This window comes from Lathyrus oleraceus, chromosome 6 (genome assembly GCF_024323335.1).
Source record: "Lathyrus oleraceus cultivar Zhongwan6 chromosome 6, CAAS_Psat_ZW6_1.0, whole genome shotgun sequence".
NCBI lineage: Eukaryota > Viridiplantae > Streptophyta > Magnoliopsida > Fabales > Fabaceae > Lathyrus > Lathyrus oleraceus.
In genome coordinates, this window is record NC_066584.1 from 118,792,188 (window position 1) to 118,864,276 (window position 72,089).

The following is a 72,089-nucleotide window of genomic DNA, read 5'->3' on the forward strand; positions in this document are numbered from 1 at the left end:
TATCAGTATTAAATAATCGAAACTGCAACGTACCGTAATATTCTTTTTCTGTTGCATTCCACCTATTTTTCAGCTTAAACTCAATGGTACTCAGGAATTCAAGTGTAATGCGCGCGAAAGTTGGCGCTTCCAGCTGCATGAATTCTAGCATCCCTAAGGTGTGGAACATACGGTGAACCTCCGCTTGCAATCCCAATTCCTGCAGAGTGCCATTACACATGTACCTCGTGGGGGTTAATTTTCTTTTCAGATGAACCGCATACCTCTTCTAGTGCTCTAGGTTCTCGAACACAATATCGCGCTCATTCGGGGTTCTTCTCGCCCTTTGTCGTGGACGGGATGATTCCGCCACATTTTTGCTTTTCTCTACACGGCGAGACATATTCGTACCTGCACACAACAAAAAGAAACAAGAAATTGAAAAGAGAAATTAGGCGGAAATATTACCGTAGGAAAGTCGAGGATGGAGAATGGTAGAACTTTTGTGAAGACGGATGGAGAAATGATGGAGATATGAGGTGAAAGTAGAGAGCTTTAAGTGAGAAAGATGGAGGTTTTTAGGTAGTTTTGAGAGAAAGAGAGATGGAGGTTAGAGAATATGAAGGATATGGGGTAAATGAAGAGAGAATGGGGGATAAAGTGAGTTTATATGGTGAAATTCGGAGGCGGGACCATGCTCCAACGATCATATTTTTTAAAAAAATTCACCACTGCGCTAGCTTACATGGTCGTGTCAGCTGACACGGGCGACCGTGTCAGTGCAACACTATCCAAGGACACGGGCCGTGTCCGTCCAAAAAGCGCTTTTTTCAGCTTATTCCACGCAGGGGCTGCCATGGGCCGTGTCACCTGACACGGGCACCCGTGTCAGGCCCCATGAAATCCAATTTTTGACCCTTCCTTGGCATATCCTGACACGGGCCGTGTCAGCTGACACGGGCGCTCATGTCAGCTCCCTGATTTCTCATTTTCCTTGGTTTCCTTTCTCGAGTTGTGCCCGGCTTCTGCTTCCGAGTTTTCAGAGACTTTTTGCGACCGTTATCTTTAACTCCTTTAGCAAACACTATTCACACCTGCAAGTAAATAACACACAACCAAACAAAGAGAATAATTAGATTCAAAAGGGTGGGTTGCCTCCCACGTAACGCTTCGTTTAACGTCGCTTGGCTCGACGGTTGAGGGTCTTATCAGACAAGATGAATAACATCAATTTGGCCCACTTCTTGCCCCATATTTTAAGGCTTCAATCTCTGGCCATTCACTTTAAAAATGTCCCCATTGGATGGATTTTTTATTTCAACTGCTCCGTGGGGATATACCTTGTGCACCACAAATGGACCCGACCATTTCGACCTCAGTTTTCCAAAGAACAACTTCATCCTTGAATTAAACAATAGTACCATCTGTCCTTCCTAGAATTCCTTCCTTTGTATTCTTCTATCATGCCATTTCTTAGTTTGATCTTTGCAGATTTTTGAATTTTCATATGCCCGGTTCCTAAATTCTTCTAACTCATGGAGTTGAAGGATTCGGGATTCTCCCGCTTTCAAAAGATCCAAGCTAGGGAATTTTGAAGCCCACAAAGCTTTGTGTTCAAGTTCCAAGGGTAGGTGACATGCCTTACCATATACCAATTGATATGGGGACATACCGATCGGTGTATTGAAAGCAGTTCGATATGCCCAAAGCGCATCATCAAGTTTACTCGCCCAATCCTTGCGAGAAGCATTAACCGTCTTCTCTAGGATTTATTTCAGCTTCCTATTTGACACTTCAACTTGACCACTTGTTTGCGGGTGGTACGGAGTGGCTATCCGATGTTTTACATTATACTTCAAGAGTAGCTTCTCCATTAGGTGATTTAAGAAGTGAGTTCCTTCATCACTTATTAGAGCTCTTGGCACTCCAAACTTGACAAATATGTTTTCTTTCAGAAACTTTACCACAACTTTTGCATCATTTGTTGGTAGAGCAACTGCTTCTACCCACTTGGATACATAATCCACCGCCACCAAAATGTAATTCTTTCCAAATGAAGGAGGAAACGGTCCCATAAAGTTAATACCCCAAACATCGAAGAGTTCAACTTCCAGCATGGGGTTTTGCGGCATCTGATTTCTTTTCGAAATGTTTCCCATCCTTTGACACTTATCGCACTCTTTGATTACTTGCTGAGCATCTTTGAAAAGTGTCGGCCAGTATAAGCCTGACTGGAGGACTTTGGCAGCGGTTCTATCACCACTGAAGTGTCCACCATAGTCAGAATCATGACAAGCTTTTAGAACATCCCTCTATTCTTCTTTGGGAACACATCTTCTGACCAACCCGTCTACTCCCTTCTTGTACAAGAACGGGTCATCCCACAAATAGAACCTGCAATCATGAACAAACTTTTTCTTACGGTTAGAGTCAAATTCACTCGGGATCACCCCGCCTACTAGATAGTTCACGTAGTCTGCGAACCAAGGTAATCCAATAACAACAAGGATGTGTTCGTCAGCAAACTCATCCTTTATTGGACGTTTTTCCTTATTCTCATCTATGGGGGACATCCGGGAGAGGTGATCTGCCACAGTATTTCCACACCCTCTTTTGTCGCGAATTTCCACATCAAACTCTTGGAGTAGCAGGATCCATCGCAACAGTCTTGGCTTAGAGTCCTGCTTAGCAAATAAATACTTCAAAGCAGCATGGTCAGTATAAACAATGACTCTAGAACCCAACAGATATTGCCTGAATTTATCAAAGGCATAGACCACAGATAGCAACTCCTTTTCGGTAGTCGCGTAATTCATCTGTGCAGGGTTCAACACATGACTCGCATAATATATGACATGCAACAGTTTATCTCTATGTTGCCCAAGAACTGCTCCTACAGCAATGTCACTCGCATCAAACATGATCTCAAAAGGTAGAGACCAATCAGGAGCAATGACAATAGGTGCCGTCACCAATTTATTTTTTATAGTTTCAAAAGCAACGACACAATCTTTATCAAAAATGAAAGCCTTGTCCTTAACCAACAGGGTAGTTAAGGGTTTAGCTATCTTGGAAAAATCTCGTATGAACCTGCGGTAGAACCCCGCATGTCCTAAGAAACTTCTTATACCTTCTTCGTTCATAGGTGGTGGTAGCTTTTCTATTACCTCAATCTTGGCTTGGTCCACTTCTATCCCTTTGTGAGAGATTTTGTGACCCAAGACTATTCCTTCTCGCACCATGAAGTGACACTTCTCCCAGTTGAGAATCAGATTGGTCTGTTGGCATCTTTCTAACACAAGGGAAAGGTTAGTTAAACAATTATCAAAAGAAAAACCAAATACCGAGAAGTCATCCATGAAGACCTCCATATGCTTTTTGAGCATGTCCGTAAAAATGGAGGTCATGCATCTTTGAAATGTGGCTGGTGCATTACATAACCCGAATGTCATTCTTCTGTAAGCAAAAATACCATAGGGGCATGTAAAAGCTGTCTTCTCTTGATCTTCTGGTGCAACCGCTATCTGATTGTATCCAGAGTATCCATCAAGGAAACAATAGTACTCATGACCTGCCAACCTTTCCAACATCTGATCAATGAATGGTAACGGAAAATGATCCTTTTTGGTCGCCAAATTCAACCTCCTGTAGTCGATGCACACACGCCACCCAGTGACCGTCCTTGTAGGAAGTAACTCATTTTTCTCATTCCTTATAACTGTAGTCCCTCCTTTCTTCGGGACCACATGAACAGGACTCACCCAAGAGCTATCGGATATGGGATAAATTAACCCAGTATCTAATAGTTTAACAACCTCTTTCCTAACCACTTCCTTCATTACGGGATTTAGTCTTCTTTGTGGTTGCACCACTGGTTTGTGACCATCCTCTATGAGAATTTTATGCATACACACCGTAGGGCTAATTCCCTTCAAGTCTTCTATCTCCCATCCCATTGCACTTTTGTGCTTCTTCAAAACCTTGACAAGCTTGTCTTCTTGAGAAACCTCTAGATTAGAGCTTATAATAGTCGGGCATTTCCTTTCGGGATCTAGAAAAACATACTTGAGATTTTCAGGCAATTGTTTCAGCTCAGCCACTTTCTTGGTCTCATCTTTCTTTTCCTCAACTTGGGGTTCCCTTAAGTTTTCCCATCGGAGTGATCAGGATCCCTTAAAGGGCGGTTGTGTTGCCATCATAGTTAACACTTCCCTTACCTTTTCATCAACTTCTTGAGTGTCTTCCGAGATTGATAGACTTAGAACTCTCTCCAAGGGCAATTTTTGTTCACCTAGAGGATTTTCTTTCAGAACCATTTGATCAATCACCTTTATGTGTTGACTGGTGGCCACATCATCTTTTTATTTCATGGTGTTACGCACATCAATTTTTAACTCTTCATCATAAACTTTTAGAGTCATAGTGCCTGTAGCACCTCAAATTTGCACCTACCATTATACATACATTTTCATATTAGGTCATAGCATATCATGATCCATTGCATAACATTTGCATTGCTTCAGTTGCTTCAAGTGCAAGACAGTCAAGGAATTAGGTCAAAGGAATTTCTCATTGAATCAAGGCCTTGGGGTTTGTCCAACAAGTTCACATGGCTTAGAGGTCTATTTGAAGTATTTTGGTCAAGGGTTAAGGGCTCAGAGGTCAGCAGTTCATGCCCAGACAGTCAAAAACCCTAAGAAAGTCAACTGTCAGTCAAAGCAGTGGATGGTGGTCATTCTTGTGGAATTTGGGCACCATGGTCAATAATCAAGAGTTCATACAACTTGGGACATCATTTGAAGTCAAATTCTCAAGGAATTAGGGTTTGGAATTCATCAGTCAATGCATAATCAGTCAGAAACCCTAAAAGTCAACTGTTGGTCAACTGTCCATTTAATCAATGATTTGATGATTGGAATTGGTTTGTGAGAGTTCATTCATGTCCAAAAAGTCATCATACATCATGCCAAACACCATCATGGAAGAATTTGAAGCCAGATCATGAATTTCCCAAAACGGAAACTGGGCCTGTAACTGAAACTTACCATAAATGGAAAGTTTTGATCCTCAAACTTACATCATGATATAAGCCTCAAATGAATTTTTGCCCAACATGAAAGTTGAAGATCGTGTTCTCCCATTTCCAAAAAGTCCTAGAACTCTCAATTCCCATGTGTGGTTGGCAAGTTATGATCGAATCGATTTCAGAAAATCTTGAACTTCAAAGGGCCATATCTCCCAAACCGTTTGGCCAAATTTGGTGGGGTTTTTTCCTACAAACCACATTTTTCATCCTCTTTCCAAAATATAAATTTCATGACCTAAAACCTTACCAATCAAAATGGCATTTTTGGACCTTTTTCATTTAAATTCAAAGTTTGACCAAGAGTTGACTTTTTGACTCAAGCATTTTTTCAACATTTGGCCAATTGGAACAGCTCATAAATATCATTTTAAGTGTGTTTGCAAAGCCAAATTATGCAGAACATGTGAATCTTGCTTGGTTGCTTGAATTGTAAGAAAAGTACCATTTAACCATACTTGCACCATACTTGTCCATGGCTTGCCTTGTACCTCAAGAGGACAGCAATTATGCAGCATTTTTTGATCATTCTTCTGTCACTTTTGAGGCCTTGTAGTGCAGCCATACTCCAATAGTACATATGGCCATGTTTGTTTACTTGAATTTTGGAAAATGAGTACAAAGCAACCATTGATCCATGTTTCCACACCTTAATTGGTACTATCCAACAGCAGGGCATGGCATGATTTTCTGTCACTAATAGCAGCATTGGAAGCAGGGAGCAAGCCAACCAATCTTTCATTCACCTTGCCCTCACCCTGCTATGTGCATCTCACCCTTTCTGCCCAAAAAAAATGACATAGAGCAGGCCCTCACTTTGTTTCTTCTGTCAAGAACAAAAAGCACCAAAACCAAAACCCTTGGCCATTTTTTCTGTCACAACACTGCAGCAGGCAAAAAGAAACTTTAGCAATTGCTCAAAACTAAAAAAAACCTGCTGCAGCAGCCTAAAACCACAAGACTCAACAGCATTTTAGGGGTGTATTTTCCTGTCATAAAACAACCATTGGCAGTAACAGCAAGGGAAGTAATCTAGCAGCAGGCAAAAGGACCTCATTTTGTCCTGTCATCAAAACCAGTAGGACAGCCATACCTCCAGGCCATGCTTGTACTGTCTTTTTCTGCTGTCAAAGGAATAGCATTAGCAGTAGCAAAAGACAACTGACTCCAAAAAAGCACCATCTCATAGGCCCTGCTAATCTGCAACACACAAGCACACAATACTGCAGCAGGAGATAGAAAACCTTGGCATTTTCTCAAAACAAGACTTCCATACTAGACTGGTACGATATCAACAAGCAGGTTTTAGGAATGGGAGTTTTTTCTATCATTTTGGAAGACCAAACTGCTGCATAACAAAAACTTCATATTGTAGAAATGCATCCTGAGCCATTCGACCAGAGGGCTGTCAAAATTGCCAAAACAAAAACCCTGCCATGAAACCAGCAGCAAGGCATGGCATAACATCTGCAACCAACTCACACATACACTAATACTCACTCTCCAAAAAGCTCTCCTTGCACTTTTCAAGACAATTTCCAAGTCACATTTGAATGTTGCTTTGGCCAAACTCAAAAGACCTTGTCCACAAAAACACAATGACCTAAGCTAGCTTAACACCATTTCCATCATTTTTCTCCCTGTCATCACAAAACCAACAACACTTAGAAAAATGGTTCTCATATTCTAGAGACATCCCTGCAGTGCATCTCAAAAAACCTTTAAAGCTCAAAGGAACAAAACACATTGCAGAACTAGCAACCAAAACAGCAGAAAACATATAGCAGCAGCACAGCAGAGAAAAACCAATGGAGCTTCATTCATTCAAATTCACTTTCTTGCATTTTCAAATTTGCTGTCAAAGCTTAAAACCAAAAGCATCCATCCAACAGTAGAAGCATGTTTCCTTCATCCTAAAACAAATCCCTCTCACTTGCATCTACAAAATCATTCCAAACTTCCAAAAAAAAGAACTTAAACCTGCCATTGCTTCTCACCACTTCTGAACACACAAAGAACAAAAGCCTGGCTTGGGTTGTCACAGTCAAGACAGCAGCAACATCCCACAGCAGACTTGAGCAACAAAACCAACAAGACCAAGAGCTTCACACATCCATTTGACTTGGCTTGGCACTTCTATTTCTCAATCCAAACTGCACTTTCCTGTCATGATGAACCCTGCTAGCCACAACAAAACCAACATAACTTGACAATTCCCTCAAGCTCATCTTGACATTTTACACAAAAGCTGTCAAAACTCAAGGTCAAGTGTTGGAAGTTTTCAAGAGGTGCTGAGCTAACATACTTCATTCTCCATCATTGCAAGGCCAAAAGAAGCAATTGTTTGAGCTCGAACCAATCAAAGCAACACTGTTTCATATTTTCTTCAAAAATAAGTAAGTGAATCGACCTCCTCCTTTTACCATGCCATGATATGTTTTAGATAGTTTGTTGTATGCTGATTCCAATGAACATTAGTTTGCTTGAAATGATCAACTATGCTGAAAGAAATAAGGATTTCATTTTTCATGCTTAAATGTATTTTTCTTCGATTTGCTGTGATGCTGGGGTTTCCATGAAAATTATGACTTGATTAGGTATGTATGATGCATGAGGATCACATTGATATGCTTATCTCTTGTTTCTGGTTATTTCGAATTTTTGAGTTCATGTTGATGATGAAGGCAAGCTGCTGTTATGAACCCTATTTGTTTTTCCAGCACATTTACATGGATTGTGTTTAGGGTATTTGTTTGACTGTTGTTGCATGATCATTATTGTCTCATTCCCATGATTGTTTGATTTCGATTGGTTGATGAACCATGAAGTTGGAACATAAACCATGCTGCTAAACCCTGCTATGACGAACTCTGTCATTATTTCCAGCAGGAAATCCAGCTTCATAGATGCATGTGTATTGGCTGCTACTTTTGTTCTGGTTGTATGACAACTTCATGTCTAATGCCCTGCTTTTGAATGATGCCTTGTTTCAAATTTTGTTTATTAGAGATGATGATGCTTGCTGTTGTTTTCACAACTTTAACTTCCATCCAGAATTTTCTCAAGATTTTGTTTGGTCTGTTGTTAGTTAATGTTGCATAATGATGTTGTGTAGCTGCCATATGGTTTGCCATGATAGAATATCAATGGATGATTACATGATGATGATTGTTGAATGCTGTTGTTTCTAAAACCATAGAACAGAATTCTCCCCAGATTTTTCCATGAGTATGCTTGTTCTAATGTTGGTTATTGTATGCCCAATGATGTTGTTCCGTGCCATGATTAATCTTTGATGCTGTGATTGTTGTTCATAAACATGAGTTTGAAGTTGCCAAGCCATGCTTAAACCCTAGGGTTTAGAAAACTCAGAAAATTTGAATGTTATTGGCCGGGTTACTGTTTGATTGGCTGAGAGCCAATCAAAACATTTCGTTTTGTAGGGCCAAAACGCAGCACTTCAATAAGTGACTGCAGAATTACAACAATGCCACCGGTTGACTCCTTGTTGACCAATTTGCCATGCTTTCATGTTCATATTTCATCCATTATTCACTCAACTTAAACAATTCCTTTTTCAATTCAATTTTTATCCAAAAAACTTGAAATTTTTTCCTCATATTCATGAATGTGTCCTTCATTTAATTGTGATTTTTAATTATTTTTCCATTGGCTGGATTTTTAATGATAATTATTTTCTTGACATGTATGCCAAAATGATACATTGTGCCATTCCTTTTGTGAAATTGTCATATTGCATCCAATGAGCTTGAAATTTTTTGTGGTGAAACTAGACACATTGACCTTCATTTCCATATAAAGTTTGTGCATTTATCATTTGTGGATTGAGAGTTATGATTTTTTGAAGTCATGTGTTACATTTGTTGCTACATGGATAACATACACTTTCACAATTTTTGTTCACATACTTCCTTACATCCAAATGACCCCAAATTTTGCATGAGCCTACTCTTGTATGTCTAGTTTACTTGTGATTTTCCTTGGATTTAATTGAACTATTTTCCATTTGTTTGAGATTTTCCCTCTCTGCCTAGTCAAATGTTGCCCTTGTGTGACACATGCTCCCATTTCATTTGTGAAATTCTCATACTTCATTAGATGGACATGAAATTTTACATGAGATAACTAGACATCCTCATCTTCACCATGGTTTTGATCCCATTCATTTATCATACACCATTCTTGACTTATGATTTTTCTAAGTTGATGCATGTTTGTTTGACTTCCTTGAGCATGTACAAATGTGCCTTGACTTTCTGATTTTCATTGACTGCCTTCCACTTGTCCAAATGGGATGAAATTTGACATGCTTACCGTGCTATGTGTTAGGTTTGATCATGATTTATTTGGTGATTTTTGGAAATGTTTAGATTGCTTTTGAGATAAGTCTTGCTGTTGACTTCTATGAGCTTCTGGTTGCCATGTTTTGACCTAAATGGTTCATGAAATGATGATAGTGATTGATATGAATGTGAATCCAATTGGTTTTGTTTCCTAATTGTTTGAACATGATTTTGGATACCTAACCCTTGCTGTTTTGACTTTCTCATTCACTTTTGACCCTAGGCTTGCCCTAGTGGTCCTGTTACTCACCTTTGAGCTTGTGATTTCAGGTTGACCATCAAATGGCCATTAAGACCAATTCTTTTGATTGAGCTTACCCAAGTATCATTGCCTAACCTCTTTGTTTTGTAGGTGGCTTGGCTCACATGCCCTAAAGCCTTGTGCCCTGCACATCCATGTGCCTTTAATGGACTGTTGTTGTCTGTTTCTGTTTGTTTTGTTTGAAGTTGTATGCTAACATCTGCTTGACTGTTTCAGGTGCTTTAGTTGCTTAGTTCCTTGTGAACTTTTTGCTTTGCTTTGCTTGTATAAGCAATTTGCATTGAGGTATGTCTCTTTTACTTCATGTAGTCTGGAAGACCTGGCCTGTTACTTGGCCAGGCAACTGTCTGAAGTCCTCCTTAAGAGGCAATGTTTGTGGATGTTTACTTTTGTCCCTGCATAGAGTCAAAGTCCTCCTAAGTGAAGAGGCAGTTGGTGGAAGGTAGGGATATGCAATCTATCCCCCACTATTCAGTGTGTCATCTGCCTTGCTCACACCACTGTGTTGATGCATTGCGGATACAAACCCAAGATCTTGTACAACTGTACAGTTGAGTCAGTTTTAAATGTGTAGAAGGGTTCCCACTTTCTGAACCCACACATTCTTGTCTTGAGCTCTCCCAGGCCAGGGATAAGAGCTGTGAGGTCTCATCCTCACTTCATCCTTTCATCTGCTTCACCTTAGCCCCTCAATGGCAAGGTTAAGAGCAACATTCACCCAGTTCCAGAGGTTTGTTTGTCGAGGTTGATATGACCCCTTGACTAAAACCTAACCCTTGTTTGAGCCACTTGTTTGTGTATAGCGTGTGCTATCTGTGCTTGTAGGATTGTTTGACTTGCTTCCTGTGCAAGATAGGATTGTTTGACTTGCTTCCTGTGCAAGTTAGGATTAGTTTAGACTTGCTTCCTGTGCAAGTTAGGTTTTGCTTGGCTTGCTTCCTGTGCAAGTTAAGTATGTGTGTGGCTTGCTTCCTGTGTGAGCCATACTTAGGATAGGTTGGCCCTTGTGCCATTTAGCTAGAAACCATAACTTAGGGATGATTTGCATGATAACATCTAGGCTCGAGTCGTAGTCTCCCTAGTTGTGTCTCCCTCTGTTATCTGGTTAGGCTAGATCTTTTGTCCCTGCGTAGGGGAACTACGTCGCCCTGATCCTCATACCAGATGAGGTACGTAGGCAGGAGATGAGCTGATCTCTCCGGGCGCCTGTGTCTTTGTTTTGTGTTGTTGTGTGCTTGGAAGCTGATGTAAGACCATCGAGTGGCATTCGGGTTCCAGTGTGGGTGTGTTTTGGTTCGGATGCTGATGTAAGTCCAGTGATTGGCATTCAGGCTCCACGTTTGCCTTTGTTTTGTTTTGTTTGTGTGCGTGTCAGCCGAGCTACGAATGCTCTGATTCTTCTCTCGTCCGAGAAGATACGTATGCATAGGATGCGATATCCTAGCGAGCATGTTTTGTCTCCCCAGTCCGAACTACTTGGACTCTGATGTCTATGCCCGATAGACTAAGTAGGCCCAGGATGCGACATCCTGCCGAGTTCAGTTTCAGTCAGTTTCTTTCCTTTCTTTCAGCCAGTGTGTGTGTGAATATTTGAGCAGTGTTTAGCAACCAATTTCCTTTCTAGTGTGCGTGGATCCCGTAGAGTACTACGGATGTGTAGGGGTGCTAATACCTTCCCTTCGCATAACTGACTCCCGAACCCATACTCTTTGGTCGCGAGACCATGTTCTTTCCCAGGTTTACTCTGAGCGTTTCCTTTCCCTCTTTTGGGATAAATAACGCACGGTGGCGGCTCTGTTGTTTCTTCTTTTCCCGCCGGTTTTTCGCGCGATGCGACAGTGCCCTCTTCTATATCTATTAAACATCTCCCAGTCTCCAAAAATGGTCTACCAAGAATGAGTGGTATCTCTTTATCTTCCGGCATTTCTAAGATCACAAAGTCTACCGGAAACACAAACTTATCAATCTTCACAAGAACATCTTTCACCACTCCATAAGGTCTCTTCATAGAGTGGTCAGCAAATTGAAGTGTCATTCTGGTATCCTGCACTTTTCCAATCCCTAACCTCTTGTAGATGGATAACAGCATGAGACTCACACTTGCCCCCAAGTCTATAAAGGCCTTTTTGAAAGATCTATCCCCGATAGTGCAAGGGATAGTTACCGATCCTCGATCTTTTTTCTTTACCGGAATCTTCATACCCTGCAAAATAGCACTACAAGTTTCGGTTAGTACAATAGAGTCAGTGTCAGTGCTCCTCCTTTTTGAAATAATATCCTTCATGAATTTAGCATAAGAGGGCATTTGCTCAAGTGCCTCCAAGAACGGAATGTTAATCTCAAGCTTTTTGAACATCTCCAAGAATTTCACGAAGTTCTTCTCATGTTGCTTTTTCTTCTTATTTCTTATGGGGAAAAGGAGTTTGACAACCGACTTTGATTCACTAACTTTTTCTTTAACCACTAGTTTAGGTACCGTCACCTCTTCACTAACAACCTCATTTTCTTTTATCTCCAAATCAACTTCAAGCAATTGGTCTTCTTGATCATCATCTTTTTCAGGGACTTATTTTGCCTTACCACTCCTTGTGGTTACCGCACTCACATTATTATGCTCTCGTGGATTTGTAACTGTAGCACTCGGTAATGCACCTGTGTTTGCGAACCTGCGAGTTGTTGAGCAATCTGACTCATTTGCACTTCCAGATTTTTTATTGAAGCACCAGTGTTTCTCAGATTACTTCTAGTCTCCTCTTGAAATTGTGAACTTTGAGCTGCCATTTTTTCAATGGCAATTTCCCAATCTGTTTTTCTTGGTACCTGTTGTTGAAATTGTTGTTGGGATTGGTGAAACTGCTGTTGCTGGTAAGGTTGTTGTTGTTGTGGTCGATACTGTTGTTGTGGTTGGCTTAGATACTGGGTGGGTGCTTGCTTCTGAGCATTTCCTTGCTGGTCCTTCCAGGAAAAATTTGGATGATTTTATCATCCAGGATTATACGTATTGGAGTAAGGATTGTTCTGCTTCAGAAAATTAATCTCTTCTACCTGTTGTGCAGTTGCCACACAATGCATGGTGAAGTGAGGTCCTTCGCAAATTTCACAACTAACAACTTGAATAGGTTGGACTGGTTGCACTCGTGCCTCCGTTTGAGTGTCAAGAGTCATTTTCTTGAGTCTTCTCTCTACTTCAGCTGTTATTTGATCTTCCATCTTCACCACTGGATTTGCTAGCTTGAGATCAATGATACCTTCAGGTTGACTTACACTGCGGTCATAGAGTTCCAGATGCTCATTTGTTGCAATGGCTTCAATGATTTTCTTTATTCCAGTGGCTGTTGTAAAATTTGTTGAGCCACCGGCAGCTGTGTCTATGAGTTGCTTAGTCTTCATTCTAAGCCCATTCACAAAATTTTGCATCTGTTCAGTTGCATCCATGTTATGAGTAGGGCATGCAACTAACAATCGCTTGAACCTCTTGTAAGCGTCTCCGAGTGACTCTCCTTCCTTCTGTTTGAAATTAACAATATCATATCTCTTGTGGATATACACAGAAGTAGGGAAGTACTCATTCAAAAATGTTGTCTCTATTTGTTGCCAAGCTGTTATGCTTCCCGCAGGTAAAGAGTAAAACCAATCTTCGACATCTTCCGATAGTGTAAACGGAAACATCACCAACTTTTTAGCTTCCTCTGAGTGTCCCTCAATTTTTAACGATGTCGTCATGGTCATAAATCTTTGTAAATGCTTGTTGGCATCTTCATTGATTTTTCCGGAGAACGGTCTCCTTTCGAGTTGACGAATCGTTGAAGGGTGTAGCTGAAAGTGATCAACATTTACCGATTGGTTCACAATTGTTAACCTTCCAGTAGGAGAATTTGCACCTCCATAATTACCCAGAAGTCTTTCCGCAGGAGGTGGTGGAGCTTCAGCCATTGGTTCAGAAACGGCTTCGGAGTCTTCCGAATGAACTGAAACAACTTCTTCTTTTTCAGACTCAGAAACAATAAGGGTTGCTTCTGAAAGTTCCAGCCTAGCTTTTCATCGTCTTGCACGCAATAATCTTTCTGGTTCTGCGTCAAAAAGAAATTCAGCTGAGGCCTTACCTCGCATACACAGATTAGACAATTATTAGAATAAACAATAATAAAGAAATTTTTTAGCTGCAGAGCAATAAAATTCCAATTGAATTATTTTTAAATTTATACTTTTGGCAGTCCCCGGCAACGACGCCAAAAACTTGATCGGTAAAATAGCAAGTGTACTATTTGCACCAATGTAGTAATTAAAAGGGAGTTATCCCGAGTATTGATCTCGAGGACTGCGTAGTAAGTACCAATATTTATAATAATTCAATTGAACAAAACAACATACGGGGTTTGATGAGTGTTTTCAAAAATAATAAGAACGGAAATAAAAATATTAAGCGTATAAAAATTGTTTAACCGATATGAGAAAGCATGCTAGGGCCAGATGTATGAATTGCTTTGTAATAAACTTCTTCCATATTATAGCACATCTATGTTGTAATAATTCAAAACCGTTTCTCAAGAATTATTTTCTCTAATTCCTTAGCCGAAAACCATTAACAGTCAATTTCAATCCTAATTCCTTAGTTATTCAAATTGTTGTTATGAAATATGTAATTGATCAAGAATTTACGGTGACCACAATTTGATCTTCATTCCTAAGTGATTAAACATGGGTTTTATTCTACAACAAGCGATAAGGCGGTTTGTCCGACCTAAACCTTAACCAGGGATCAGAATTTCATTTGTCCGATAAAATAAAGCATTAAGAGCGTTGTATAATAATTTGAATTAAGAAAACATCGATGATTATAAGAACATAGATAAAGTATTCATACAATAGCAATTCAGGGACACCCCCTAGCATTGGGGAGTTTAGCTTCTCAAAATATTCAAAGACAGTAAATTACAAATTAGAGACATTACAAATTTGTTGTTGATGAAGGTTGATCTTCAATCTCTTCCGATCTCTTATCCTTGAAACACTTTGCAAGCTCGATTCTTCTTTCTGTCTCTTTTCTTCTACGATCAAAAAGTCCTTTTCTCTAAGCCAAAATTCAGACTAAATAGCTTCCAAACAACTAAAAACATTGCGAAATGCCCAAACTGCCCTCCGGACGTACAAATGGGTTAAAACATGAAAAATCAGCAAATGGGGCGAAATGGCCAACACGGGCCGTGTCAGGTGACACGGCTGCCCGTGTTGGCCTCACTGTAAGTCCACACTTCATCCCTTGCTGACACGGGCCGTGTCAGCTGACACAGGCACCCGTGTCAGCCCCCTATTTTCTGGGTTTCCACTGGTTCTTTTCTCTACATGCTGACACGGGCACCGGTGTCAGCCCCCTGTTTTTGTCATTTTTCGCTTCGCATGATGTCTTTGACCTCCATTCTTCTGGTACGCACTTTCGGACTTGTTGTTTGACCTGGAAACCAAACAGTACTACACAGGAACGCATAAAATGTGACAAAAAGAGAAGAACTACTAATGCAACATAAAACAAGCAGAAATTTATAAAATGCAATAAAATTAAGAAATCACTAAAATAAAGAGCAAAATGTTACCGATTCTTGAAGATTCAATGCTGGATAGATGATGAAAACTAAGTGTAAATAGTGACCGATCAGGGTATAAATATAATTGGGATGATCAATCCGAAAGCCACAAATAGACATTATTTCATTCCAGTTGCCATCAATTACTTCACCAAATGGGTAGAAGTTGCCTCCTACACCAATTTGATAAGACAAGTGATCTCGTAATTCATCAAGAAAGAGATAATTTGTCACTACGGGGTTCCTAACAAAATCATCACGGATAACAGGTTGAATCTAAACAACAAAGTGATGGATGAGTTATGCGAGAGTTTCAAAATTGAACACCATAACTCTTCACCCAATCGACCAAAGATGAACGGCGTTATAGAAGAAACCAACAAGAATATCAAGAAGATTATCCAAAAGATGGTGAAAACCTACAAATATTGGCACGAGATGCTCTTTTTCGCACTACATGGTTGTAAAACCTCAGTCCACACGTCAACAAGTGCAACTCCTTTCTCTTTGGTATATGGCACAGAGGCAGTACTCCCAATTGAAGTTGAGATCCCTTCATTAAGAGTCTTGATGGAGACCAAGCTGAACGAGGCGGAATGGGCACAAATAAGATTCACTCAATTAAACCTTATAAAAGAGAAGTGCATGGATGCAGTATGTCACGTGCAATTATATCAGCGGATGCTCAAGAAAGCGTTCGACAAGAAAGTTTGTCCTCGTCTATTGGAAGAAGTATACTTAGTGCTAAGAAAGATATTACCCATCCATAAAGATCCCCGCGACAAATGGAACCCAAACTACGAAGGGTCATACATCGTGAAAGGACCTTCTATGGCAGAGCCCTAATTCTCACAACCATGGATGGAACTGAGTTACCACGACCAGTGAACTCCGACGCAGTCAAAAAATACTATGCTTAGAAAAAGAGGATAAAAAGTCAGCTAATTCAAAAATCCGAATGGGCGACTTAGGCAAAAATTAAGGTGTCTCGATGGATTGAAAAATCGAAAGAGTAATGCAAGAAAAAAATAGGGACTTATATAAAAAACATAAAACCCGATAAGTTAAAAAACTTAAAGGGCGGCTTAGTCAAAAAAGAGTATATCATCCCGATGGACTAAACCTCAAAAAGAGAGGTCCATGCAAAAATTAGGGATATCCAAAAGGTATATGACTGCAACACTTAAGTCACACTATAACAGAAACTCACACGAGAGCAATCAATCTAGCCATCACCTTCAGAAGCGAAGTATCGTGACCTCGAAGACTTAGGGATAGTAGCTTGTGTTGAATTCAATAGGGACATGGATAAATTTGTTTTCTATTTCCATTTTACATCTTTCTAGCTTTTCATTAATCTTCCCTTACAGGAATTACTTCTTTATGCACTATCGCCCATTTAAGGGCCAAATCTCTCAATAAATAAAATTTATTTTTCAAATCTAGCGTGGTTTACCGTTGATTAAATTGATAGTGATTTATTAAGTAAGCATTAGGTTTTGTTGGAATTAGATACCTTATTGATTTGAATTGATTATTAAAATTCTGATAAACAATTGACATTAGAACTCTTCACATTGAATAATTGTGTAAACATACATTGTGGATTACACAATTGAATCAATTGAATACCTAGTATTTCATCATTCATTTTTGATGTTTTTGAAGCGATATAGTGTTAACGTGATTAAATTTTCAAATAGTATAATTTTTATATTTTGTCATCAAACCTTCTGCTCACAATTGTTTTTTAACACACTTTGATAATTTTTGTAAACGAAGGTTGAACATTATTTGGGTCTATTCAATCCTCTATAAACCGTTTTTCTACTCTCATATTAACTCCCAACATAAAGAACTAAAAACATTGAGGCCATTCATGTTAGAATCATGTTGGAACACAATGAAGTAAGGGAATTTTTTGTTTAGGATATGACTAATAATTTTGCTTTTAATGAATGAGGCATGTAGGACATCATATGACCAATAGAATTTAGGTAAATTGTTTTGAAAAAGGAGATCTTTTCCAATGTTCATAATTTGTCGATGTTTTATCTCCACACATCCATTTTGTTGGGGAGATTCTGTACAACTTGTTTGATGGATAATTTCATGTGATACATAAAAGGAATGGATTTTGAACTTTGGTCCCTTATCAGTTCTAACATTTTTTATTTTGTTATTGTGTATGGTTAAAACACGGTTTATGAAATTTATTACATGTTGCTTGGCCTCACGTCTATGTTTCATAAGTTTTAGCCCAATGAATCTACTACAGTCATCTATAGTAGTTAGAAAGTATGCATGCCCATGTCTAGATGGAATAACAATTGACCCTAAAATATCAAGATGCATAAGATCAAAAGGATGTAAAACTTTACTTGAACTATTATAAAAAGGTATTTTCTTTTGGTTTTCAAAATGGAAAATATCACAAACAAATTTGCTATCAACATTGATGAATGTAAATTGGGAATGTAAATTGTTCATTCTATTTACATATATGTATCCTAGTCTAAAATGCTAAATGGAATTACCAGGTAGAGTGGTAGATTTTGAGCTAGAGCTAGACACTATCTTATTTGACATGACTAGCTAATACAAGTCTTGAAATTTGTTACTAGAACCAATCATCTTTTTGGTGTACTTGTCCTAAACCAAGCAAGTGAAACCATTAAAAACAAATGTGCAACCAAGTGTTTGATACAACTTTGACACATAAATTAAATTTTAAAAAATAAGATACATAAAGCACATTGGTTTAAAATAAAATCAGGAGAAAATTTAATGGTTCCAACATGTCTAACTATTGAATATTGGTATGTAGGCCTCTTAACATAAATTGGCGTGATCTCAATGTATGAATGAAACCCCTAAATCGAACCACACATGTTATCACTTGCTCTTGAATCTATGATCCAAGAACCTAGAGTGAGTTTTTGGCAAGAAATTGATTGAAAAACTTGTACCTTTCTTACGAATTGATGAATGACAAACGGGTGTGTAAGAATGGACATGATTAGAAAAAGAAAATGATTGTAGGTTGATGGTAGACTGCTGAAGTAGATGCTTGAATTGATCATATTACTCGGGAGTGATTGAGGGTGAACTTGGTTTCAAATCATTAACTTGTGAGGATACTTTCATATATCGATCATTAACACTTTTGGAAGTATGATTGGCAAATTTATTCTGTATATGAGGGGAAACTCTATGTTTAGCATAATAATTGTCAACTCCATAAGGTTTACCTATAAATTTTTTAGAATCCGTCGCATTTACAAGAGCTTTAGAATCTTAAGAATGAGTAAAGTTCCCTTGTCTCTCATGTCGCAAAACCATAGAGAAGATTTTGTTCATAGGAGGAAGAGGATCCATGGATTTTTTTTTAGAATTAACAACTATGAAATTTCCATTCAATCCAGTAACGAGTCGAATTTCTATAAAGTTATGTGATGTTGTCTCACATGCACACTTGATGTGACAAGTACATATAGGAATGGAAATGTAGATCTCAATTTCTTCCCATAAAATGTTTAAATCCAAATAAAATTCAATCACTGACCTATAATCTTGTTGCATTCCATAGATTTAGATATGCGCACCAAATCACCTTGAGAGAAACGCTTCTTGAGATCGGTCCAAACATTAACTGTGTTTTCCATGAACACGGTGGATTGAACGATTGATTCAGATATTGAGAATCCATAAATGTACAAGCATTTTCCATCACTTCAATGCATAATATAAATGATCAAAACTATAAATATTGGAGAGGTGATGTCATCATCAATTTGCAAGTAATTGACGCATTTAACGAGCCCATAAGTGATAATTTGCATCTTTAAGCTTTAGAAAAACACTAACCAAGGATGGTTCATCACTTACGTGAACGAAAAAGGAACTGGAATGGTCCATATGAAGATCTATAGTTTGAGAAGAAGAAACAATGGTTGGATTACAGCGAGTCATAAAGCGTGGAGACAAAGCACTCTCAGATCGAAAGGCTCAATGCACCATGTTGAGTGAACAAAAACTCCATGGAAACTCCATGGGTGAAGCTCATAGTTTTGAGAAAAAGAAGATGCAATATATTACTATGCAACTTAATCATTACAAACTGATTACAAAATAATGGGCATGTTTGATTTAGTTTAAAAAAAATAGATTTTTTATTTGTATTTTCAAAATTGATTTTTATAAAAATGTTATTTAAGATATTAAAAGTTTTTAATAAATTAAAAGATTAATTTTGACATCCTATAACATAATCATACATTATTGAAGATTAAAACATACTCGAAATCACAATTTTTTTTTAAAATTGTATCTCAAAAATGATTTTTATAAAAAACTATTTGAAATAGTTACAAAATTAAATGATTTTTTAAAAATTGATATCAAAAAATAATTTCAATAAAATGATGAAATACCTAAATAACATTTTAAGAATAACTATTCAAAATAAATTTTCAATTGAAGTTTTTATGAAAAAATTCTTTATAATTTTTTTTAAAAAGCAAATTATATAACATTATAAAAATAATTTCTCAAAAAATCTGAAACAAACTGACCTTATATATGTTTATTCTGAAGCTAAACCATATTGAACATACATAAACATGAAGTGGAATAATCATAACAATATTTTAAAATTTTGTTATCACAGTTATAACTAAGTCATTGCTATCTTCAAGACTTGCACTAAGTAACTTCATGATCATCATCCATATCACGTGTCATGCCTACTCTTAGCTTTTGAAATACTTCAATCACTTCTTATTTTTGTCATTTAACATTTACCAAATAAAGTTTTGCAATTTAGGAATTTTTACAACTATATGTTAGTATAGTATCCTAAAATCAAAATCACTATTTTGTGTGTTATTTAACTTCCTTCGTGTGACTCGCGTGGATGAAAAAATATATATAATAGTATCAGTGGGTGACCAATTAAAAACATGTGTCTCAATAATCGAGAAATAAATAAATAAAATTGTATTGATATAGTAAGTTGACAAATTATCACGCACTCTCAAAATCCTTACACACTTACCAAACTTGGATCTTACTTACTATACCATTTTTATAAACTCATATAGAGGGAACGAAAGAGTTTATAAAAGAAAACCCAAAACCAAACATAAAAAATAAAGAAAGTGTGAGGAAATGGATTTGAATGGGTTGATAAAAGTGGTGGACGAGGTTGATGAGTTAGAAAGTGATGTTTCATTTGTTCGTATATTATGGGTTACTCATTCAGGACAACACAGATGTCGTGTAAGTTTTCTGTACTATGTTTCTGTAATTTTATTATATTCATTCATTCATTATGTTACGAGGTTGTATGAATTTATGTTTAGGCAATTCCTAGAAAAAGGTTCTACGACGTTGTTGCGAAGAATGGTGTTGGTTTAGCATTTGTGAGTATGGTGATGACTTCTTTTTTAGATAGACCTCCATCTGGGTGTAGTGTAGGTCTTGTTGGTGAAGCAAGAGTAACACCTGATTTATCTACTATAAGGACAATTCCTTGGTACACAATTTCCTTCTAATATTTACTCTTCTGTCACATAATATTTGATTAAATTGTAAATATTATTTTGACTTTTTTGATCTTTAATTGATGATTTGACTCATAAAAGGCTAGAAAGCCATAACCCAACCTCATGTAGGTACGGTGGTCTCGATCCCAATACCAAATATCCAACTAAAACACGTTATCCTACTTCCTAATTTTTAAATGATAAAATCCAATCACTTAGATTATTTAAAAAATATATTATTAACATTAAAAATATCATTTTAACGTTAGGAGAAGAAAAAAGCCACCGCTCTTTATAGACATGTGACTTGATCCCGGGCTTCTTTACCTATAATCCTACTAAACAATATTATCTATTATGATTTACATAAGACTTTTTTTACACCTCCACTCATTACAATGGAGGTGCTCCTAATTATCAATAATAATAATAATAATTTAATTTCCTTTAATTATTATGATTTATAAATCTGATATTAATCAATTATTCACTCACCTAATTAGTGAAGAGTTTGTAGGAAAATTGTTAGCCTGATTCATTCCATTTAGGTTTATTTAGGTTGTATATATACATGACACTAACTAATGAGTAAATAATGAATTCTTTATACAATTCTTTTCTTTCAGTTTCTCTTATGGTATCAGAGCTGAAACGGTCCAGCCCCCTCCCTTCTAAATCAGGACGTCGTTCCTAACCCCAACTGCCACCCTCACCGTCATGGCCAGCGATAATTATACCTCAATCACCATCCCCTATAAACCATCCAAACCACTCGCCTGCATCACCCTTGCCAATGTAACCAAACTTCTTCCCACCAATTACCTTAATTGACAACCCCAGGTTGAAGCTTTCCTTGATGGCTATGATCCCCTCCAATACCCAGATGGATCGTTACCGGTGCCGCCCAAAATGACCACCACCACTGCTACAACTCCAGTGACAACAACCAATCCCGCCTATCAAACATGGAGACGACATGATCGCCTCATCTATGGCGCCCTCCTCCCTACTCTCTCAAATGAGGTTGCCTCCCTGGTGTCCCAGACAAAGTCCTCGCACGATCTTTGGACCCTCCTCAAAAACATATATGCCAAGGCTTCCCGCAACCATCTCTAGCAACTAAATGAGCGTCTCTGGACAGCATCCAAAAGCACTCAATCCATCACCACCTATATGCATTCCCTGAAGCAAACAGACGATCTCCATGCCTCGCTTGGATCACCTGTCTCCATTGAAGACATGACTGATTATATCCTGCGCGGCCTCGGCGACGGCTATCGCGCTGTCGTTGACGGAGTGAATGCAAGTGATAACCCAATTACCTTTTATGACCTTCTTGAGAAGCTTCTCATCCAGGAACTCTCAATCGCTACTGTTCAGCAATAGACCCTGCCCCACTCACCGCCTTGAATGCTCCGGCGAGACCCAATTACAACAACAGCAAATCGCGCCCTGCCTAGCTTCCTACACAACCAAATCAACGCCCGGGAAATCGCAAACCCTTTCTCGAAAAATGGCAGTGGTGTAATTTTAAAGGATATGTTCTATCCCAGTGTCGCACCTTCAGACAACAACATCATGGTATCCTGCCACCTCCTCAGGACTCGCCCCAAGTCAACACTGCAACTGCTGCTCTCCCATAAACTGATTATTTGGTTGATAGTTGAGCAACACATCACATAACAAATGACCTTGCTAATATGGCAATTCATCATCCCTACACGGGTCCTGACTCGCTGCTTATGGGCAACGGTTAAGGTTTAAGCATCTCTCACTCTGGAACACTTTTAATTAATGATTTATCCTTGTCTAATGTTCTGTGTGTTCCTTCCATGAAACAATAAATGATTTCTGTCTCCCAACTTACCAAACAAACTGACTCAGCTGTTATCTTTTTTGCAACATTCTTTTTATGTGAAGGACTTAAAGACTGGTCAAACAACCCATAAAGGCTCATGTGTCGATGAACTCTATCACTGGCCCATCCCCGCACCCTCTGTTCACACCGTTCGCAAGGACTCACCCACATCATGGCACCAGAGGCTTGGACACCCCTCATCCTCTATTTTTAAATTTATTTCCCAACATTTTTCTTTAGGCATACATAAATTCCAACAATCTGATTGTAACTCATGCCAAATTAGTAAAAGTTACAAGCCTCCTTTCCATGAATCCACTCTTATATCGTCTTATCCATTAGAAATAATTTTTTCAGATGTATGAACTTCACCCATTTTATCTATTGATGGTCTCCGCTACTATTGCATGTTTGCTGATCACTTCACTCGTTATATTTGGCTCTATCTAATGAAACGGAAATCAGATGTACAAGTCATATTTCCCAAATTTAAATAACTTGTTGAAAATTTCCATAAACCACAAATAAAAATCCTGTACACAGATAATGGTGGTGAATACATTGGTCTTCGTCATTTTCTAAGCAATCATGGTATAAGTCATCACACCACTCCACCCCACACACTTGAACATAATGGAATTTCAGAATGCTGGAATCGCCACATTGCCGAGACTGGTCTCGCCCTTCTCCATCACTCAGGCCTACCCCTCACCTATTGGCCTCATGCCATGACTACTGCACCCTACCTCATAAATCCCCTTCCCACTCCCATTCTTGGGTACCACTCACCCTACTTCAAATTGCACAACATTAGCCCAAACTATCATAAATTAAAATGTTTTGGATGTTTGTGTTTTCCCTTGATTAAACCATATGCTAACCATAAACTTGGACCAAAGTCTACTATGTGTGTTTTTGTAGGTTACTCGGCTGATCAACATGCATACATATGTCTCGATCCCATAACGGGAAAAATTTACACCTCTCTCCATGTAAAGTTTGTCGAACTGGAATTTCCATTTAGCTCCCTTGCCACTCAAACACAGACCCTCGCTCCAGACTCGACGCTCGCTTCGCCAAACCAAAACAAGTTCACTCAAATCATTCAAAAGCCTGTAACTCCAATCACAAATGAACTCACCCATACCACTCACTCTTCTGCACCCTCATCAGCAATCCCTAATGACCTCGCCAACAACACTCAACAACAGTCGCCCTTCTCACAAACTTCTAGTGAGCTCGTCGAACCCACTCAAACGTCTTTTCCCCATTCACCAAACTCCAATGAGCTCGCCTAAAACATTCAAATGTCCTTTCCCCCGTCCCCAATATCCAATGAGATGGCCAACATCACTACATTGCCAACACCTCCACCACCGCCCCCAGCCACTGCTCGCCCACACAAAAATTAGTCGACCAACGATAGTGGGATCATCACCCGTTCTCAAAACAACATTGTTCAGCCCATCAAAAAGCTTAACCTTCATGTTCGCCCCTTATGTTCCATAGAAATCATCAATATCACTCAAGCCCTTCGTGACCCTGATTGGCGCTCAGCTATGCAAGCTGAATTTGATGCCTTACACAATAGTAACACCTGGGATCTTGTTAGCCGATCCTCTGCTCAAAGTTTGGTTGGGTGTAAATGGGTTTTTCGAATCAAACGGAATCCAGATGGCTCCATTGATCGTTACAAGGCATGGCTAGTCGCCAAAGGGTTTCATCAACGCCCTGGTTGTGACTACACAGAAACATTCAGTCCAATCGTTAAACCGGTGACTGTTCGAATTATCCTCACACTTGCAGTTCGCCAAGGATGGTCCATTCATCAGCTTGACGTCAATAATGCGTTCCTCCAAGGGACGCTCAAGGAGGAAGTATTCATGCTACACCCACCTAGATTTATCAACAAAAATTTCCCTGATCATATCTGTCGCCTCAAAAAGGCACTATATGGGCTAAAGCAAGCACCCCATGCCTGGTATACAGAGCCCCGAGTATTCCTACTATCCCTTGGCTTCGTCAACTCCACTGCTGATGTGTCTTTATTCATCCACCACAAAATAGGAGTTACACTATACTTATTAGTATATGTTGATGACATCATTGTCACTGGGAGTTCTCCTACAGAGGTCTCCACACTCATCAACACCCTCGTTGCTCGCTTTTCTTTGAAAGATCTTGGATGTCTTAACTATTTCTTAGGGGTCGAAGTGATTCTCTATACTACGGGTATATTCCTTTCACAAAGGAAATATATCACTAATCTACTACATAAATCAGGCATGGTAGATACGAAACCAGCATCCACTCCAATGTCTGCCACATATAAGTTACTCAAGGATTCAGGAGGAAAAAAAAAGCCACCGCTCTTTATAGAGCATGTGACTTTATCCCGAGCTTCTCTGTCTACAGTCCTACTAAACAATATTATCTATTATGATTTACTTAGCAAGATAGGAAAGAAGACTTTTTCTACACCCCCACTCATTACAGTGGAGGCGCTCCTAATAACCATTCACAATTATAGGACACAATACATTCCTTGACTAAGTAGAAATAATTATTTTAATACATTATTATAAAATAGATCTTTCATAACATCTACTTTACAACGGTCTTTCTATTAATTATGGTAAAAAAAAATTTGGTATTTACTAAAATGCATTTCACAACGGTCATAGATACCAACCATGGTGAAAAGTGTGCATGGTCATTCGTTCGAATCCTATCACATACTATTTTTGTTTTTTATATATTTATAAGACACTTTTCACCATAGTTGGAACCTTCAATTGTGGTGAAAAGTGACGTCTGATCATGAGTTCGAATCATAACACCTACAGTTTTGTGATAGGTTGGAACCTACAGTTGTGATATATTGAGACATACAACAACCGTTTTTAAAATACTCGTTGTGATAGGCTGGAACCTATAGTTTTATTTTGATTTATTCTTAAGCCTCTTTATATAAGCGTGTTTATTGAGTTTTTTCACCGTTCATAAACAAATCTTTGTCGTCCATTTAGTGAATATCAACGCTCAAGACACTACCATTAATGATCCTCGTGAAACCTAAAACTTAGATGAACTTTCAACTTAGACGAACTTCATCTTCTACCTCCAAACATCTTCTTCCATTTACGAAACTCTATTTGTCCACCAAACCAAGCTCCAAAACATCATTTCTTCCATAAGCTAAACTCGAAAACATCATTTCTTTCAATAACAAATTTCAGAACTCCATTTCCTCTTCTCCAACTTGAATGAGACAAGGAAAACATGGATTCAAGTTAGCAATGTTAGTTTTTTCTTTTCTTGTTCTTGTTATGGTTGTTCTTGTTGTTGTTGTTGTTGTGGTGGTGGTGGTGGTGGTGGTTGTTGTTGTTATTGTTGTTGTTGTGGTGGTGGTGGTGGTTGTTGTTGTTGTTACTATTGTTGTTGTTGTTGTGGTGGTGGTTGTTGTTATTGTTATTGTTGTTGTTGTTGTGGTGGTGGTGGTTGTTGTTACTGTTGTTGTTGTGGTGGTGGTGGTTGTTGTTGTTGTTATTGTTGTTGTTAATGTTCTTGTTGTTCTTCTTCTTGTTGTTATTGTTGTTGTTTTTGTTGTTGTTCTTGTTCTTGTTGTAGTTTTTGTTGTTATTTTTGTTTTTGTATTTTTTCTTGTTGTTCTTACTGTTGTTTTGGTTGTTGTTCTCGTTCTTGTTGTAGTTTTTGTTGTTCTTTTTGTTCTTGTTTTTTTTCTTGTTGTTCTACTGCTGTATTTTTTATTTTATTAAAAGACATACAACAACGACTATTTAAAGTAACCATTGTGATAAGTTGAGATATACAACAACGATTGTTTAAAGTAACTCTTGTGATAGGTAACACTCTACTTGACTTATAATCACCATCGGACGATCATGGTGGAAAGCATCATACATACAATCACACCTTACCTCATAACGGTTGGTCCAGTGTGGTGGTATCTCTTTTTCAACCGTTATGATAAATGTTTTTCGTAGTATTGATAGCTATAAATAAGAGGCTCGACACGAGTATAAGATAATCTGATTTTAACTCCAAACAACAAGAGTTTTGGTAATGGCACAAGGTCAACAAAACTCTCTCACCCCTTTTTCATCTGCCATAACCCCTAGCCATAACACCTAATTAGAAAGGTTCATCACTCCAAGTTCAACAAAAATATATAGCGCATATTGTGGGGTTGAGTAAAAAGAGTTGCTCAAGCACACAACTTTTTCTCCCATCAATTAAATGGAAAGATCAAACAAAGTTGAAGAGGACAAAGCTCTGGCGAGAACTCATCCCAGTGTGATTGAAAGGAGATTGAAAGATTGATTAAAAAGGAATACGTGAAGAAATACATAAAATAATAGAGGTTAGGGTCCCTATGGCACCAATCATCACTTTCTTAAAAAAAAAGAAGTACTCATCCTCTATGAGGATGATCTGATGGTAATTAATGTGCAAATTTTGGCACCAATCATCACTTTCTAAATAAAGGACTCAAAAGTACTCATCCTCTATGAGGATGATCCGATGGTAATTGATGTGCAAGTTTTCCGGTGGATGCAAATAGAGCCATTATCGATCCTAGTTTTACACATATCCAATATTGGAAAGCATTATAAAAAGATGGCAACTCACAAAATAATGTGCAATCAAGTGATCCACTCATCCTGTAATTATTTCATTTAAAGTGGGACATGAAAATGTGTAACACTCTAAATCCCGTAATTCTAAATCCAAATCCCGTAACTCTAAATCCCATAATAGAAAAATCATCATTGAATACTTCTGATACAATAAAAGTAGACACATTTATATTTAACAATTAGGTTGCGTAAGATCACCCAACTTTTGTAAATGGATAGATAAAAATTTAATAATAAACAGTACTTGATTTAGTTAATTTCTATGAATCAAACTTAATTATCTTGGATTGATAATTAGTTTTAATTTGACTATCACAATATTTTGATGGATTATAATTGTTTTTCTTTACAGATATATCTTCTTAAAATACAAGCTTTCTTAAAGATGACATAGTGAATTATTTAAACTAATTCAACTATATTCTCATATAGGAGCAAACAAGATGAAATGGTTTTGGGTGATCTAAATGTTAAACCTGGTCAAGCATGGGAACATTGCCCAAGAGACGCCTTAAGAAGAGTTTCCAAAATTCTCAAAGATGAATTTGACTTGGTATGTTGCAAAGTTTCTACTATAACTTCATAATTGATTAGTGCAATTCAAATAAATTACCAGGCATGTTGAATAGTAGTTAGATATATCAGGTGCTGAAACTCAATAACCACTAACATTTTGTAATTTTATTAACCTTAAATTAAAAATTTTAGATGACCAACTACGAGTAGATTTGTACACTTGAAAGCTATAGTTAATGAATTTCAACACCTGATATATCTATTCATGCTCTACTGAACATGATTAATCAACTATTTAAACTACATTAACAACGTAGATGTGGCAAAAGTTGTCCAATTTATTTTGTTCACAAACAATCATTAATTTATTGTCTTCTTTTAGGTAGTGAATGCAGGTTTTGAGAATGAGTTTTTTCTTTTGAAGAGCATAACAAGGTATGGCATTCTATATTATCTTGTGATTTGATTATTGTAGTTTACCATATCAAAAAATTATACCAAGAAAACCATTCAGGGAAGAAGAAGAAGAATGGATACCATTTGATTCGAGTCCTTACGGTTGCTCCTCAGCATTTGATGTTGCCTCCCCAATACTTCGTGAAATTGCGTCTGCGTTGCATTCCATAGGCATTCCAGTAGAACAGGTAAATATAATTTAAATACATGACAAACTATACGAATTCTAACGCATGCAGAAAATTGCAGTTACATACAGAAACTGGAAAAGGCCAATTCGAAGTGGTTTTGGGACACACTGTTTGCACTAAAGCTACAGATAACTTAGTTTACACACGTGAAACTGTTAGGGCGATTGCAAGAAAACATGGCTTGCTCGCAACTTTTCTTCCAAAGTAAGTGCCAATGTAACATGTGAGCGTTAGGGTTTTTATATATCACAAACCTATATTTGATAGTTAATGACAGTGTTTTGTTGCAATTTTGAAGGTACATTTTAGATGAAGTGGGTTCCGGATGCCATGTTCATCTAAGTTTATGGCAGAATGGCCAAAATGTATTTATGGCATCTGACGAATCATCAAAATATGGAATATCAACTTTGGGAGAAGAATTCATGGCCGGAGTTCTTCATCATCTTTCTTCTATCTTGTCATTTGTTGCACCACTTCCGATCAGGTTTTTGTTTATGTTATTTAATATTTATAACCACTCATTCTCTCAAAAACTATGCTTCTATGTTTTCTTACACGAATATTCAATTTGATTGCAGTTATGAAAGGTTACAACCGACTACATGGGGGTCGTACTTATTATGGGGAAATGAAAATAGGAGTGCACCATTGCGAGCTTCATCTCCGCCCGGAACTCCCAATGGTTTAGTGAGTAATTTTGAGTTTAAACCATTTGATGGTGTTGCAAATCCATACTTAGGCTTATCTGCTATAATTGCTGCTGGCATTGATGGTCTTCGACGGCATCTTTCTCTTCCTGAACCTGTTGGTAAGATAATGTAATAAGAATTTCACATAGTAGTAAGAAAATTAGTTAAAACTTATAGTTAGAAACCGATGACGGAAATAAATTTATTTGATGAATGAAACAGATACATGTCCAAATCTAAAAAACCTTCAAAGATTGCCAAAATCACTCTCGGAATCTTTGGAAGCTCTTGATAAGGCGGACTTCCTTGTGGAGTTTTTTGGTGATAAGTTATTGACTGCCATTAAAGAAATTCAAAAGGTAAATATTATTGATGCCCTTCAATTTATAAGATTTTAACATATGAAAAACTTGTAACACTTGAAAAGCTTTTTGGACACTATTACACTGTCACTAGATTATATCATATGACTCATGTTCTAAATTGTATTTTTAAGAAAAAGAAAAGTTTGTGATGTTAGATTATGAGACATCCAAACTACTTATCTAATGCTTAATTAATTGATTTAACTTGTGATGACAGGCTGAAATTGATCAATACTCAGAGAACAAGGATGCATATAAACAACTTATACACCGTTATTGATTTTGAAGAATTAACTTGTGATTTTGAAGTTGTTTTAATAGCATTTTTATGCAAATGTGTTGTGAAAAAACAGAGGAAAAATGAGAACACATATAGCATTGAACTTTTGTGACAATTTTTAAAAGACATATAATCGGTGACTAAAACATTTATGTTGAGGTTTTTTTTAATTTTCTACCGTCACTACTACGGAAAACACTTATCACAACAGTTGAAAATGGGAAACCACCACGTTGGTTTAACAATTGTGAGATAAAGTGAGATTGTATGTATGATGTTTTCCACCACGGAAATGCGACCGTGACTATATCTACGTACTACAACGGTTACTTTAAACAATCGTTGTGATCTAGATACCAATTGTCTTTCAGTATTCTACTAAAACGGTTACTGTAAATGGTTGCACACACACACTACTACACAAACTTCTCTTACAACTATTACATGACTCAATGGCTAAGCACATTACTAGTTATATGCACAAACAATAATGTCACGTAGGCAAAATACTAAAATACTGAATTACCTTTCAACAATATAGACATCTAGGCCTTAAATCTCAACTATAAAATCTCGTTAAATTATTCAAAAATCTTAAATCTCATTGGAGTGTTTATAGGTACATCATCCACCATTGAGTACATTACGAAGAACATCTTATTGGAGTTTATCACCACTATCAATAACACTTAAACATCAAGTCTTACTAGGAGAAAATCACCTTTTTGTGAAGTGTATCCATTAATTTTTCAACAAGGAGAAAATCACTGGGGTGTTACCATTCATGTGACATCCACGACATCAGTGTGAGGATACCATACTATGAACATGTGACATGTTACTCCCTAAAGAGAAAGCTAGATGAATCTTGTTCCGTTCGGGAACCAGAAACTGATGTTTCAGCTTCACGAAATAACTTAAAATGATGAGAGATGGATAACTGTTGATCTCGAACAGTGGATCCAATCTCCTTTACCGCGACACGTAGTGGAACTGCAGGTTAGCACTCCAACGTCCATGTCAATTCAAGATTCAAGATAAGTAAAATGAAATTGGAGGTCAAGATTGTATACATTCTCATGGCATGTGAATTGATTTAATATGTTGGATCTAGTGGAGTGGGCTTGAGATGGATTGAGTCTTGGTCAATTGGGCATTTGGCCGCTTCAGAACAACTTTCCCCCAAGATTTTGCTTGACACTGAAGGAGCCGAGGAAAGCCTTAAGTATCATTGACCGGCCTCTAGGTCTTTAGTCCAACGTGGAGTGTAACTGAATTGCTTGGGGACAATTTTTAAGTAGTAATAGGAAACAATCACATTTAATGCGGTCTCATCTTTGAGACAATTCGTCACCCATTCTTGACACGTGCAATGACATGATCAACTAGGGTATGGCAAAATTCATAGAATGCTTAAATGCACTTGAGTTTACCATGCTTCCATGAAAGGAATTATAGTCGTTGTTCTTGTGCTCTCTACTCACGGTCTTGATCATTCAGCTATTATTTTTTATAAAGAGGGTGAGTTGAATATTTGGAATTTTCACAACCTTTTTGCTTTCAAGCTTTCAGTTACTTTTCCATATATACGTCTTCGTATCTTCTTCCAAAAGACTACCATTATAAGTTATTTTAAGCTTTTCTTAAAGCTTTCTCCTTTTTCATTCCTCTTGTTTCATAAATCTTTCATAACCAAGTACTCTTCTAGCTCAAGCTTTATTTTTAGCATTTCTTGTTTTTGGTAAGGGTGAACGATAATGTCGTCGATTTAGTGAACGACTCTAAAATTGAAACTTGATCTACTTCTACAACGGGTACATCCCTGTATACATACCTTTTTGACGCCATAAGATTAGTACGGAAAATGGTTCCTTCGACGAAGGACGCCATAAGAGTTGTTCGACATTTCGACAAAATGATGGTTCAACATTTCGACAGGATAGTTACAGATGGAAAAAAACGTCTTTAACAAACACGAATGATGCTATAATATTTCAACAATTCGACAGAGTATGGAGAAAGACGTCATTTCGACGTGAAGTGTAAATTCGAATTCAAAAGAGTTGTGACGTTTGGCAGAAGACGCGTGGAAGCATCTGGCCAAAGGAAGATAGCCAAGTGTCACAGTTTTAGGATTTGTTCGTTAGTAACAGTTATTTTTGTTGTATATAAATAGGATAGTTGTTATCAGAAAAAGTGTGAAAAATTACTTGTACAAAATTCCTGCAAATACTCAAAGTACCCGTGTGAGAGAAAAGAGTCATATCTGGAACATGTATGTGTAAACAAACACCAATTCTTTCAAAGTTTTATTTATAAAGTTTAAAGTTCTTTACCAATTTCTCTTTACATCTACTAGTCAATTATCTTTCTGCATTTCGTCTTTCGACACTTTATGTTTCGTCGGTTATTTTCTGCCATTTATCTTATCTTGTCAAATTTACATCTATTTAAACGTTTTTTAATCGACACCTTTCGACATAAAAACTTGATAAGCAAAATGAAAGGTACAAAAGTTATTCTAGAGATTTACAAAGTTATTTAGATTTGCACATGTCCTAGGATTTGTGTGGTTGATCCTGCAAGTAACCCAATTCGACAAGTTTTGGAAAACCAGAGGTTGTTCGCCGAAATTCACCGCGAACAAATTCGGACGCCCAGTGGGACAGTGCAGAAATCTAAAACTTAGATAATCGTTAATCAAGGTTTTTTCTTCGTTGTATAAGACTAAGAAGCGGTAAATTAGCCGTATCTGACGTAGAAAGACCTAAAATAACAAGAGTAAGGAAAATGGCGAATCAGCCAAATAATCCAAATAATCCTAATCCAAGTGAAGCCATACTAGTATCCAACCCTATCCCTTCGACGAGAGGCAATGTAGGATCAGTCCCTATGTCAGAGGCTATGCCTTCGTCAACAGGGTCAATACCAGCGGTTTCAATTTCGCAAAATGCGCCTAGTCCGTCCGTTAGGGCGCAACAAATGCCTGTTGGGACACCCCCTCCTATGGGAAACACTTCTAGGCCTTTTGTGACGAATTTCACCATGCCTCTGCCTGGTAGGGAACAACCATTTGGAATGCCAACTTCAGTAATGGCAAATCTACACAATTCCCCGATAGTGTATTCTGATTCTATGGCCAATATGTTTTCACCTTTACAAGGGTCAGGATATGGCGGAAACATGAGTAGACTAAATCAACAACCACTTTACGTGTCGCGGATAACAAATAATTCAGCGCAGGTGATTAGACAACAAATGGACGAGAGTAATCATGATATGGTCCAAATGTTGACACAACAAATGGGAGCGGTGTTTAATCCTCTAATTCAAAACACCACCCAAACAAACCAATTGTTGGCAGCGCAGATGACGCGCATTGCTGACTTTTTTGGGGTCCCTCAAACTCGACACAGAGAACAAGTGGTTTAGAACCCAGTGGTAGCGGTCCAGGAAGAGCCTACGATAAACCAAATGCCTTTAGACAATCCTCAGACAAACGTCAGAAACCAAGAGGATGTAGTCGAAAAACCTCGTGTCAAAGTCCCTATTTCACAAGAACTTAGAAGGATAGTAATCCAGAGAGGCCAGGACGCGGATGATGTGTTGCAACAGCGAATCCGGTATAATTACCCTCCTGTCGAAAATAATTTAACGGCCATGGTCGAAACGATAATGGCACAAAATGGGATGAACATGGGATTACAAAGGCCCAGTTACGCTTCCCCACTGTCGGAATATATTCTGCAAGAAGAACTGCCACCAAGGTGGAAAGTTCCTAAGTTCACAAAGTTCTCAGGAGACACTAGTGAGTCCACCATAGAACATGTGGCATGCTATCTGATCAAAATGGGGGAAATAGCCATAATGAAAATTTGAAAATAAAATACTTCCCTAGTTCCTTGACGAAAAACGCGTTCACTTGGTTTACATCTCTGCCTGCAAACTCAGTATATACGTGGACCCAATTAGAAAGGTTGTTCCATGAACAATTTTACATGGGACAAACAAAAATAAGTCAGAAAGAGTTAGCCAGTGTTAAGAGAAAACACTCAGAACCAATAAATGATTATTTAAATAGGTTCAGATTGCTAAAGGCTAGATGTTTCACTCCAGTGCCAGAACATGAGTTATTCGAAATGGCCGCAGGGGGATTAAATTATTCTATAAGGAAGAAACTAGATACCCAGTATCTGAGGGATATGGCACAATTAGCAGATAGAGTGAGACAGGTCGAAAGGTTAAGGGACGAAAAATTCAGAGCAAATAAGAATAAAAAAGAAAGGGTGGCCTACGTAGGGATTCGCCAAGATGATGAGTACGACGAAAATGAACCAAGCAACTTCGACGAACAAGAGATTGACTTAGCAGAACTAAAGCAAGGCCCACCTTATTCGTGTAAAGTGCTAACTCCGTCGAACGGAAACCCAGTCGAAACCAATGATAAGTTCCCCAAAAGAACTTATACATTCGACATCACCAAATGTGACGAAATTTTCGATTTGTTGGTTAAAGATCGTCAACTAATAAAACCACCAGGCGCTAAAGAACCGCCTATGGAACAACAGAAAAAGAGAGGCTTTTGTAAATACCATAATTTTCTGGGCCATAAAACGTCTCGCTGTTTCCTTTTCAGGGATCTCGTTCAAAATGCTATCCGTGACGGAAGGCTGAAGTTTGATGATAAGCCAAAACAACAAATGAGGATCGATTCGAATCCCATGCAGCCAGTCGAAGCCCATTACGCTGAACATCCATTGTGAACATGGTGGAGGTCGAAATTGCTCCTTATGGCAATCTCGAAATGGTGGAAGCTGTTGGAGAATTCGACACAAATATCAACATGGTGGAGATTACTGATGATCTCGCAAACGAGAACGGAGTTGAAGTTACTGAAGGCTTTGACGACCAGAATAAGATGGAAACTACTGAAGGTTCCGACAAAAAGGACAGTGACAATACTGCCGAAGATGGTTTGGTTCGACAGGACGAGAATTGGGACTGCTTGGGACAACCAAGTGGGAAGTACGATTATCTCGTGAAATACAATGCGCCGACAAGTTCTCAGATCGACATCAACACAATCCAACCAAGCGGTTGGGGAGATGTTCCTTCAGACAACAATGAAAAAATATCTGAAACAATTGAGAATCCCCCTATTATAAAAAGGAAGGTTACTGAAGACCTCACCATTGAAAACAAGGCTACTGAAGGCCTTGATTTTGATCAAACAAAGACAGGTGATGCCGCAAACTGCGTCAACACCATGGGACCTTTCAGCAAAGAGGTCACAAGAATCAAAATAGAAGTTGTGAATGGTCCTACGAAGCCTATGACCAGTGGAATCCTGCGCAGAATAATGGAAGACCCCAAAAGAAATTGGAACAAATGTTGTTGTAAACATGGTCCCAGGAACATGTCTTGGTGCTGCTGCCCAGAAAAGGAGTTTGATCAGATGCCAAGAGGTGTCGAAGTCGAAGAAGAAAGACTCATCAAGAAAATGAACGACTTAAGCATTGCTGACGAACGAAATGTTGGGATAAACATGGTGGAAGTAACTCAGGGAGACCAAGCTGAAGTGGATGAAGATCGTCGTTGAAAGGAGTACCAAAGGCTGGCGTATCCTAAAGAGGAGGAAAATCTAATAGAATTCATCAAGAGGTGCCAAAAGATGAGGACCGAAGTAATGCTATGCCCACGCTGCAGTGCAATCTTCGACAGGAAGGCAGCAACCAATCTGGAAGCAGTGGATAAAGCCAAGAGGAAAGAGAATTGGGGGATAGTAAGATATGACCCAAGGAGAAGTGATCACCACCAGTGGAGGCATGGAGAAAGATACCAAAACACTTACAAACCGTCTAACAAAGCAATGGATGACAAGTGGGTTCAACCCATTAGAGATGCCCAAGGGCAGAAAAAATGGAGGAAATTCGAGGTTCAAAGAGGCGCTTCGATGGAAGGCAAGAAGGAAATGGAAAAGCACAAGCCAAGACCATATCCTTCAGAAAACTATAAAGGAAAAAACCCTATGTCAAGATCCCAATGGAGAAGATTCCAGAGGCAGAAGAGGGCAGAAAAAGAGGCTGCAGAAAAAAGCGCGAATGGAAAAGACACTGACAGCAAAGATAAAACAGAGTCTAGTAACAATCGTCAGATAACGAGCAGAAAAGAGACTTCCCTCCAGATCAATCCTGGTAGCATTGTCGAACTAGTGGCGTCGAAAGAGAAGATGCAGGAAGACGACGAAATAACTGACAACTTCGAATCTGACTCAGAAGCATTCTTTAATGTGATCTGCAACGTGGTGTCTGTTCTCCCTTGGGATTATGATAGAGTAATGGAGGTCGAAGATGAAAAAGACGAGATGGAAGAAGAAACAATGGCACACAGGCCCGTCTGCTACTACGTGATGAACAATGGGTGCGTCGAAGAGCAGAATGCTTTCTTCGAAAGGCCATATGATTCCATGAAAGCGCATTTGAAACCTTTATTCATAAAAGGAAAGGTGGAGAATGTTGGTGTAAACAAGATACTGGTGGATGGGGGAGCAGCAGTAAATTTGATGCCCCATTTTATGCTAAAGAGGATTGGGAAGGATAATTCAGACGTAAAACCTCACAACATGGTGTTGTCGAACTATGAAGGGAAAGTAGGAACCACTATGGGTGTCATCCAAGTGAATTTGATTGTTGGAACCATAACAAGGCCAACGATGTTTATGGTCATTGCGTCAAGGGAAAACTACAACCTACTGCTTGGAAGGGAGTGGATTCATGGCGTGGGAGCCGTACCCTCTTCAATGCATCAGCAAATAGCCATATGGAGGCCAGACGGGATCGTCGAAAACATTGAGGCTGATCAAAGCTATTTCATGACAGAGATAAACAATGTCAACAGTCAAAGTTTCGACAAGAACCTGGCTCACATACCTCCATGTAGCCCAGCCGAATTCGACTTAAAGGCAACAGACAACGCCTACTGCTCCATGTACCTTCATCCTACACATGGTTTCCAGTGGGACAAAGAAGTAATTGGCGAATCTTACATGTGGGGAACTACTCATATAGCGCCAACAGGATGGGGAAGCGAATTTGACGACGACGAGTAAAGAATCAGCGCTCGAAAAAATTACGGCTTACATAGCCGAAAACAAACTCAAAGAGGCCCTTGAGGCTGAAGTAAATGACATGGCATCAAAACACTGGTTGACAACAAATGACTGTTTCTCCAAAAAAAGGTCGAAACATCTTTGTTGGGGGGCAATTTGTATACATGCGTTTTTGACGCCATAAGATTAGTATGCAAAATGGTTCCTTTGACGAAGGACGCCATAAGAGTTGTTCGACATTTCGACAAAATGATGGTTCGACATTTCGACAGGATAGTTACAGATGGAAAAAAATGTCTTTAACAAACACGGATGATGCTATAATATTTCAACAATTCGACAGAGTATGGAGAAAGACGTCATTTCGACGTGAAGTGTAAATTCGAATTCAAAAGAGTTGTGACGTTTGGCAGAAGACGCGTGGAAGCATCTGGCCAAAGGAAGATAGCCAAGTGTCACAGTTTTAGGATTTGTTCGTTAGTAACAGTTATTTTTGTTGTATATAAATAGGATAGTTGTTATCAGAAAAAGTGTGAAAAATTACTTGTACAAAATTCCTGCAAATACTCAAAGTACCCGTGTGAGAGAAAAGAGTCATATCTGGAACATGTATGTGTAAACAAACACCAATTCTTTCAAAGTTTCATCTTATAAATTTCAAAGTTCTTTACCAATTTCTCTTTACATCTACTAGTCAATTATCTTTCTGCATTTCGTCTTTCGACACTTTATGTTTCGTCGGTTATTTTCTGCCATTTATCTTATCTTGTCAAATTTACATCTATTTAAACGTTTTTTAATCGACACCTTTCGACATAAAAACTTGATAAGCCAAATGAAAGGTACAAAAGTTATTCTAGAGATTTACAAAGTTATTTAGATTTGCACATGTCCTAGGATTTGTGTGGTTGATCCTGCAAGTAACCCAATTCGACAAGTTTTGGAAAACCAGAGGTTGTTCGGCGAAATTCACCGCGAACACAGACGTGCTAAGCCCCAAATTTTGCGCTCAGCGCCAAATCTATAAAAACACATTAAACCACCTGAAATGGCGCTTAGCGCGCTAGCCCCTGCCTCAGCAACAACAAGCGTGCTTCAAGCACGCTAAGCCCCACCTAAAGCTTTGATTTATTCCAAAAAAATTCATGTTGAAGCTATTTCTTCCGCTTTTGATGTTCAAACCTTCTCCAATGCAAACATACCTATAAAATGAGTTGCTAATGATCAATCTACACAATATTTACACATAAGTTGAGGTTTTGACTCGTGAATCCAAAGAATATGGCTAATAAGTGCCATTTTTTCATGCATAAATTCACCACAATTTGACATTTATCATGAGCACACTAATTAAACCTTTTCCCCCCTAATTCGCAAGTAACCTTTAGATAATAACACTCATCTATGCAAAGAACGGTCAAAATGGTTCCTCTTGAGTATAATGAATGTGAGGGATGCTAATACCTTCCCCTTGTATAACCGACTTCCTTAACCTTTTTCTCTTCCCCCGGGTTTTATCGAAATTTTCCCTTTCCTTTTGGAATAAATAAAGTTCAGTGTGATGCGCTCAAGTATTTTTCACGGTGCAACACCAACAACATTATATCTTCATCCTTATTTGAATATTTTCCTTCTTCAACTTTGAGATCTATTATTTTATCCTTTTTAGCTTCATTTTGTGTTCCTACAACTTTTCAAACAAGATAGTAAAATCCCTTGAAGATAAGTTATTAGATTTAGAAATCTTTGTGACTTTAGGTTGCTAGCTCCGATTTAGGCATCTAAGGACTTTTTTACCCGGTGTTATCATGTGATTCTGTTGACCTGTGATTTTCTGACTAAGAGGAAAATCAAGTCAATATTGCACACGTTGAAATGACAAGTGTGACAAATGATAAACATGGTTCGACATTGATGGTACGTCGACCAGATAACGTCGACTAGAATCTAAAAAGTGTTAGTCTGAGAAACCTCAAGGAGATATCTTGAGAACTCAGTTGAAAGAGTCTCAGGAATATATCCAAGAGGTTATTCCATGATATGTCGAGAGAACAATCTTCGACAGACTTTGGATACTTAGAAGAATGAGGAAACCAAAGATGAAAAGGGTTTTACGCACTTATTAATTTTACTCATCGAAGGAGTAGTTGTTAGACTCTAAGAAGTTAGAGAACATGAGATAATGGATTTATTTGTTTCCAAAGCCATAACAACATGGCAGAACATGGAGTAAAGAGTTGCATGCATATAAGTGACGTGTCAATGCCTATAGCCTTAAAATTGTCGAAGATAATTATTCCTAGGTAGTATTTATAGCAAACTTATATATTGTAGCAAAAGGTTTGCAAGTTTCACATAAAATTCTTTATAGAATTGGAGTACCCAAGCTAGAGAGAAACAATTTGTGAGGAATTATGTGAGTATGTGTCCTTATTTATTTATGTACTTTTTGTTTCCTTAATTGAAACCAATTTACATTTATTGCCATTTACTGGATTCTCTTTTAATGTTGTATATTTCAAGCTCTTGTAGTTCAATTCAAACTCATTTTCTTTGAAATCAATTCACGTACTACCAACGATCCAAAAATCTTGATTATGTCTTACACGTACATCACATTCACATTTTTCACACAAAACTGGTCCCGAGATTTTTTGAGTTAATCTTAAAGACACCAGAAGGACTAACCACTCCAAAGAACCGTCAACCACAATGTCATATTTACTAAGGGTGGCCTCAATGCTCAGAGCCAAGGAAATGCCCGCTACCTTTGCATTTATCCAGTCATAATCTGATAAATCTGGCCAACTATTTACAGATGAACCTAAATAAAAATCTATATTAAGGTCCCTCTTTTGCATATTAGCTCATACACCCTCCTCTGAAAAGACGCAAGGCGACATGAGGACCTCAGTGCAGTTTATTCTTCTGCCAAAATATAAGGGCATCTAACGACCCATAAGAAATTTCTTCCTCCGAGAAGTTCTCGAATGCCATTTTTGAGTCATAATATTAAAAAAAGATAATAACTTTAGATTCTAAATGATTTATACATAAATAAATAAGATGAGAATCAGGGGATTGTTCGCGGCGAATTTCGGCGAACAACCTCTGGTTTTCCAAAACTTATCGAATTGGGTTACTTGCAGGATCAACCACACAAATCCTAGGACATGTGCAAATCTAAATAACTTTATAAATCTCTAGAACAACTTTTGTACCTTTCATTTGGCTTATCAAGTTTTTATGTCGAAAGGTGTCGATTAAAAAACGTTTAAATAGATGTAAATTTGACAAGATAAGATAAATGGCAGAAAATAACCGACGAAACATAAAGTGTCGAAAGACGAAATGCAGAAAGATAATTGACTAGTAGATGTAAAGAGAAATTGGTAAATAACTTTAAACTTTATAAATAAAACTTTGATAGAATTGGTATTTGTTTACACATACATGTTCCAGATATGACTCTTTTCTCTCACACGGGTACTTTGAGTATTTGCAGGAATTTTGTACAAGTAATTTTTCACACTTTTTTTGATAACAACTATCCTATTTATATACAACAAAAATAACTGTTACTAATGAACAAATCCTAAAACTGTGACACTTGGCTATGTTCCTTTGGCCAGATGCTTCGACGCGTCTTCTGCCAAACGTCACAACTCTTTTGAATTCGAATTTACACTTCACGTCGAAATGACGTCTTTCTCCATACTCTGTAGAATTGTTGAAATATTATAGCATCATCCGTGTTTGTTTAAGACGTTTTTTTCCATATGTAACTATCCTGTTGAAATGTCGAACCATCATTTTGTCGAAATGTCGAACAACTCTTATGGCGTCCTTCGTCGAAGGAACCATTTTGCATACTAATCTTATGGCGTCAAAAACACATGTATACAAATTGCCCCCCAACAAAGATGTTTCGACCGTTTTTTGGAGAAACAGTCATTTGTTGTCAACTAGTGTTTTGATGCCATGTCATTTACTTCAGCCTCAAGGGCCTCTTTGAGTTTGTTTTTGGCTATGTAAGCCGTAATTTTTTCGAGCGCTGATTCTTTACTCGTCGTCGTCAAATTCACTTCCCCATCCTGTTGGCGCTATATGAGTAGTTCCCCACATGTAAGATTCGCCAATTACTTCTTTGTCCCACTGGAAACCATGTGTAGGATGAAGGTAAATGGAGCAGTAGGCGTTGTCTGTTGCCTTTAAGTCGAATTCGGCTGGGCTACATGGAGGTATGTGAGCCAGGTTCTTGTCGAAACTTTGACTATTGACATTGTTTATCTCTGTCATGAAATAGCTTTGATCAGCCTCAATGTTTTCGACGATCCCGTCTGGCCTCCATATGGCTATTTGCTGATGCATTGAAGAGGGTACGGCTCCCACACCATGAATCCACTCCCTTCCAAGCAGTAGGTTGTAGTTTTCCCTTGACGCAATGACCATAAACATCGTTGGCCTTGTTATGGTTCCAACAGTCAAATTCACTTGGATGACACCCATAGTGGTTCCTACTTTCCCTTCATAGTTCGACAACACCATGTTGTGAGGTTTTACGTCTGAATCATCCTTCCCAATCCTCTTTAGCATAAAATGGGGCATCAAATTTACTGCTGCTCCCCCATCCACCAGTATCTTGTTTACACCAACATTCTCCACCTTTCCTTTTATGAATAAAGGTTTCAAATGCGCTTTCATGGAATCATATGGCCTTTCGAAGAAAGCATTCTGCTCTTCGACGCACCCATTGTTCATCACGTAGTAGCAGACGGGCCTGTGTGCCATTGTTTCTTCTTCCATCTCATCTTTTTCATCTTCGACCTCCATTACTCTATCATAATCCCTAGGGAGAACAGACACCACGTTGCAGATCACATTAAAGAATGCTTCTGAGTCAGATTCGAAGTTGTCAGTTATTTCGTCGTCTTCCTGCATCTTCTCTTTCGACGCCACTGGTTCGACAATGCTACCAGGATTGATCTGGAGGGAAGTCTCTTTTCTGCTCGTTATCTGACGATTGTTACTAGACTCTGCTTTATCTTTGCTGTCAGTGTCTTTTCCATTCGTGCTTTTTTCTACAGCCTCTTTTTCTGCCCTCTTCTGCCTCTGGAATCTTCTCCATTGGGATCTTGACATAGGGTTTTTTCCTTTATAGTTTTCTGAAGGATATGGTCTTGGCTTGTGCTTTTCCATTTCCTTCTTGCCTTCCATCGAAGCGCCTCTTTGAACCTCGAATTTCCTCCACTTTTTCTGCCCTTGGGCATCTCTAATGGGTTGAACCCACTTGTCATCCATTGATTTGTTAGACGGTTTGTAAGTGTTTTGGTATCTTTCTCCATGCCTCCACTGGTGGTGATCACCTCTCCTTGGGTCATATCTTACTGTCCCCCAATTCTCTTTCCTCTTGGCTTTATCCACTGCTTCCAGATTGGTTGCTGCCTTCCTGTCGAAGATTGCATTGCAGCGTGGGAATAGCATTACCTCGGTCCTCATATTTTGGCACCTCTTGATGAATTCTATTAGATTTTCCTCCTCTTTAGGATACGCCAGCCTTTGGTACTCCTTTCGACGACGATCTTCACCCACTTCAGCTTGGTCTCCCTGAGTTACTTCCACCATGTTTATCCCAACATTTCGTTCGTCAGCAATGCTTAAGTCGTTCATTTTCTTGATGAGTCTTTCTTCTTCAACTTCGACACCTCTTGGCATCTGATCAAACTCCTTTTCTGGGCAGCAGCACCAACACATGGTCCTAGGACCATGTTTGCAACAACATTTGTTCCAATTTCTTTTGGGGTCTTCCATTATTCTGCGCAGGATTCCACTAGTCATAGGCTTCGTAGGACCATTCACAACTTCTGTTTTGATTCTTGTGACCTCTTCGCTGAAAGGTCCCATGGTGTTGACGCAGTTTGTGGCATCACCTGTTTTTGTTTGATCAAAATCAAGGCCTTCAGTAGCCTTGTTTTCAATGGTGAGGTCTTCAGTAACCTTCCTTTTTATAATAGGGGGATTCTCAATTGTTTCAGATATTTTTTCATTGTTGTCTGAAGGAACATCTCCCCAACCGCTTGGTTGGATTGTGTTGATGTCGATCTGAGAACTTGTCGGCGCATTGTATTTCACGAGATAATCGTACTTCCCACTTGGTTGTCCCAAGCAGTCCCAATTCTCGTCCCGTCGAACCAAACCATCTTCGGCAGTATTGTCACTGTCCTTTTTGTCGGAACCTTCAGTAGTTTCCATCTTATTCTGGTCGTCAAAGCCTTCAATAACTTTAACTTCGTTCCGGTTTGCGAGATCATCAGTAATCTCCACCATGTTGATATTTGTGTCGAATTCTCCAACAGCTTCCACCATTTCGAGATTGCCATCAGGAGCAATTTCAACCTCCACCATGTTCACAATGGATGGTTCAGCGTAATGGGCTTCGACCGGCTGCATGGGATTCGAATCAATCCTCATTTGTTGTTTTTGCTTATCACCAAACTTCAGCCTTCCGTCACGGATAGCATTTTGAAGGAGATCCCTGAAAAGGAAACAGCGAGACGTTTTATGGCCCAGAAAATTATGGTATTTACAAAAACCTCTCTTTTTCTGTTGTTCCATAGGCGGTTCTTTAGCGCTTGGTGGTTTTATTAGTTGACCATCTTTAACCAACAAATTGAAAATTTCGTCACATTTGGTGATGTCGAATGTATAAGTTCTTTTGGGGAACTTATCATTGGTTTCGACTGGGTTTCCGTTCGACGGAGTTAGCACTTTACACGAATAAGGTGGGCATTGCTTTAGTTCTGCTAAGTCAATCTCTTGTTCTTCGAAGTTGCTTGGTTCGTTTTCGTCGTACTCATCATCTTGGCGAACCCCTACGTAGGCCACCCTTTCTTTTTTATTCTTATTTGCTCTGAATTTTTCGTCCCTTAACCTTTCGACCTGTCTCACTCTATCTGCTAATTGTGCCATATCCCTCAGATACTGGGTATCTAGTTTCTTCCTTATACAATAATCTAGTCCCCCTGCGGCCATTTCGACTAACTCATGTTCTAGCACTGGAGTGAAACATCTAGCCTTTAGCAATCTGAACCTATTTAAATAATCATTTATTGGTTCTAAGTGTTTTCTCTTAACACTGGCTAAATCTTTCAGACTTATTTTTGTTTGTCCCATGTAAAATTATTCACGGAACAACCTTTCTAATTGGGTCCACGTATATACTGAGTTTGCAGGCAGAGATGTAAACCAAGTGAACACGTTTTTCGTCAAGGAACTAGGGAAGTGTTTTATTTTCAAATTTTCATTACGGGCTATTTCCCCCGCTTCGATCAGATAGCGTGCCACATGTTCTATGGTGGACTCACTAGTGTCTCCTGAGAACTTTGTGAACTTAGGAACTTTCCACCTTGGTGGCAGTTCTTCTTGCAGAATATATTCCGACAGTGGGGAAGCGTAACTGGGCCTTTGTAATCCCATGTTCATCCCATTTTGTGCCATTATGGTTTCGACCATGACCGCTAAATTATTTTCGACAGGAGGGTTATTATACCGGATTCGCTGTTGCAACACAGCATCCGCGTCCTGGCCTCTCTGGATTACTGTCCTTCTAGGTTCTTGTGAAATAGGGACTTCGACACGAGGCTGTTCGACTACATCCTCTTGGTTTCTAACGTTTGTCTGAGGATTGTCTAAAGGCATTTGGTTTATCGTAGGCTCTTCCTGGACCGCTACCACTGGGTTCTAAACCACTTGTTCTCTGTGTCGAGTTTGAGGGACCCCAAAAAAGTCAGCAATGCGCGTAATCTACGCTGTCAATAATTGGTTTGTTTGAGTGGTGTTTTGAATTAGGGGATTAAACACCGCTCCCATTTGTTGTGTCAACATTTGGACCATATCATGATTACTCTCGTCCATTTGTTGTCTAATCACCTGCGCTGAATTATTTGTTATCGGCGGCAAGTAAAGTGGTTGTTGATTTAGTCTACTCATGTTTCCGCCATATCCTGACCCTTGTAAAGGTGAAGACATATTGGCCATAGAATCAGAATACACTACCGGGGAATTGTGTAGATTTGCCATTACAGAAGTTGGCATTCCAAATGGTTGTTCCCTACAAGGAAGAGGCATGGTGAAATTCATCACAAAAGGCCTAGAAGTGTTTCCCATAGGAGGGGGTGTCCCAACAGGCATTTGTTGCGCCCTAACGGACGGACTAGGCGCATTTTGCGAAATTGAAACCGCTGGTATTGACCCTGTTGACGAAGGCATAGCCTCTGACACAGGGACTGATCCTACATTGCCTCCCGTCGAAGGGATAGGGTTGGATACTGGTATGGCTTCACTTGGATTAGGATTATTTGGATTATTTGGCTGATTCGCCATTTTCCTTACTCTTGTTCTTTTAGGTCTTTCTACGTCAGATACGACTAATTTACCGCTTCTTAGTCTCATACAACGAAGAAAAAACCTTGATTAACGATTATCTAAGTTTTAGATTTCTGCACTGTCCCACTGGGCATGCCAATTTGTTCGCGGTGAATTTCGGCGAACAACCTCTGGTTTTCCAAAACTTGTCGAATTGGGTTACTTGCAGGATCAACCACACAAATCCTAGGACATGTGCAAATCTAAATAACTTTGTAAATATCTAGAACAACTTTTGTACCTTTCATTTGGCTTATCAAGTTTTTATGTCGAAAGGTGTCGATTAAAAAACGTTTAAATAGATGTAAATTTGACAAGATAAGATAAATGGCAGAAAATAACCGACGAAACATAAAGTGTCGAAAGACGAAATGCAGAAAGATAATTGACTAGTAGATGTAAAGAGAAATTGGTAAAGAACTTTGAAATTTATAAGATGAAACTTTGAAAGAATTGGTGTTTGTTTACACATACATGTTCCAGATATGACTCTTTTCTCTCACACGGGTACTTTGAGTATTTGCAGGAATTTTGTACAAGTAATTTTTCACACTTTTTCTGATAACAACTATCCTATTTATATACAACAAAAATAACTGTTACTAACGAACAAATCCTAAAACTGTGACACTTGGCTATCTTCCTTTCGCCAGATGCTTCCACGCGTCTTCTGCCAAACGTCACAACTCTTTTGAATTTGAATTTACACTTCACGTCGAAATGACATCTTTCTCCATACTTTGTCGAATTGTTGAAATATTATAGCATCATTCGTGTTTGTTAAAGACGTTTTTTCCATCTGTAACTATCCTGTCGAAATGTCGAACCATCATTTTTTCGAAATGTCCAACAACTCTTATGGCGTCCTTCGTCGAAGGAACCATTTTGCATACTAATCTTATGGCGTCAAAAACGCATGTATACAGTCTGCAACTTTTTATTTTCTATAAATAGCTTTTAGTTGTTACTTTGTAAAAGAGATTACATTTCAGAGAGAGATAAACTTAGAAAACAACATGAGATGGTGCTTCTTGAAGATCAGAAGCTGGGTTCGTATCAATTGTTGGGAAATCACGATAGATGCTTGTTCATATTAGTTCTTTTCTTTGTATCTAGCTACCATGAGTAACTAAATCCCTTTCTTGTTGGAATTGGATGTAAGTTTGTCATACTAATATGTATTTTTTGTTTATGACGACGTTGTATGCAATCTCTTTATGAATCTATATCGATGTTATCTTTGTTTTCATGTTATTCTTATGATTTGAATTCATATTGACAAATACGGCTAAAATCTTGATCTAAGATGAACATCTATTAGATTCTAAACTCTAGACATAGATTTGGGTTTAATATTTACTTGAGTATTGAGTCTTAATACTACCGTATTGTTTAATAGGATGCAGGATCGTGAATTTAATAATACGGTTAAAATCTCATCAGGAGTTTAGACATAAAAACTGTCACCGAGCGAACGTGATGATATTGATAAATGTTTAGATTATGTATAACTGATTGATAAATTACATATTTTATCGGTGGAAGAAATTTAATCCTAACAAGCTCTTATCTCTCTGAAACTTTATATATCATTCATCCGTTTTACATTTTGTAGTTATAAACCATCAAACATCTTGCAAACTTATGCTTAAAATCATCATAAATTTTAAACAACATTGATATCGCACTAATCCTTGTGGGTAGAAAAAAACAAACACTTACCCTTGATAGTAATATTGCATTCAACAAAATAGCATCGTTGTCGGGGACTGACGTTTAGATATTGCACTTGTCTATATTGTATATATACTTGTTTCTCATCAAGTTTGCTCAAGTGTTGGTTATGGGTAACTGCCGGTGAAGGAACAACAACAAAACCAGGAAGGGCAAATAATTAGCCAAGCAAAAGAAGCAACAAGAGGGAGCGTCTAATTGAAAAATGCATCGAGCTAATGACGTTAAACGAGCGCTTGTTAGAAGACAACACAAATTTATAAGTATTTAATATATTTTCATTAAGTAGTTTAAGCCTTAAAGAGTGAAAGAAGATGGAAAGCTTGATAAAAAAAATCATTTCGAAAATTCTGGCCAGTACAGGGCGCTTAGCGTGCCCTGGAAAATTTTGAGAAGCTAGAAGCAGCAGAAACCGCACTAAGCGTGCCCTGATATACCAGTAAAAATTCTTTTTACTCAACCACTTATCCACTTTCACCGATGCTCATTTACCTTATCTTTACGATAATTTTTGTTAATTAAGTTGTGTTTTGTTTAATTTGTTTCTAATAGATAGGATAGTAGTTTAGTTTAATTTCAAGAGTTTTAGCAAAATAAATGAATTTGTTCTTAAAGTTTCTATTTGAATGGCTTGAAAAAACATTGAGTGATTATTCCAAGTTTGAATGTTTCAACTAGCAAATGCTTTGTAATGATAAAATCTTGAAGTATGGTACAATGTCAAGGTACATGTTTATTGATTTCTAAGACCATATCATGAATATGAAACTTGAAATTTGTAGAAACATCATATGATTCATTCTTTTGTAATTCTTGTTCATTTTTTTTAATCACTTTAGTTCATAACCTAATTGTCTTCCAGTATTCTACTAAAACAGTTACAGTAAATGGTTACGCACACACACTACTACACAAACTTCTCTTACAACTATTACATGACTCAATGGCTAAGCACACTACTAGTTATATGCACAAACAATAATGCCACATAGGCAAAATACTAAAATACTGAATTACCTTTCAACAATATAGACATCTAGGCCTTAAATCTCAACTATAAAATCTCATTAAATTATTCAAAAATCTTAAATTTCATTGGAGTGTTTATAGGTACATCATCCACCATTGAGTACATTACGAAGACTATCTTATCGGAGTTTATCACCACTATCAATCACACTTAAACATTAAGTCTTACTAGATCATTTGGTGTCGTCTATGGTTTATGAAAAACGTTCTCCAACAATTTCTATCTATTTCAGCTCAACGACGAACTTCGAACATGTGTAAATCAAAGTATTACTCTCCATGCAAGACATTAATGGTTTATTGAGGAACCTCCTAGTAAATGTTCAATCGGTGGGACAACTTCCTCACTATAGTAGACACCCTAGGACAATTTACACCTTTTTGTAAAGTGTATCCATTAATTTTTCAACAAGGAGAAAATCACTGGGGTGTTACCATTCATGTGACATCCACGACATCAACGTGGGGATACCATACTATGAACATGCGACATGTTACTCCCTAAAGAGAAAGCTAGATGAATCTTGTTACGTTCGGGAACCAGAAACTGATGTTTCAGCTTCACGAAAGAACTTAAAATGATGAGAGATGGATAACAGTTGATCTCGAACGGTGGATCCGATCTCCTTTACGGTGACACGTAGTAGAACTATAGGTTAGCACTCCAACGTCCATGTCAATTCAAGATTCAAGTTGAGTAAAGTGAAATTGGAGGTCAAGATTGTATACATTCTCATGGCATGTGAATTGATTTAATATGTTGGACCTAGTGGAGTGGGCTTGAGATGGATTGGGTCTTGGTCAATTGGGCATTTGGCCGCTTTAGAACAACTGCCCCCCAAGATTTTGCCAGGCACTGAAGGAGCCGAGGAAAGCCTTAAGTATCATTGACCGGCCTCCACGTCTTTAGTCCAACGTGTTGTGTAACTGAATTGCTTGGGAACAACTTTTAAGTAGTAATAGGAAACAATCACATTTAATGTGGTTTCATCTTTGAGAGAATTCGTCACCCATTCTTGACACGTGCAATGACATGATTAGCTAGGGTATGGCACAATTCATAGAATGCTTAAATGCACTTGAGTTTACCATGCTTCCATGAGTGGAATTATAGTCGTTGTTCTTGTGCTGTCTACTCACGGTCTTGATCATTCATCTATTAGTTCTTATAAAAAGGGCGAGTAATATTGCATTCAACAAAATAGCATCGTTGTCGGGAACTGACGTTTAGATATTGCACTTTCATATATTGTATATATACTTGTTTCTCATCAAGTTTTCTCAAGTGTTGGTTATGGATAACTGCTGGTGAAGGAACAACAACAAAACCAGGAAGGGCAAATAATTAGCCAAGCAAAAGACGCAACAGGAGGGAGTGTCTAATTGAAAAATGCATCGAGCTAATGACGTTAAACGAGCGCTTGTTAGAAGACAACACAAATTTATAAGTATTTAATATATTTTCATTAAGTAGTTTAAGCCTTAAAGAGTGAAAGTAGATGGAAAGCCTGATAAAAAAAACATTTCGAAAATTCTGGCCAGTACAGGGCGCTTAGCGTGCCCTGGAAAATTTTGAGAAGCTAGAAGCAGCAGAAATCGCACTAAGCGTGCCCTGATATACCAGTAAAAATTCTTTTTACTCAACCACTTATCCACTTTCACCGATGCTCATTTACCTTATCTTTACGATAATTTTTGTTAATTAAGTTGTGTTTTGTTTAATTTGTTTCTAATAGATAGGATAGTAGTTTAGTTTAATTTCAAGAGTTTTAGCAAAAAAAATGAATTTGTTCTTAAAGTTTCTATTTGAATGGCTTGAAAAAACATTGAGTGATTATTCTGAGTTTGAATGTTTCAACTAGCAAATGCTTTGTAATGATAAAATCTTGAAGTATGGTACAATGTCAAGGTACATGTTTATTGATTTCAAAGACCATATCATGAATATGAAACTTGAAATTTGTACAAACATCATATGATTCATTCTTTTGTAATTCTTGTTCATTTTTTTTAATCACTTTAGTTCATAACCTAATTGTCTTCCAGTATTCTACTAAAACAGTTACAGTAAATGGTTACGCACACACACTACTACACAAACTTCTCTTACAACTATTACATGACTCAATGGCTAAGCACACTACTAGTTATATGCACAAACAATAATGCCACGTAGGCAAAATACTAAAATACTGAATTACCTTTCAACAATATAGACATCTAGGCCTTAAATCTCAACTATAAAATCTCGTTAAATTATTCAAAAATCTTAAATTTCATTGGAGTGTTTATAGGTACATCATCCATCATTGAGTACATTACGAAGACCATCTTATCGGAGTTTATCAGCACTATCAATAACACTTAAACATTAAGTCTTACAAGATCATTTGGTGTTGTCTATGGTTTATGAAAAACGTTCTCCAACACTTTCTATCTATTTCAGCTCAACGACGAACTTCGAACATGTGTAAATCAAAGTATTACTCTCCATGCAAGACATTAATGGTTTATTGAGGAACCTCCTAGTAAATGTTCAATCGGTGGGACAACTTCCTCACTATAGTAGACACCCTAGGACGATTTACACCTTTTTGTAAAGTGTATCCATTAATTTTTCAACAAGGAGAAAATCACCGGGGTGTTACCATTCATGTGACATCCACGACATCAACGTGGGGATACCATACTATGAACATGCGACATGTTACTCCCTAAAGAGAAAGCTAGATGAATCTTGTTCCGTTCGGGAACCAGAAACTGATGTTTCAGCTTCACGAAAGAACTTAAAATGATGAGAGATGGATAACAGTTGATCTCGAACGGTGGATCCAATCTCCTTTACGGCGACACGTAGTGGAACTATAGGTTAGCACTCCAACGTCCATGTCCATTCAAGATTCAAGATGAGTAAAGTGAAATTGGAGGTCAAGATTGTATACATTCTCATGGCATGTGAATTGATTTAATATGTTGGATCTAGTGGAGTGGGCTTGAGATGGATTGAGTCTTGGTCAATTGTTTGGCCGCTTTAGAACAACTGCCCCCCAAGATTTTGCCAGGCACTGAAGGAGCCGAGGAAAGCCTGAAGTATCATTGACCGGCCTCCACGTCTTTAGTCCAACGTGGAGTGTAACTGAATTGCTTGGGGACAACTTTTAAGTAGTAATAGGAAACAATCACATTTAATGTGGTTTCATCTTTGAGAGAATTCGTCACCCATTCTTGACACGTGCAATGACATGATTATCTAGGGTATGGCACAATTCATAGAATGCTTAAATGCACTTAAGTTTACCATGCTTCCATGAGTGGAATTATAGTCGTTGTTCTTGTGCTCTCTACTCACGTTCTTATAAAAAGGGCGAGTAATATTGCATTCAACAAAATAGCATCGTTGTCGGGGCCTGGCGTTTAGATATTGCACTTGTCTATATTGTATATATACTTGTTTCTCATCAAGTTTGCTCAAGTGTTGGTTATGGGTAACTGCTGGTGAAGGAACAACAACAAAACTAGGAAGGGCAAATAATTAGCAAAGTAAAAGAAGCAACAAGAGGGAGCGTCTAATTGAAAAATGCATCGAGCTAATGACGTTAAACGAGCGCTTGTTAGAAGACAACATAAATTTATAAGTATTTAATATATTTTCATTAAGTAGTTTAAGCCTTAAAGAGTGAAAGTAGATGGAAAGCCTGATAAAAAAAACCTTTCGAAAATTCTGGCCAGTACAGGGCGCTTAGCGTGCCCTGGAAAATTTTGAGAAGCTAGAAGCAGCAGAAACCGCACTAAGCGTGCCCTGATATACCAGTAAAAATTCTTTTTACTCAACCACTTATCCACTTTCACCGATGATCATTTACCTTATCTTTACGATAATTTTTGTTAATTAAGTTGTGTTTTGTTTAATTTGTTTCTAATAGATAGTATAGTAGTTTAGTTTAATTTCAAGAGTTTTAGCAAAAAAATGAATTTGTTCTTAAAGTTTCTATTTGAATGGCTTGAAAAAACATTGAGTGATTATTCCAAGTTTGAATGTTTCAACTAGCAAATGCTTTGTAATGATAAAATCTTGAAGTATGGTACAATATCAAGGTACATGTTTATTGATTTCTAAGACCATATCATGAATATGAAACTTGAAATTTGTACAAACATCATATGATTCATTGTTTTGTAATTCTTGTTCATTTTTTTTAATCACTTTAGTTCATAACCTAATTGTCTTCCAGTATTCTACTAAAACAATTACAGTAAATGGTTACGCACACACACTACTACAAAAACTTCTCTTACAACTATTACATGACTCAATGGCTAAGCACACTACTAGTTATATGCACAAACAATAATGCCACGTAGGCAAAATACTAAAATACTGAATTACCTTTCAACAATATAGACATCTAGGCCTTAAATCTTAACTATAAAATCTCGTTAAATTATTCAAAAATCTTAAATTTCATTGGAGTGTTTATAGGTACATCATCCACCATTGAGTACATTACGAAGACCATCTTATCGGAGTTTATCACCACTATCAATAACACTTAAACATTAAGTCTTACTAGATCATTTGGTGTCGTCTATGGTTTATGAAAAACGTTCTCCAACAATTTCTATCTATTTCAGCTCAACGACGAACTTCGAACATGTGTAAATCAAAGTATTACTCTCCATGCAAGACATTAATGGTTTATTGAGGAACCTCCTAGTAAATGTTCAATCGGTGGGACAACTTCCTCACTATAGTAGACACCCTAGGACGATTTACACCTTTTTGTAAAGTGTATCCATTAATTTTTCAACAAGGAGAAAATCACCGGGGTGTTACCATTCATGTGACATCCACGACATCAACGTGGGGATACCATACTATGAACATGCAACATGTTACTCCCTAAAGAGAAAGCTAGATCAATCTTGTTCCGTTCGGGAACCAGAAACTGATGTTTCAGCTTCACGAAAGAACTTAAAATGAAGAGAGATGGACAACAGTTGATCTCGAACGGTGGATCCAATCTCCTTTACGGCGACACGTAGTGGAACTATAGGTTAGCACTCCAACGTCCATGTCAATTCAAGATTCAAGATGAGTAAAGTGAAATTGGAGGTCAAGATTGTATACATTCTCATGGCATGTGAATTGATTTAATATGTTGGATCTAGTGGAGTGGGCTTGAGATGGATTGAGTCTTGGTCAATTGGGCATTTGGCCGCTTTAGAACAACTTCCCCCCAAGATTTTGCCAGGCACTGAAGGAGCCGAGGAACGCCTTAAGTATCATTGACCGACCTCCACGTCTTTAGTCCAACGTGGAGTGTAACTGAATTGCTTGGGGACAACTTTTAAGTAGTAATAGGAAACAATCACATTTAATGTGGTTTCATCTTTGAGAGAATTCGTCACCCATTCTTGACACGTGCAATGACATGATTAGCTAGGGTATGGCACAATTCATAGAATGCTTAAATGCACTTGAGTTTACCATGCTTCCATGAGTGGAATTATAGTCGTTGTTCTTGTGCTCTCTACTCACGGTCTTGATCATTCATCTATTAGTTCTTATAAAAAGGGCGAGCAATATTGCATTCAACAAAATAGCATCGTTGTCGGGGACTGACGTTTAGATATTGCACTTGTCTATATTGTATATATACTTGTTTCTCATCAAGTTTGCTCAAGTGTTGGTTATGGGTAACTGCCGGTGAAGGAACAACAACAAAACCAGGAAGGGCAAATAATTAGCCAAGCAAAAGAAGCAACAAGAGGGAGCGTCTAATTGAAAAATGCATCGAGCTAATGACGTTAAACGAGCGCTTGTTAGAAGACAACACAAATTTATAAGTATTTAATATATTTTCATTAAGTAGTTTAAGCCTTAAAGAGTGAAAGAAGATGGAAAGCTTGATAAAAAAAATCATTTCGAAAATTCTGGCCAGTACAGGGCGCTTAGCGTGCCCTGGAAAATTTTGAGAAGCTAGAAGCAGCAGAAACCGCACTAAGCGTGCCCTGATATACCAGTAAAAATTCTTTTTACTCAACCACTTATCCACTTTCACCGATGCTCATTTACCTTATCTTTATGATAATTTTTGTTAATTAAGTTGTGTTTTGTTTAATTTGTTTCTAATAGATAGGATAGTAGTTAAGTTTAATTTCAAGAGTTTTAGCAAAATAAATGAATTTGTTCTTAAAGTTTCTATTTGAATGGCTTGAAAAAACATTGAGTGATTATTCCAAGTTTGAATGTTTCAACTAGCAAATGCTTTGTAATGATAAAATCTTGAAGTATGGTACAATGTCAAGGTACATGTTTATTGATTTCTAAGACCATATCATGAATATGAAACTTGAAATTTGTAGAAACATCATATGATTCATTCTTTTGTAATTCTTGTTCATTTTTTTAATCACTTTAGTTCATAACCTAATTGTCTTCCAGTATTCTACTAAAACAGTTACAGTAAATGGTTACGCACACACACTACTACACAAACTTCTCTTACAACTATTACATGACTCAATGGCTAAGCACACTACTAGTTATATGCACAAACAATAATGCCACATAGGCAAAATACTAAAATACTGAATTACCTTTCAACAATATAGACATCTAGGCCTTAAATCTCAACTATAAAATCTCGTTAAATTATTCAAAAATCTTAAATTTCATTGGAGTGTTTCTAGGTACATCATCCACCATTGAGTACATTACGAAGACCATCTTATCGGAGTTTATCACCACTATCAATAACACTTAAACATTAAGTTTTACTAGATCATTTGGTGTCGTCTATGGTTTATGAAAAACGTTCTCCAACACTTTCTATCTATTTCAGCTCAACGACGAACTTCGAACATGTGTAAATCAAAGTATTACTCTCCATGCAAGACATTAATGGTTTATTGAGGAACCTCCTAGTAAATGTTCAATCGGTGGGACAACTTCCTCACTATAGTAGACACCCTAGGACGATTTACACCTTTTTGTAAAGTGTATCCATTAATTTTTCAACAAGGAGAAAATCACCGGGGTGTTACCATTCATGTGACATCCACGACATCAACGTGGGGATACCATACTATGAACATGCAACATGTTACTCCTTAAAGAGAAAGCTAGATGAATCTTGTTCCGTTCGGGAACCAGAAACTGATGTTTCAGCTTCACGAAAGAACTTAAAATGATGAGAGATGGATAACAGTTGATCTCGAACGGTGGATCCAATCTCCTTTACGGAGACACGTAGTGGAACTATAGGTTAGAACTTCAACGTCCATGTCAATTCAAGATTCAAGATGAGTAAAGTGAAATTGGAGGTCAAGATTGTATACATTCTAATGGCATGTGAATTGATTTAATATGTTGGATCTAGTGGAGTGGGCTTGAGATGGATTGAGTCTTGGTCAATTGGGCATTTGGCCGCTTTAGAACAACTGCCCCCCAAGATTTTGCCAGGCACTGAAGGAGCCGAGGAAAGCCTTAAGTATCATTGACCGGCCTCCACGTCTTTAGTCCAACGTGGAGTGTAACTGAATTGCTTGGGGACAACTTTTAAGTAGTAATAGGAAACAATCACATTTAATGTGGTTTCATCTTTGAGAGAATTCGTCACCCATTCTTGACACGTGCAATGACATGATTAGCTAGGGTATGGCACAATTCATAGAATGCTTAAATGCACTTGAGTTTACCATGCTTCCATGAGTGGAATTATAGTCGTTGTTCTTGTGCTCTCTACTCACGGTCTTGATCATTCATCTATTAGTTCTTATAAAAAGGGCGAGCAATATTGCATTCAACAAAATAGCATCGTTGTCGGGGACTGACGTTTAGATATTGCACTTGTCTATATTGTATATATACTTGTTTCTCATCAAGTTTGCTCAAGTGTTGGTTATGGGTAACTGCCGGTGAAGGAACAACAACAAAACCAGGAAGGGCAAATAATTAGCCAAGCAAAAGAAGCAACAAGAGGGAGCGTCTAATTGAAAAATGCATCGAGCTAATGACGTTAAATGAGCGCTTGTTAGAAGACAACACAAATTTATAAGTATTTAATATATTTTCATTAAGTAGTTTAAGCCTTAAAGAGTGAAAGAAGATGGAAAGCTTGATAAAAAAAATCATTTCGAAAATTCAGGCCAGTACAGGGCGCTTAGCGTGCCCTGGAAAATTTTGAGAAGCTAGAAGCAGCAGAAACCGCACTAAGCGTGCCCTGATATACCAGTAAAAGATCTTTTTACTCAACCACTTATCCACTTTCACCGATGATCATTTACCTTATCTTTACGAATATTTTTGTTAATTAAGTTGTCTTTTGTTTAATTTGTTTCTAATAGATAGGATAGTAGTTTAGTTTAATTTCAAGAGTTTTAGCAAAAAAAATGAATTTGTTCTTAAAGTTTCTATTTGAATGGCTTGAAAAAACATTGAGTGATTATTCCAAGTTTGAATGTTTCAACTAGCAAATGCTTTGTAATGATAAAATCTTGAAGTATGGTACAATGTCAAGGTACATGTTTATTGATTTCTAAGACCATATCATGAATATGAAACTTGAAATTTGTAGAAACATCATATGATTCATTCTTTTGTAATTCTTGTTCATTTTTTTAATCACTTTAGTTCATAACCTAATTGTCTTCCAGTATTCTACTAAAACAGTTACAGTAAATGGTTACGCACACACACTACTACACAAACTTCTCTTACAACTATTACATGACTCAATGGCTAAGCACACTACTAGTTATATGCACAAACAATAATGCCACATAGGCAAAATACTAAAATACTGAATTACCTTTCAACAATATAGACATCTAGGCCTTAAATCTCAACTATAAAATCTCGTTAAATTATTCAAAAATCTTAAATTTCATTGGAGTGTTTATAGGTACATCATCCACCATTGAGTACATTACGAAGACCATCTTATCGGAGTTTATCACCACTATCAATAACACTTAAACATTAAGTCTTACTAGATCATTTGGTGTCGTCTATGGTTTATGAAAAACGTTCTTCAACACTTTCTATCTATTTCAGCTCAACGAAGAACTTCGAACATGTGTAAATCAAAGTATTACTCTCCATGCAAGACATTAATGGTTTATTGAGGAACCTCCTAGTAAATGTTCAATCGGTGGGACAACTTCCTCACTATAGTAGACACCCTAGGACGATTTACACCTTTTTGTAAAGTGTATCCATTAATTTTTCAACAAGGAGAAAATCATCGGGGTGTTACCATTCATGTGACATCCACGACATCAACGTGGGGATACCATACTATGAACATGCAACATGTTACTCCTTAAAGAGAAAGCTAGATGAATCTTGTTCCGTTCGGGAACCAGAAACTGATGTTTCAGCTTCACGAAAGAACTTAAAATGATGAGAGATGGATAACAGTTGATCTCGAACGGTGGATCCAATCTCCTTTACGGAGACACGTAGTGGAACTATAGGTTAGAACTTCAACGTCCATGTCAATTCAAGATTCAAGATGAGTAAAGTGAAATTGGAGGTCAAGATTGTATACATTCTAATGGCATGTGAATTGATTTAATATGTTGGATCTAGTGGAGTGGGCTTGAGATGGATTGAGTCTTGGTCAATTGGGCATTTGGCCGCTTTAGAACAACTGCCCCCCAAGATTTTGCCAGGCACTGAAGGAGCCGAGGAAAGCCTTAAGTATCATTGACCGGCCTCCACGTCTTTATTCCAACGTGGAGTGTAACTGAATTGCTTGGGGACAACTTTTAAGTAGTAATAGGAAACAATCACATTTAATGTGGTTTCATCTTTGAGAGAATTCGTCACCCATTCTTGACACGTGCAATGACATGATTAGCTAGGGTATGGCACAATTCATAGAATGCTTAAATGCACTTGAGTTTACCATGCTTCCATGAGTGGAATTATAGTCGTTGTTCTTGTGCTCTCTACTCACGGTCTTGATCATTCATCTATTAGTTCTTATAAAAAGGGCGAGCAATATTGCATTCAACAAAATAGCATCGTTGTCGGGGACTGACGTTTAGATATTGCACTTGTCTATATTGTATATATACTTGTTTCTCATCAAGTTTGCTCAAGTGTTGGTTATGGGTAACTGCCGGTGAAGGAACAACAACAAAACCAGGAAGGGCAAATAATTAGCCAAGCAAAAGAAGCAACAAGAGGGAGCGTCTAATTGAAAAATGCATCGAGCTAATGACGTTAAATGAGCGCTTGTTAGAAGACAACACAAATTTATAAGTATTTAATATATTTTCATTAAGTAGTTTAAGCCTTAAAGAGTGAAAGAAGATGGAAAGCTTGATAAAAAAAATCATTTCGAAAATTCTGGCCAGTACAGGGCGCTTAGCGTGCCCTGGAAAATTTTGAGAAGCTAGAAGCAGCAGAAACCGCACTAAGCGTGCCCTGATATACCAGTAAAAATTCTTTTTACTCAACCACTTATCCACTTTCACCGATGATCATTTACCTTATCTTTACGAATATTTTTGTTAATTAAGTTGTCTTTTGTTTAATTTGTTTCTAATAGATAGGATAGTAGTTTAGTTTAATTTCAAGAGTTTTAGCAAAAAAAATGAATTTGTTCTTAAAGTTTCTATTTGAATGGCTTGAAAAAACATTGAGTGATTATTCCAAGTTTGAATGTTTCAACTAGCAAATGCTTTGTAATGATAAAATCTTGAAGTATGGTACAATGTCAAGGTACATGTTTATTGATTTCTAAGACCATATCATGAATATGAAACTTGAAATTTGTAGAAACATCATATGATTCATTCTTTTGTAATTCTTGTTCATTTTTTTAATCACTTTAGTTCATAACCTAATTGTCTTCCAGTATTCTACTAAAACAGTTACAGTAAATGGTTACGCACACACACTACTACACAAACTTCTCTTACAACTATTACATGACTCAATGGCTAAGCACACTACTAGTTATATGCACAAACAATAATGCCACATAGGCAAAATACTAAAATACTGAATTACCTTTCAACAATATAGACATCTAGGCCTTAAATCTCAACTATAAAATCTCGTTAAATTATTCAAAAATCTTAAATTTCATTGGAGTGTTTATAGGTACATCATCCACCATTGAGTACATTACGAAGACCATCTTATCGGAGTTTATCACCACTATCAATAACACTTAAACATTAAGTCTTACTAGATCATTTGGTGTCGTCTATGGTTTATGAAAAACGTTCTTCAACACTTTCTATCTATTTCAGCTCAACGAAGAACTTCGAACATGTGTAAATCAAAGTATTACTCTCCATGCAAGACATTAATGGTTTATTGAGGAACCTCCTAGTAAATGTTCAATCGGTGGGACAACTTCCTCACTATAGTAGACACCCTAGGACGATTTACACCTTTTTGTAAAGTGTATCCATTAATTTTTCAACAAGGAGAAAATCATCGGGGTGTTACCATTCATGTGACATCCACGACATCAACGTGGGGATACCATACTATGAACATGCAACATGTTACTCCTTAAAGAGAAAGCTAGATGAATCTTGTTCCGTTCGGGAACCAGAAACTGATGTTTCAGCTTCACGAAAGAACTTAAAATGATGAGAGATGGATAACAGTTGATCTCGAACGGTGGATCCAATCTCCTTTACGGAGACACGTAGTGGAACTATAGGTTAGCACTTCAACGTCCATGTCAATTCAAGATTCAAGATGAGTAAAGTGAAATTGGAGGTCAAGATTGTATACATTCTAATGGCATGTGAATTGATTTAATATGTTGGATCTAGTGGAGTGGGCTTGAGATGGATTGAGTCTTGGTCAATTGGGCATTTGGCCGCTTTAGAACAACTGCCCCCCAAGATTTTGCCAGGCACTGAAGGAGCCGAGGAAAGCCTTAAGTATCATTGACCGGCCTTCACGTCTTTAGTCCAACGTGGAGTGTAACTGAATTGCTTGGGGACAACTTTTAAGTAGTAATAGGAAACAATCACATTTAATGTGGTTTCATCTTTGAAAGAATTCGTCACCCATTCTTGACACGTGCAATGACATGATTAGCTAGGGTATGGAACAATACATAGAATGCTTAAATGCACTTGAGTTTACCATGCTTCCATGAGTCGAATTATAGTCGTTGTTCTTGTGCTCTCTACTCACGGTCTTGATCATTCATCTATTAGTTCTTATAAAAAGGGCGAGTAATATTGCATTCAACAAAATAACATCGTTGTCGGGAACTGACGTTTAGATATTGCACTTGTCTATATTGTATATATACTTGTTTCTCATCAAGTTTGCTCAAGTGTTGGTTATGGGTAACTGCCGGTGAAGGAACAACAACAAAACCAGGAAGGGCAAATAATTAGCCAAGCAAAAGAAGCAACAAGAGGGAGCGTCTAATTGAAAAATGCATCGAGCTAATGACGTTAAACGAGCGCTTGTTAGAAGACAACACAAATTTATAAGTATTTAATATATTTTCATTAAGTAGTTTAAGCCTTAAAGAGTGAAAGAAGATGGAAAGCTTGATAAAAAAAATCATTTCGAAAATTCTGGCCAGTACAGGGCGCTTAGCGTGCCCTGGAAAATTTTGAGAAGCTAGAAGCAGCAGAAACCGCACTAAGCGTGCCCTGATATACCAGTAAAAATTCTTTTTACTCAACCACTTATCCACTTTCACCGATGATCATTTACCTTATCTTTACGATAATTTTTGTTAATTAAGTTGTGTTTTGTTTAATTTGTTTCTAATAGATAGGATAGTAGTTTAGTTTAATTTCAAGAGTTTTAGCAAAAGAAATGAATTTGTTCTTAAAGTTTCTATTTGAATGGCTTGAAAAAACATTGAGTGATTATTCCAAGTTTGAATGTTTCAACTAGCAAATGCTTTGTAATTTTAAAATCTTGAAGTATGGTACAATGTCAAGGTACATGTTTATTGATTTCTAAGACCATATCATGAATATGAAACTTGAAATTTGTACAAACATCATATGATTCATTCTTTTGTAATTCTTGTTCATTTTTTTTAATCACTTTAGTTCATAACCTAATTGTCTTCCAGTATTCTACTAAAACAGTTACAGTAAATGGTTACGCACACACACTACTACACAAACTTCTCTTACAACTATTACACGACTCAATGGCTAAGCACACTACTAGTTATATGCACAAACAATAATGCCACGTAGGCAAAATACTAAAATACTGAATTACCTTTCAACAATATAGACATCTAGGCCTTAAATCTCAACTATAAAATCTCAACTAATTTTCTTACTACTATGTGAAATTCTTATTACATTATCGTGCCAATAGGTTCAGGAAGAGAAAGATGTCGTCGAAGACCATCAATGCCAGCAGCAATTATAGCAGTTAAGCCTAAGTATGGATTTGCAACACCATCAAATGGTTTGAATTCAAAATTACTCACTAAACCATTGGGAGTTCCGGGTGGAGATGAAGCTCGCAATGGTGCATTCCTGTTTTCAATTCCCCATAATAAGTATGATCCCCCTGTCATCGGTTGTAACCTATCATAACTGCAATCAAATTGAGTATTCGTGTAAGAAAAGATATCATAATAATTTGTATTTCGATTTAATAATATGAGTAGTTATTAAAGATGATAGAAATCTAGAAACCTGATAGGAAGTGGTGCTACAAATGGCAAAATCGAAGGAAGATGATGAAGAACTCCGGCCATGAATTCTTCTCCCAAAGTTGATATTCCATACTTTGATGATTCATCAGATGCCATAAATACATTTTTGTCATTCTGCCATAAACTTAGATGAACATGGCATCCGGAACCCACTTCATTTAAAATGTACCTTCAAAATTGCAACAAAACTGTGATAAGGTGACAAATCTATTGTAACTTCTGTATTTCATTAGAGTACGTTCTTGGTCTTTATACAGATTCAGAAACTTAGGAAACATAATAATAAGTAAATACTATTAATTTGGCCACTGTCTCTTGACCTTCCAAATCTCTCCATTTAACTTATTAATAAAACCCATTAACTATAACATTAAAGTTTATTCAACAAAACTCCTCTGTAAACTTAAATGTTTCTTCTATTCATCATGCCTATCAATTTCTTGCCTCTGTCGAAGATTTCTTTTGATAGTGGTTTTGTGAAAATGTCTGTTGCTTGGTCCTTACTTGCTACATGCTTCAATTCGACATTTCCTTCCTTCACGTGTTCTCGAATGAAGTGGAAGCGAACGTCAATGTGTTTGCTCCTTTCATGGTTTACTGGATTCTTTGCTAACTCAATTGCTGACCTGTTGTCAACTTGTATTATTGTTGCACCTTTCTGTTCTAGCTCCATTTTACTCATCAATCTTCTGAGCCATATTTCATGACAAACGCACCAGGATGCTGCTACATATTCTGCTTCACATGTTAAAAGTGTTACTATCGGTTGCTTTTTAGAAAGCCAAGTAAATGCAGTATTTCCCATGAAAAACACATATCCAGAAGTGCTTTTTCGATCGTCTATGTCTCCGCACCAATCACTGTCAGAGTAACCAACCAACTTATATTTGTCTGAATTCGAGTAAAACATCCCAAGTGACACTGTTCCTTGGATGTACCTCAGAATTCGCTTCAATGCTTTCCAATGTGTGTAAACTGGCTCCTCCATGAATCGACTTACAATGCCTACACTTAATGAGATATTTGGTCTTGTACATGTGAGATAGCGAAGACTTCCTACCAAACTTCGATATTTTCCTGCTTCGACACGTTCTCCTCCATCAAATTTCGACAATTTTGTTCCTGGTTCCATTGGCGTCAAAGCCGGATTACAGCTTTCCATCTTATATCTTTTCAAGATTTCTTTTGCATATTTTTCTTGTGAGATGAAGATTCCTGTTTCTTCTTGTCGAACCTCCAGACCAAGAAAGAATCTCATCAGGCCTAAGTCTGTCATCTCGAATTCACGTGTCATTGTGCTTTTGAATTCTTCTATCATCTGATCATTACTGCCCAGAAAAATAAGATCATCGACATAGAGAGCAACAAGTAATACATTCCTTCCATTTTTCTTCACATAGAGGGCATGTTCGTACGGACATTGCTCGAACCCGTTCTCCTTGAAATATGTGTCGATACGTGTGTTCCATGCCCGCGGTGCTTGCTTCAGCCCATATAGCGCTTTCTTCAATTTCAGTACCTTCTTCTCTTCTCCAGCTTTCATGTACCCGAGTGGTTGTTCAACATAGACTTCTTCTTCTAGTACACCATTCAGAAAAGCTGTTTTGACATCCATTTGAAATATTGGCCATTTGAATTGAGCAGCTTGAGATATGAGTAATCAAATTGTCTCCATTCTTGCAACAGGTGCAAATACTTCGTCATAATCAACTCCTGCTTTCTGTTTGTATCCCTTCGCAACAAGTCTCGCTTTGTATCGTTCTATTTCTCCTTGAGCGTTCATCTTTTTCTTGAATACCCACTTTACACCAATGGGTTGACTACCTTTTGGCAATTCAACTACCTCCCAAGTGTTGTTGTGGATAATCGCCCTCATCTCTTCGTCCATGGCACTTTTCCACTTCTTGTCTCGTACTGCTTCTTCAAAACTGATGTTTTCAGCATCTGCCAAGAGACATACAAGGTGCACTTCACTTGTCGAATCATACAGATCTTGCAAACTTCGCATTCTGGGTTGTGTAGGTTCATCTTCATTGTCAGAATCTTCAAGTTTTGTTGAAATGTTTGGTGGTACAACGACAAATGATTCTTCAACTTCGACGATAACTTCTGTCGAACTGTTCCAGTCCCACTTACTTGCTTCGTTTATTCGAACGTCTCTACTCACTATCACCTTCTTTCTTATGGGATCAAATAACTTGTACCCTTTTGTTTTCTCATCATACCCAATGAGTATGTATTTCTGAGTTTTGTCTTCAAGTTTCGTTCTTCGTTGATCTGGTACGTGTGCATAAGCCACACTTCCAAATACTTTGAGATGAGAAACTGTTGGCTTCTGTCCGCTCCACGCTTCTTGTGGTGTTTTATCTTCTAACTTCGAATGTGGACATCGATTCTGAACATAAATGGCACATTTTACAGCTTCTGCCCAAAATTCCTTTGGCATGTTCTTGCTTTTAAGCATTGAACGAACCATGTCAAGGACTGTTCGATTCTTCCTTTCAGCCACCCCATTTTGTTGAGGTGAGTATGCTGCAGTTAGAAATCTCCTTATACCCTGCTCTTCACAATACTTCATAAAGGCTGTCGAAGTATACTCACCACCTCTATCAGATCGAACTGCTTTAATGTGTCTGTCGGTTTCCTTCTCCACCATTACTTTGAACCTTTTGAACACCTTGAATGCTTCAGACTTTTCTTTCAAGAAATAAACCCATGTCTTCCGTGAGTAATCGTCGATAAAGGAAATAAAATACCTTTTGATACTGAAAGATTCTGGCGTGATTGGCCCACATATGTCGGTGTGAATCAAATCAAGGATATGCTTAGCTTGATATTCTGCCTTCTTTTGAAATGAAGTTCTTGTTTGTTTGCTAAGCACACATTCTTCACAGAACTTTCCTTCATAATCCATATCTGGTAGTCCATGCACCATGTTCCTTTTCGCCAACCTTTTTAAACCAGCGTGATGTAGATGACCAAAACGTAGATGTCATAGTGACGCTTTGTCTTCGACATTTACTTGTAAACATTTTTCTCGAACGTTTATCAGATTCAGTTTGTACATTCGATTTCTCTCCATTTCGACACGAGCAATCAAATGTCCCAACTTGTCCTTCAAATGCAGTATTCGTTCTTTCATAAGTATCGAATAACCTTTTTCTGTAAGTTGTCCCAAACTCAAGATGTTGGTTTTAAGATTTGGTACATAATAAACATCTTGAATTGATCCAATCAACCCATCCTTCTGCAAGTAATAGATCGTTCCCTTGCCTTCGACCTTCACTTTCGATGCATCTCCGAAAGACACATTGTCATCTTCAATCTTTCTCATTTCTTTAAACAAGTGTTTGTGACCACACATATGGTTACTTGCTCCTGAGTCAAGATACCAAACATTGTCATTTGTGTTGATCTCATTTTGAGCCATCAAGAGAAAACCTTCATTTGCTTCAGCTTCCAAAGTTAGATTGGTTGTTTCTTCTACCTTCTTTTCGATTCGACAATCTTTTGCAAGATGTCCCACTTTATCATAGTTATAACATTTGAATGAGTTACAATCCTTCGCATAATGACCATACTTGCCACACTTGTAGCATTCAAAGTTGGAATGGTTCGACCTACCACCTCTTTGACCACGTCCTCTGCCACGCCAATTTTGCTGACTTGACTGTCCTCTCTCGAAGTTGCTGCCTCTACCACTTCGACCACTGTCACGTCCTCCACGACCACGTCCTCTTCCTCGAAAATTTTGAGAAAAGAGTACCTTTTCGTCTTTGATTTTCTCCTTGGTTTGATTTGCATCCTCTACTCCTTCTTCCTTCTTTTTCATCTTACGTTGTTCGTGTGCTTCGAGGGAACCAGCGAGCTCTTCGACTGAGAGCGTCGAAAGGTCCTTTGGCTCTTCTATTGCACACACAATATTCTCAAATTTATCTGTTAAAGATCTCAAAATCTTTTCAACAACTCGTGCATCAGTTACTGTTTCGCCATTTCTGGTGAGTTGGTTCACCACCTTTTGTACACGCGTGATGTAGTCAGATACATTTTCTGACTCCTTCATCTGCATCCTCTCCAATTCTCCACGAAGAGTTTGGAGTCGAACTTGCTTTACTCGATCTGCTCCTTTGAACACTTTCTCTAGCGTGTCCCACGCTTCTTTCGACGTAGTCGAACCGACAATCTTTTCGAAGCTTGATTCATCAACAACCCTAAACAACATGTATAGTGCCGTTTTATCCTTCGATCGCGTCTCTTTCAACGCCTTGTTTTGAGCTGTCGTATATCCCTCAGTATCTGTTGGTTCTTCAAACCCATCTTTGGTCACCTCCCACGCGTCTAGAGATCCGAGAAGAGCTTTCATTTGGATACTCCAGTTTTCGTAATTTAACTTCGTTAGCCGTGGCAACGGCATTTGATTCATCATGTTTGCCATTAGCTCTGATGTCAATTTGTGATAAGGTGACAAATCTATTGTAACTTCTATATTTCATTAGAATACGTTCTTGGTCTTTATACAGACTCAGAAACTTAGGAAACATAATAATAAGTAAATACTATTAATTTGGCCACTGTCTCTTGACCTTCCAAATCTCTCCATTTAACTTATTAATAAAACCCATTAACTATAACATTAAAGTTTATTCAACAAAAACATCATGTTTTTCAAACTTTTATTATTTTTATGAAACTAAACATGTGTTTACATTGGCACTTTGGAAGAAAAGTTGCAATCAAGCCATGTTTTCTAGCAATTGCCCTTATAGTTTCACGTGTGTAAACTAAGTTGTCTGCAGCTTTAGTACCAATGGTGTATTCCAAAACCACTTCAAATTGGCCATTTCCAGATTCTGGGTGTAACTGCAATTTTTTCATGAAAAGCAAAAGTTCATAAAATGGGATGCATGTGTTAGAATTCAAATTATGTTTACCTGTTCTACTGGAATGCCTATGGAATGTAAAGCAGTTGTAATTTCACGAAGTATCGGGGAGGCAACATCCAATGCTGAGGAGCAACCGTAACGACTCGAATCAAATGGTATCCATTCTTCTTTTTCTTCCCTGAATGATTTTATTCATGTTTAGAATTAATTTGTATGGTCAATTACATTAATCTAATCACAAGATAATTTAGAATGGCATACCTTGTTATGCTCTTCAACAGAAAAAACTCAGTCTCAAATCCTGCATTCACAACCTAGAAGAACATTAAAAAGTTATGGTAAAAAGTAGAGTTTAAACGAACAAATGAAACTTCACTCTCTAACTCATCAACCTCGTCCACCACATTTATTAACCCATTCCTATTCCTATTTCCATTTCCATTCAAACCCATTTCTTCACACTTTCTCTATTTTCTTTTGGGTTGCTTCTCTTTTATAAAACTCTTTCCTCTACTTGAACGGTTGCATAAATTATAAAAAAACAACATCTTTATAAGTAGTGCATTTTTGTCGGTCTAAAAAAAGAGTACTAAGGGTCGGTTGATTTTATCTTCAAGAAATACATTTTATTTTAAAATAATTTTTATAAAAATATTAGTATTATAAATTTTTTAATATTCATTTTTTTAAAACTGAAAGATTGATTTTAACATCCTATAACATAGATATATATTATTGAAAATAAAAATATAGTCGAAATCATTTTTTTTTAAAGTTATATTTTAAAAGTAACTTTTATAAAAATTTACTTGAAATAATTTCATATGTGATTTTTTAAAAATTTGATATCCAAAAAAAGTTTCAATAAAATAATAAAATATCTAAAATAATATTTTAAGAATAATTATTCAAACCAAATTTTCGTTTGAAATTTTTCTAAAAAGTTTTATTGTACAAAAATATGTAATACTATAAAAAACATTTTAAAAAAAACACAAGTAAGATCCACTTGCCCATCTCATCAATCCCCTAATTTTATTTACTTTTTTCTTAATTATTTAGACAAATATTTTAAATCAACCATATTTCTCAATTATTCAGACAAGTATTTTAAATCATTATCCATATATATGGTGCTAGTTTGGAAAATATAAAAGAGTTGTTGCTGGGGTTCGAACTCATTACCATTTAAACTGACCATATATATCGTTTAAGGATTAGAGATTGAAAATTGATTTAGAGTCTGAATAGATTGAATATCTAAATGGCACAAAGTGGTCTTTATATAGTATGAGCGGTTAAATTTATTTGCGCATGATTCAACATGTTTTGTGGGTTGTCGTTCGATTTGATCCAATTGTGAGATATCTAATGGAGGATCTGATTTTGTGTCCTTGGTAAAGGATAAGGTCCACCGGTTTCGAGCGCCTTCTTCTTCAACACTTGTTACTGGGTCTTCTCTGTGGGCTTTGCGGACAGCCTAGAACAGCTTCCCTACAAGCATTTGTTCCTACGTCGGAGAACTTGAGCTTTGTCGGGTTCATACTCATTCTGACCACTAGTAGAAAGATATATAAGACCCTTGATAGGACATTGATGTCATTAGAAAGAAGTGCATTAAATATCTCCCTTGTGATTAACAACACTTGATAGACACATCTTAACATGTGTCCCTCCTTATACTAGGGAGTGCTTTCTCTCGAAAGGGATAAGAGAATCTGCAACATGTACGATGTGCATGTCATCCCTCTCCATAAATGCTTGTTTTTTTTCATATGTTTATACTTCCCTTTTGTTACACCCAAATTTTGCCCCTCATACAATAAATCGATACATACATCATGACATTTGCATCATCTGGATAGCATAACATACATTTTATCTCGCATAATGCCTAAAATATCGACCAAAATAAGTGTTTAGATTTACAGACAAGCCGGTTGAATCAATTTTCAAATATAAATAAAATTAGCGGGCGGAAAATTTCAAAATTGAGCTTACAGACATCAATTTTATTGATCTACGATTCACATAGTTTAACCTGACGTGCTCGTTTTAATTTTTTTGACTACTTTTTTGGTCGCGTTTTGATTAGCCTGAGCCTTTTAACCGATCATTTTTATTTCAAAATTTGATCAAAACCTATAAGTTTCCGAAAAGTTTATTATGTGCTGATCATTTTGGTGCATTCAGTTTAATTTTTCGAGCATTTTTACGCCCATTTTTTTTATTTATTTTGAGTCCTTTTATTTTTATTTTTTTGTCAACATGTTCATAAAAAATAAACAGGTTTATCTATGTTTTCATTTCAATTTTATTCTGATTATTTTAAGTTGTTTGAATTTTATTTGATTTACTTAATTTACACTTGTCTTGAAGTCAAAGAGTGTCCAATGGGGCATTTATGAGATTTTGAAATTTTAAACCCTAATTGGTCTCATATATATGTTAAGTGCTAATTGTTAAGAGTCCCACATCGGATAATATATGGCCTGAACACATGTTTATAAGTGGGGACAGTCCTCACTTATAAACATGTGTTCAAGTCATATATTAACCGATGTGGGACTCTTAACACACCCCCTCACGCCCAGGACTGGACATCTGGAGCGTGGAAATAAATGGTGGGTGACCCGATAATGGAAACCATAGTAGGTGTCCCACCGGATCTTAAACCAGGCTCTGATACCATATTAAGAAATGTGGTTGGATCTAACTCAACCCTACAAAATCGGTTGGTAGAGTGAGGACTGCCCCCACTTATAAACATGTGTTCAGGCCATATGTTATCCGATGTGGGACTCTTAACACACTCCTTCACGCCCAGGACTGGACATTTGGAGCATGGAAATAAATGGTGGGTGCCCCGATAACGGAAACCATAATAGGTGGTCCACCGGATCTTAAACAAGGTTCTGATACCATGTTAAGAAATATGGTTGGATCTAACTTAACCCTATAAAATTGGTTGGTAGAGTGAGGACTACCCCAACTTATAAACATGTGTTCATGCCATATATTATCCGATGTGGGACTCTTAACACACCCCCTCACGCCTAGGACTGGACATCTGGAGCATGGAAATAAATGGTGGGTGGCCCGATAACGGAAACCATAGTAGGTGGCCCATCGGATCTTAAACCAGGCTCTGATACCATATTAAGAAATGTGGTTGGATCTAACTCAACCCTACAAAACCGGTTGATAGAGTGAAGACTGCCCCCACTTATAAACATGTGTTCAGGCCATATATTATCCAATGTGGGACTCTTAACACTAATGGGGGGAGATCTAATAAAAAGACCTACATGCAACGCACTATTACATGAAGATATCTTTTCATTGGTGTAGCGATAAATTCATGACCATTAAGCTATGGATAAGCTAGACATCAATTAAACCAGAGTCGCCACCGCGCTTTTATTGTTTCCAACGGAAAAGGGAAAAGTACGAACAAAATCCAAAGGTAAGAAGTTTTCAAATCAAAACTAATAAAATGTCAGAGATTACAGGTAAGGGGTTGGTTACACAGAGGGAAAGTGTTAGCACCCAAAGTGTCCTAGGTACTCCTTGGGAGCCCTTTTTTGTGTGCATATGTGTTTTTGTACAAATGATGTTTGCAATAAATAGAATATGGGGATGAGAAAAGAATTCATTGATTATATTTTTGTGTTTGACAAGACCTTCGGACTTGAGCCTATGTACCAACATGAAAATGAGGGATCAAAACCTCGTAGTCCGTGGTATCAATTTCAAAGTGAGTGCATTGCTTTTAACAAAAATTTAAGTTTAACAAAGGCACAAAAGGCCTAAAAATGGTTTGAGTGAGTGTTAGTTCTTTTTGGCTTTTGAAATTTTAAGTCAAGTATAGTTAAGTTTATTTACAAGTTTGACTAAGAAAATAAGTTTAAAAATGCAATGGCATAAGGCCAAAGTTTCTAATTTGCAATATGGTCTAAGTTTAGAAAACAAACACAAGCAAATAAGATCTTGAAAGGAGTGAGAAATTTTGAAATTAAAGAAATGGGGAGGAGATGAAGAGACTAATCTTAAGCACAAATTTAAAAGTTAAGAGTTGAAAAGATCTAACCAATGGGATGCAATCCAAAGACAAGAATGTCATATAGAAACCCAAATTTCCCTTGGACTTTAGAATCAAGCAACATCAATACACAAATAGCAAGGTGAAAATCAAGGCATCAAATAAAGATAGCCACATCCAAGCTTAGCAACTCCATGATCTTCCTTCAAAATTTCCCATGCACCACACGACTTCAAAGATGGCATTAGACACAGGTTCAAAATAACAACTTCACTATAATCATGTAGCAGATGAACTCAAATGGATCTTCAATGTTGTATCAGATGAAAGTTCACTTCATAATCACTTGGTTTCATGAAAGTTGACATTGGCCAAGTCCTTTACATAGGGAGTATTGCCTAATTCTAAGTCCAATGGTCTCAGATCAAATCAACAGTCCACACAAAGAGTTTTTTTTAGGGATTTTGTTCTTATTATGTACATTAAGGTCAAAAGACCACACAAACAAACAAGTATATACAAACACAATATATCACAAATTATGGCTCAAGTGGGCAAAGTGAAAATGGCATTAAGTAAACAAGTTGAATGGTATGAATAATGGCAAATGAAATAAAAGCTCAAAATTAAAGTGCATAAAAGTAAATGGCTTGAAATTAAATGTTAGTTGTTAGTTGATTAGAATTTAGTATTGATTTTGCTTTGTTTTTGTTTAAGTCATTCTTTGGAGAACACTCAACCCACTTATCACAAGCATGGATCCTTGAACCAAGACATCTTCCAAAGGAAGGAAAAAAGGTCAAGTTTCCACACAATACAATGAAAGAGGGGATACTTACAATCTCACTTACTAGAATGCTATGCCTTTTCTGTCACAAATTTAGTTCTATGTTAAGCAATCATAATTGGACTTATGTAGAAGTAACAACTATTTGAGGTCGGGCAATAGACTTTTGGTGTTAATGCATGTTAGAGACATAGTATAATGGACTATTCTCATGAAACATATCACACACAAAAAGAATATGCAAAGTGGTGGACCTAATCTCATTCATACTCATGTTGATTTTGCAATCAACTAGCCTTAGGATATAGAGATATCATATGTCCATTTCATGAATGAATAAAGAAGGGGACTGAGATGAAGAGGGAGGGGGAATGGATCAATCACAAATTGGTCAAAGGAGGACTTTTACCAAATTAAGATCATTCATTCATTTTGGGAGATGGAATGTACATTCCATCAATCCCCTAAATCCAATGATCTTAACCTAACAAAGGCAAATCAACCTTGAACAAGGCCCAACAACACAAGTCAAACTCAACAAGTCAATTAAAATAGCTCA

At 37.5% G+C, this 72,089-nt stretch overlaps 3 protein-coding genes across 3 annotated transcripts; 1 reads left to right on the forward strand and 2 right to left on the reverse strand.

Annotated features, from left to right (window-relative positions):
- Positions 1–5,891: 5,891 nt before the first annotated feature.
- Positions 5,892–13,621, reverse strand: LOC127094341 (uncharacterized). The gene is made up of 6 exons (XM_051033184.1): positions 13,149–13,621; positions 12,734–12,953; positions 12,355–12,643; positions 11,853–12,241; positions 6,156–6,262; positions 5,892–5,946 (listed from the first exon to the last, which is right to left on the reverse strand). Exons 1-6 carry the CDS (start codon positions 13,619–13,621, stop codon positions 5,892–5,894), a joined length of 1,533 nt encoding a protein of 510 aa, XP_050889141.1.
- Positions 13,622–20,285: 6,664 nt separating this feature from the next.
- Positions 20,286–29,988, forward strand: LOC127094975 (uncharacterized). The gene is made up of 10 exons (XM_051033731.1): positions 20,286–20,550; positions 20,634–20,806; positions 27,768–27,888; positions 28,234–28,286; positions 28,366–28,495; positions 28,557–28,702; positions 28,797–28,985; positions 29,080–29,309; positions 29,413–29,549; positions 29,773–29,988. Exons 1-10 carry the CDS (start codon positions 20,440–20,442, stop codon positions 29,833–29,835), a joined length of 1,353 nt encoding a protein of 450 aa, XP_050889688.1. The 5' UTR covers positions 20,286–20,439; the 3' UTR covers positions 29,836–29,988.
- Positions 29,989–61,061: 31,073 nt separating this feature from the next.
- On the reverse strand, positions 61,062–67,153 carry LOC127094342 (uncharacterized). The gene is made up of 6 exons (XM_051033185.1): positions 67,064–67,153; positions 66,963–67,015; positions 66,750–66,879; positions 66,533–66,678; positions 61,799–61,987; positions 61,062–61,696 (listed from the first exon to the last, which is right to left on the reverse strand). The coding sequence occupies exons 1-6, from the start codon at positions 67,151–67,153 to the stop codon at positions 61,453–61,455; spliced, it is 852 nt and encodes a 283-aa protein (XP_050889142.1). The 3' UTR covers positions 61,062–61,452.
- Positions 67,154–72,089: the final 4,936 nt, after the last annotated feature.

What these genes read in the sequence shown, in the direction of transcription:
- LOC127094342 (XM_051033185.1), bottom strand. Translation starts at nt 67,153, where the DNA reads ATGGGTTTGAATGGAAATGGAAATAGGAATAGGAATGGGTTAATAAAT. An exon ending in CTGTTGAAGAGCATAACAAG is followed by an intron (nt 66,880 to 66,962) that starts GTATGCCATTCT and finishes AAAATCATTCAG; the next exon opens with GGAAGAAAAAGAAGAATGGA. An exon ending in ATTGCAACTTTTCTTCCAAA is followed by an intron (nt 61,988 to 66,532) that starts GTGCCAATGTAA and finishes GCAATTTTGAAG; the next exon opens with GTACATTTTAAATGAAGTGG.
- LOC127094341 (XM_051033184.1), bottom strand. Translation starts at nt 13,621, where the DNA reads ATGGCTGAAGCTCCACCACCTCCTGCGGAAAGACTTCTGGGTAATTAT. An exon ending in TACAAGAGGTTCAAGCGATT is followed by an intron (nt 12,954 to 13,148) that starts GTTAGTTGCATG and finishes CTATGACCGCAG; the next exon opens with TGTAAGTCAACCTGAAGGTA. An exon ending in AGTACAAGCATGGCCTGGAG is followed by an intron (nt 5,947 to 6,155) that starts GTATGGCTGTCC and finishes TGCCTGCTGCAG; the next exon opens with TGTTGTGACAGAAAAAATGG.
- LOC127094975 (XM_051033731.1), top strand. Translation starts at nt 20,440, where the DNA reads ATGGATTTGAATGGGTTGATAAAAGTGGTGGACGAGGTTGATGAGTTA. An exon ending in CTCGCAACTTTTCTTCCAAA is followed by an intron (nt 28,703 to 28,796) that starts GTAAGTGCCAAT and finishes GCAATTTTGAAG; the next exon opens with GTACATTTTAGATGAAGTGG. An exon ending in TTCTCTTCCTGAACCTGTTG is followed by an intron (nt 29,310 to 29,412) that starts GTAAGATAATGT and finishes TGAATGAAACAG; the next exon opens with ATACATGTCCAAATCTAAAA.